General features: G+C 36.8%; 2 protein-coding genes and 1 pseudogene across 3 annotated transcripts; all 3 read left to right on the forward strand.

Annotated features, from left to right (window-relative positions):
* Positions 1-15,383: 15,383 nt before the first annotated feature.
* On the forward strand, positions 15,384-16,251 carry LOC149201024 (F-box only protein 13-like; annotated as a pseudogene).
* Positions 16,252-30,547: 14,296 nt separating this feature from the next.
* Positions 30,548-39,996, forward strand: LOC149201025 (uncharacterized). The gene is made up of 4 exons (XM_089401168.1): positions 30,548-30,640; positions 39,067-39,450; positions 39,535-39,720; positions 39,763-39,996. Exons 1-4 carry the CDS (start codon positions 30,548-30,550, stop codon positions 39,994-39,996), a joined length of 897 nt encoding a protein of 298 aa, XP_089257294.1.
* Positions 39,997-46,268: 6,272 nt separating this feature from the next.
* Positions 46,269-50,618, forward strand: LOC149201026 (disease resistance protein Roq1-like). 2 transcript variants are annotated; one of them, XM_089402846.1, is made up of 4 exons: positions 46,271-47,125; positions 47,227-48,346; positions 48,494-48,808; positions 48,884-50,615. In XM_089402846.1, the coding sequence occupies exons 1-4, from the start codon at positions 46,638-46,640 to the stop codon at positions 50,513-50,515; spliced, it is 3,555 nt and encodes a 1,184-aa protein (XP_089258972.1). In that variant the 5' UTR covers positions 46,271-46,637; the 3' UTR covers positions 50,516-50,615. The 2 variants fall into 2 exon arrangements, with proteins under 2 accessions (XP_089258971.1, XP_089258972.1); XM_089402845.1 differs by having other exon boundaries at positions 46,269-47,125; positions 48,494-50,618.
* Positions 50,619-72,089: the final 21,471 nt, after the last annotated feature.

Below are 72,089 nucleotides of genomic sequence, written 5' to 3' on the forward strand. Positions count from 1 at the left end.
AATCACTCAATCAAATAGCAGAAAAATTAAAGTTGGGAGTGCATACTCACTCAATGAAACAACATGACAACTAATGTTCAGAGTGCATACTCACACAATCAAACAATGAGACAATCAAAGTTGAGAGTGCATACTTTGATAAATGGGGAGATTTTAAATTCTTAGAAACTATATTACGAGTCAAACATGATATATTTGACTATTTATTTTTCATATACACTCTTCATATCAGAGGAAGAAAATGTTGACCAGTCAAATATATTCATCTGGAAAACAATCAACCATTATATACTCTCAAATGAACCAAATACTCAATTATATCCTACTAGAAATGAAATGAAATGACACAAATTTTACTGCAGACTGCTAAATTTTCCCATTCATATGGATTGAATAATTGAGGGCATCAAAATAGAGTGGTTTCTTGGGCTCCCAACATTATGTTCATTAATGACATTATAGATGCATTACACTCCTCCCTCACCTATCGATCATGAAGAGAACTTGAAGAAATCTTCTTCATTTACAACAGAGTTAAAATGATTAATATTTTAAATGGGATCCAAAAACTACCTTACATCCTACACCCCCTTAAAAAATCTTCCTCCGTTTTTTTCCCATTCCAGTACCAATAATATTAGCTGCAAGAACACATTTGGTGTCCGACTGCCATTTCAATTCTTTCAGCACTGAAAATAAGCTAGCTAAGGAAGGACTTATATCAGTGTATCATTTTCAATCATCTATTTGTTTATGTTGTTTTTCATTAGAATGGATAGCTTTGCTACTAACATGTTTCTATATAGGCTATTTATTTGATGTCTTGCATATTGTTTGACCAAATCAATTCAAAATGGGCAAGCGAAGCAAATGTTAGCATATCATGGATCTTGAGGTGCAAGACCTCAAATATAAAATGACCTTCTCTAGTAAAGACTTAGTTTGGATGGAAATAAATCGAAATAACAATAGTATTGATCAAGTTGTCTTAATCCCATTAAAATGAGTTTCTGACTTTATCAAAGGAGAGGAAGTGAATCCCATTGCTCCATGTAATTTCATACAGAAAATAAACAAAGAACCAAAACAAAAATCTACCACTACATTGTAATATGAAATGTGAGTATTTCAAAAATGCATTATTTAGATCTTTTGAAACCATGTTTATCTTTCTTTGTATATACTAAAATTTCAAATTTTTGGTGTAGTTATCATTATTCATTTGGCCCAGAGGACAAAAGAGGAGATCCTGTAGCTAAACAAAGGACCTCATTTGTGTAGAAGAGGGGTTGCCAATGCCATTTTATTGTGAAGGTTATGAATGAAATTCTTGATAGAGAAATACTAACTTTCAATATGTATGAACATGAAGATGGGGAAGGTTGGCCTTGTCATGGCCAACATGACACTTCAGGTGAGACTAGGACCTTGCATAGGCCAAAGCTTTCAAGGGACGTTGTTGCATATGTAGAGAGTTGTTTCTTTTTGGGAGTGCATTTTGATATAATGTATAGAACCCACAGTAAGAGACATGTTGACATGTGGTATCACCAAAAAATTGATCATCTAGCCTAATTTACTAGATGGATCAAAGTACACCATGTAAATCCAATTTTACCATAGTAAAATTGCTTTTGCTGTGAGAAATTATTTAATAAACCACATTTGTTAAGTAATTTATAGTTAAATCTATGAAGAATAATTAAATAAATCACTATTTATTTGATTTTATTCTAGTAATAATTAATTAAACCATTGTTCTATTATTATTCCTTGTCAAATTTGACCCAATCATGAAAAATAAACAGATAAATCATTATTTTTCTTATTTTTCTCTAAAAATAATTAATTAATCACTAATTAATTATTATTCTTTGTTAAATTTGACTAAATTCCTTAGGAATAATTAATTAAATCCTTATTTGTTTATTATTCCTTAACTAATTCATTGAGATGATAAATAAATCATTTATTTATTTATTATTTCTAAATAAAAGTTTAAATAGTTTTTCCCTCTTAACCAAATATAATAAAATATTCCAAGTGGTTATTCCAAGAATGAGATCAATAATATTTTATTATTGCTCATTATTCGAGGATAATTCAATATTTTGTTATAAATAGAAGGGTTTTCCATTTATTAATCACTTTTTATTATTTTCATTGTTGCACTCATTATTGTAACTCTGATTATTTTCATTGTCACACACCATATTTTTGCTAGGTTTATGCATTATAGAGGAGAGAGACTATACACAAACTGAAGACATTTGAGGATAGCCAAGAACCCATCCCATAGAGGGGGACCGGTAACATTTATCTATTCTCTTCATAGGTGTTATTATAAAATCATTATTTACATATCTAGTTTCCATTGGATGATTGTAGTTATTACTCTTTCTTCTTGTTGTTTAACTATGATTGTGGCATAGATCAGAATTTTGGCAGGTTTTGTTTCTATCAATAACTGCAGATCTACAATGTTTAGTAGCCATTTATATTGTTGAGATTGTTTGTCATCCACAATCTTAAGTGGGTTCTTTTCGTACATCATTGAGAAGAAAACACTACAACAAAATTGGCGACTCCACTCGGTTTTATACTTCAGATCCAGAAACCTGGGTGACCTTCAGTTTTCAGTGTAGGGTTTCTTCCTTTTTCAATTCTCTTAATGTTTCCTAGTTTTTTAACCCTAGATCTGTTAAAATTCTGACTTCCGCAAGCTTTCTAGTCTTTTCCGCAGGTCACAGGAACCAGCCGCAATAAAGATGGCAGTTTTTTCTGAGATTTGCCGACCGAGATCCACGGAGAAAAAATCACACTTTTTGGCCCAAAAAGTGAAATCTGGAAGCTAGAACGCACTAAACAGCCCAACAAGTGCAATCTAGAGGCCAGAACACACTAACCATTGAACCCCACGGGAACCAGCCTAACACCAACAACCAACAACAGGGCAACCAACCCAAGCAGAACAAGACTATTCGTACGAATAACCCTTGTGCATGTTGTGGTGTACATGGCCACTATACACATGAGTGTCCTCTTTTACCCCAGATGCGTCAAATGTGGGAAGCTCAAGCAGCTTCTCGAGGTCAACAATCACCTCAGGATCTTGTGCCATCTCAACTGGCAGTGCTCACAAATCCTTTCCCTCGGTGAGGATTTGTTGCTGCTCAACCCCAGCCAGGTCAAGTAGCCCACCTCCCCAAACTTCTAGTCCTGGTGACTACCAGATCCTTATGATGAAATCTGATGAGGTTAACCCCTCCAATATCAACCTACAAACTCGGTCGCACCAATATGACAAGCCCTCCACTTCATCTACTACCAAGTCCAAAACCAAAGTATCCATTGAGCCTCTTACGACACCAAATTTTCCTCTACAAATCCCTCAACCTAAATTTGAGGCCATTCCTAAGATCCCAAAGGGACCATTACACCATAATGCGGCTTCTAACAGAGTTTCCCATACATACAATATAGTAGACGACTTGGCACAATCACTTGTCACCATGTCGACACTGGAAGTCCTCCAGTCATGCCCTTTGTAAAAGAAAGCTCTACCTTGGGTGTAGTGGATCCTTTTAACAATCATTTGATTGTCTTCCTGGTTGATACATCAGAGCACCCCCCATTACCTTCATCAGTTGCTTTCCAGATACCAGTTAGAATCTGTAATGCCATCATCTCCCGATGCATTATTGATGAAGGCGCATCCACCTGTGTGATGTCCGCTGCTGTTTGGAAACAACTAAAATCACCTGAGTTGTCCCCCTCCACCATCACTTTGCGTGCTTGGGATGGACACTCCTCCCAGCCCCTTGGCATGTACCGCAACTATCTAGTGACCCTTTCGGGCAAGGCTATCCATGTCGACATTGAATTCATTGATGCCCCTTTGGATTACAATATTCTCTTAAGTCGTAGTTACACATATGCATTGTCTGTTTTTGCATTTGCGGTCTTTCGCAAGATGTGCTTCCCCCATGAAGGGAAGATCGTTACCATCGATCAGTTGACTTACTATGAGTTGAAATCTGTGACTTCCCCTGAGTCCATTATCTTGTCAATGTTCGACAAACAGTCTTCAACTTCTTCCACCAGTGTCTCACCTAGAGTTTATAAATATTCCTCATTGTTGGGTGCCTTCTTTGGTGGCCCCCCTACCATTTCAGAACCTACTTCCACGAGTGTTTGCATGTTACAAGTGTCATGGGATGCTCTTAAATAGTCTGGTACACCTGATCAACAACAAGCTCCTCAGCAAGCACTCCGTCTGGTCAGCCAAGACCATATCATGCTTGGGAGTGCATGTTGATATAATGTATAGAACCCACATTAAGAGCCATGTTGATATGTGTTATCACCAAAAAATTGATCATCTAGCTTAATTTACTAGATGGATCGAAGTACACCATGTAAAGCCAATTTTACCATAGTAAAATTGCTTTCGCTATGAGAAATTACTTAATAAACCACCTTTGTTAGATAATTTATAGTTAAATCCATGAATAATAATTAAATAAATCACTATTTATTTGATTTTCTTCTGGGAATAATTAATTAAACCATTGTTCTATTATTATTCCTTGTCAAATTTGACCCAATCATGAAAAATAAATAGATAAATCGTTATTTATCTTATTTTTCTCTAAGAATAAATAATTAATCATTAATTAATTATTATTCTTTGTTAAATTTAACTAAATCCATTAGAAATAATTAAATAAATCCTTATTTGTTTATTATTCCTTAACTAATTCATTGAGTTGATAAATAAATTATCTATTTATTTATTATTTCTAAATAAAAGTTTAAATATTTTTTTCCCTAACCAAATATAATAAAATATTCCAAGTAGTTATTCCAAGAATAGGATCAATAATATTTTATTATTGCTCATTATTCGAGGATAACTCAATATTTTGTTATAAATAGAAGGGTTTTCCATTCATTATTCACTTTTGATTATTTTCATTGTTGCACTCATTGTTGTAACTCTGATTATTTTCATTGTTGCACACCATATTTTTGTTGGGTTTATGCATTATAGAGGAGGGAGACTCTGCACACGCTGAAGACGTTTGAGGATAGCCAAGAACCCATACCATTGAGGAGGACCGGTAACATTTATTAGTTCTCTTCATAGGTGTTATTATAAAATTATTCTTTACATATCTAGTTTCTATTGGATGATTGGAGTTATTTCTCTTTCTTCTTGCTGTTTAACTATGATTGTAGCATAGATAAGAATTTTGGCAGGTTTTGTTTTTATCAATAGTTGCAGATCTGCAATGTTTAACAATCATTTATATTGTTGAGATTGTTTGTCATCCACAATATTAAGTGGGTTCTTTTCATACATCATTGAGAAGAAAACACTACAACAACATCGATGTGGCAGCTCGAGATAGGGATTTCTTCTTATGCAAGAAAGATATCGTAAAGATTGATTTCTCACAAGTTAACAAACCCTGGTGAGGTAATCACTGAGAAGATGGCCTGCGCAACGCTTTTCTCCTTCCCTGGGAACGCTTCCAGAGCCAATACTGTAGTTGGAGGTGGACAGGCAGGGACGGCCACAGCCTTAGCTATCCACAAGAGCGGTTGCAAAAACGTGCTGCCGGACCAGTTTGAAGCCCTTCAAGAAGCCGACAGGGGTTTGTTTATACAGCCAAATGACAGGATAATTCATGACATCCTCGGCATAGAAGAATTGCTAGAAGGGCTTAGTATATTAAAGGTAGAACTGAAAGCGAAGACCGAGAAGCTCTACGAGTGGTCATAACGCGTCTTTGGACTCAGATCCCAACTTGAGGGCCGAGAAATGATAGGAAATGGATTGTTTTATGCAGGGATCGAGAGCCTGGTTTTCATCTGGCGTATATCTCTACTGGTGTCTCTTGCATGTAGAAATAAGGGCCTGCATGTAACAGATCTGTACCATCACACATCTGCATGGGCCAATCACGGTAGCCGCAGGCCGGATCTACACCAGAACGTAAAAAGAATTGGCAGGGGGGGTCTGCATGCTGCAGATCTGCTCCCTTTTTCAATGCAGTGGCCAAAACTCTTCAGATCCGGCCCAGATCTACTTGATCCAGCATTTCTTCGAGACCCCAGGCAGCAGATCGGTGGCACCAAGCACAGATCGAGCAGAGGGGAGGCAGATCTGGACATGCACAAAGGAAGACAACTCAAAACGAGACCAGATCTGAAAGCTCGTTTACAGCCAGAGCAGGTAAGTCGTTTTCAGATTTTTATTAACCCCCCTGAGGGGAAAACCCGATTAGTGTGGGTTCATGCAGAAGGCACCATTTTGCAGCTGAAACAACAGATATGGACAGAGATGGGGTATCCAGTTCAAATCCAACATCTAGTGAGTGGTAGGTGGTCCCTCCAGGACTGTAGAACGATAGAAAGCTATGAGATCAACCCAGGAACAACCATTGTTCTAAACCTGAGGCTGAGAGGAGGGGCTCTGCCTCAGGGACAGCCAAGTTATTCACAAGGTGCCAAGGGGAAAGCAGCACCCCAGCATCAACCCAAAGGAGGCTTATCCTATAAAAATATTTTACAGAGCAACAGAGACTCGGGGCCCTCGCCAGACCAAGGTGGAAATAAGCCCAAGCCATACATTGTAGATCAATTGGGACAAACCCCAGCTCTGAACTTTAACTCTTCAGGACTTGATGATTTGGTCAAGTCCTATGAAACGCAGGCCCTTATATGCCGTTTTAACAGCTTCTGGCCAAAACCAATGGATCTATTCCACTGGATCTTCACCAATTGGACCATGGAATGTGACATACACCTATGTTCCAAGGGGTTTTTTATAGTAAGATTCACATCCAAGGAAGTCAGAGATACAGTCATCAGAGATGGGTTGTGGTTTTGGGGAACAGCAGGGCTGTTTATGACCCCATGGTTTCCAGATTTCGATCCAAACACAATGACTGTAACCATAGTACCGGTTTGGGTACGCCTCTACAACCTTCCTCTTCACTTCTGGAGTGAACAAGTCCTGGAAGGTATTGGAAACAGCATAGGGAAATATATCAAAACAGATCTGGATAGGACTGATGAGAGGATCTACACCTTTGCACGCATTTGTGTGGAAGTAGATCTAAGCAAAGGGTTGCCGGAAAACATAAGGCTGATTTACAAACAACAGAACTGGTTACAGACACTAGACTATGAAAACACAGCTTTCAGATGCAGGCTCTGCAGGCAGACAGGACACCTGCAAAGCCCATGCCCAGAAGCCAAAAAAGTAAACAGCAAGAAGAAGCAGAAAGGGAAGCAGAGGAAAGGATGGAAATTCGCCACCCCAGACTCAGAGGACGAAGAATCAGAAGCAGAGGAGGAAGAGCCTACTGCAGAGAATGCAGAGGCTACTCAAGAAACAGAGACTCAGAAGGGTACCACATCAGTCACAAAGGACTCACAGATTCACTCAAATCAGGCAGAAAAGAACCAGGCAGAGATGACAAGTGCGGACCAAAGTATGGGAGGCATTAAACGACATCACCATTCAGATACTTCAGATTCAGACAAAGATCCAGGTCCACAGAATGTAGAAACACAGTTAGTAATTTTTTCGATTGAGCCCACTCAAGGAGAATGGCGCAAGGTCGAAAAGAAAAAGGGGAGAAAAACTTGAAGCGTGAGTTATACTCACTGCGGGGATTCAGTTTTTCTTTCTTTCACTCTTCTCTCTTTCTCATTTCTTATTCTTTGTGCACACTAGTTCTGCTAACGTTGCGGGGGTGCGTGAGCACTCGAGCCCATGGAAATGCCCAGCATATGCAATGTAACTTTTTATTTTTCTTAATAAAAAGTTCGCTTTTTCTTCGGAAAAAAAAGAAAGATATCGTAAATATATATAATAGGTTAGCAAAAGGAAATTATCAACTTCATATAAAGGATAAAATGGGTGTAAACCTTTGGTGTCAAAAGCACTGGGAAGATTTTTTCTTTTACCAAAAAACCAATGTTGTGGAGGTCCCTTTTATAATAGGGATTAAAAAAAATTGGATGTTGGATACAATGGTCAAGCTATCACACAATAGCTTAATAACCATAGATTCAACATTTAGTACAAATAAATATGGGGTAAGTCAGATGCCAATGATTAATTAAATATACTTATTTAAATTGTAGACATTAAATATGATTAATAACATGTATATGACTTTATGTAACGTTGAATATGACAGTATCAGTTGTCTACACTCATGGCATTTGATGAACAACAAAGCGAGGTGCCAGTTACATGGGTTATGGCATCACGAAACACATCAAATGATATTGCACTATGGTTGGAGTAGCTTATGCACAAGTGTTTCCAAAGCCATCCTAATTGGAAAGTCAATACCTTCATGGTCGATGATGCATTGGCTAAAATCACTACCTTGAGGTAACTTTAACATTGTCATGATATAACTAAACTTGCATTTTTCCTAAAAATAGCACACTAAAATGCATTGAATATAGCACGAGGATGACAGTTTGTGATGTGATCTTATGTGTTTGGCATATACGGAGGGCATGGTTAAAAAAATGTCAATTGATTGGCCACTAGTTCCATAAAAGCCAATGAGATGTTCAGTGAGTTAGGTTTCATCATGAAATACACTCTCAATTATGAAGTGGAAGATACAATCAAGCAATTTTTTTAATCAAATTTGCAGATGAAGAGAAATTCTTAGGCTATTTCCACAATAATTGGGTTGTTGGAAATAAGATTCAAAAGTAAACAAACTTTTCATATTATGTGTATTTTTGTCTTCTATAAAGGTGATATATTGAGACTAACATAGTTCTATTTGCAATTAGCGATGTGGGTGAAAGGTTTCCGGGGGTTTCCTCATGCAAATCAGGAAATCAACAATGTTGTTGACTCATACCATTGTTACTTAAAAGCAACATTTCTATCTGATAGAAGGAAAAAATGTGCCCATGAGATGGATTGGTTGTTGCATATGCTACTAACAATCATTGAACCTTGTTATCGGTTCAAGGAAATTTTAAAATAAAAAGGTTTTCTAAACAACTAGAAGAGAGAAAAACAACTTAAATCATCAGTGGAATGAGCAAGTAAATTTCTGAATACTAATTGTTGTCCTCATGAGATCATAACCCATGCATACTCGGTGAGAAGTCATACATATCAAGGTAAAAAATACTTTGTCACCTCGTATCACACAGATTTTATAACGTGTGAATGTCCATGGTCTATTCGTGGAAATATTTGTAAGCATGCCATATAGATTAATTGGTCAAATCCATTGCTTCATCAGCATGTAGAGGATAACATATCTAATGACCCTCCTGAGATCAATATAGAGCCCCAAAACTATGATGTAGATGTTGATGCTACTGTTATGGCCACAAATATTGTTGATGCAGATGCCCAGGCACTTCATTTGGTAAGGGAGGAGTTGTTTATCTATGTACATTGTAACGACCCATTTATAAATACAAAGAACGTAAGCATAATAGCAGGTATACGGTACATGCATATGATATCTACCTATGCATGTGTCGCATACACCGCACTAGTATTTTATACTAAATTGCTTATAAGTGCTAAATACCATGACACTTCTTGGAATAGAAGTTCTACTCATTCATCAATATTGCGTAATGCATGGTTAGATCTTAAAAGAGGACTATACATATTATGTGTTCCAGATTATTGATAAAATTATATTAATAAATTAATAAAATAAAGGTTAATTATTAATATAAATAATTAGTTCCCCGGATGCGGGTGTCCATCATGTATGAATGGCAGGTGGCCATTAAGGCTCTCCCGCGCCTCTATACCTGTCTCAAAGCCAAGGCAGCGAGTAGGTACGAGACTGCGATGGCGATTAAAAATCATTCAATGCTCCAGGCAAACGAAATTAAGGGAGGACAGAGCACGGTTGAGGTCGCATTGATGTCGAGCAAGCCTGCTCCGGTCTCGAGGAGATCTGATGTAATGGAGTCAGATACGCAGCATCTGGTGAGGGCGAAGTTTTGGTTATATACCAACATCGCACAGAATGTCGGCAAAGGAATGTTGTTTGCAGTGGGCAACGGGCAAACTACTGCCCTGCAACATTATCTCCAGAATATTGAGCAGCGTCTCAAGGCGCTCAGGTTGGAACCAATGATGCGTCGTAGGGGCGTGCCTTGCCATGGTGGGCGTTCAGGGGTTCGCTATGAGATAGAAAGGGAGGAGCCACACCCGATAGCACCTATGGCGGCCATTTCCCCCTCCTCTTCCAGCTCTGAGGAGGAATTTCTGCTAATGCGGGATTCCTATCAGTCTTTCCGCCTCCGCATACCCAGAGGGATCCTTCAGTCGGATGTTATGGTCAATTTCACTGTGTATCTTTCAGAGGCGCCTCCTATCAACCCCTCATGGCCCTCCCCTGCTTTTGACAGTCTCCAAAGCAACGAAATTCTACTGGGGGATATGCATGGAAGAGTGCATAGGATGCCCCGTCCGCAGGCACCCATGGAACATGTCGACCAGCCTCAGCAGGCTCAGAACCAGGCGAACTCAATTTGTGATGAATCAATGCAAGAGATTCAGCCATCAATAAACTGTGTCCAAATTGGGAATGCGGAACCGGTTTTCGCTCTTCAGGGTTTGGAGGGGCATCTTCAGGTGGATGAGGAGTCCGTCATATGGCTCGATCCGCCCAGCTCGATGCAAAGGCAACCGCCAACTTCGCCCAGTCACCCTTCCTGAATTTGTTCGAAGGCGTTTCTCCAGGTTTCTGCATTTTTGTTTTTTTTCTTTTGTCTATGTTGGTCAACTCCCCAATCTCGCTCAGTTCCTGTTCTCGGCCCTATAGTGGCAGCTTGTTAAAAGTTCGAGTTAGCAAGGTAATAGAGTCGGTTTTTGTGAACTATAATGTTGTCCAAGGTGCACATCTGGACAATTTTTGTAATGCTGTCTCAAAGGTCTGTTAGTCTGTCCCAGCTGTTTCAGTTTGAGGGTGGCCTTGTCCCCCTCCGTTGATGTAATTTATGTAAATACTTTTCCTGCTTAATATAGAAGTTACTTTTACCCAGAAAAAAAAAATATAAATAATTAGTTAAAAAGGGTCCAAGTATAAAGTTTATAAATGTTATATTAAAACAAATATAAATAAAACAATGTGTTATGTTAAAAATATATATAAATAATGTTCTAATGGGATGTATATATCCAAACATGATGGTCATATTAAAAGAATTTAATATGAACCTAATGCATTTAAATTAAACTAAACCCTAGACATAAGATAAATACACGTGTAAAAAATTATGACTCACGTTCATAAAGGAAAAGCTATCACTACGATGGAAAACGGTGGGATCGCTGGTGAAGAGGGCGGTCACCGCCAGGGGATAGTTACATATAGAGGTAGACAGAGTTTTTAGAAGGAGGCTGAAACGAGAAAAACCAGGAGGAAGAATTCGGAAGGCAAGGGAATTAGCCATTGGAAGAGCTTGAGCGTTCTGAGGTTCTGGGCACGGGGGAACAATGAGCTTCTGTTAAGAAGCTTACTGGATTGAGCAGCCAAGCTCTGCTCAGTCTGGTTGGGTGGATTCGGTCTCTCGGTAACTGTAGCAGCATAGCCGGAGGCATCTTCAACTGCAACAATTCAGGTAGGTACCTCAACAGTCCCGTTAATTGATTTTGTCAGGTCCAATGAAAATGTTACAGGTTCATGCTTTAAATTTCTTACTGTTTTCTGTACATCTTTTTATCGGTTCTTACATACATCTCATTTTAGATAACCCTCCTACTACTTTGACAAAGATAAACCAGTTGACTGGTCTGGTTAAAAAATGTTGGATGAAGCCAATAATTTGCACACTATGGAATTTAAATTCACACCTGAGTTGGGTTCTCTTGATTCATCTTTGAAGAAGAAGAAGAGTTTCCTTAGCCCTGTAAAGAAAAGAAGAAGCAGTAGAAAAAAACAATGGTTTGGAAATTGATTTAATTTTTTATCCATCAGAATATGAACCATTTGAGTTTCAATACCTCAATAAGAGAGAATGTCCTTGATAAAATAATGCCCTATCTATGGTTTTAAATTAGTTTCATGTGTTGAATAGAGTCATCGTTTTAGATTTAAGTATTTAGTCATCACCACTATTTAACATATGGTATGATTATTTTTTAGCAATGCAACAATCCACAACCATGGCGATAACCCAAGACCAAAGGGAGATGCATCATCTTCTACCATGATTGATCATCCATGGAAGGGCTTCAACTCTAGTGGGAATCAATGAGCTATGAACAAACAATAGGTAAGTACTTTGGAGAGAGTGTATGCATGTACTTTCTAAAGTGATGGACCAATTAAATTCATAGTAACTTGGATGGGATTCTTTCATTTATTTGGTTTGAGTGGTAAAATATTCTTAATATTCCTTATTCTGCCATGTGCAATTTGCATGTGCCTCACATTTCTTGGGTTGGTAATGGATATGGAAAGACCTTCCTTGCTAAATTATTGAATTTGTTTTAGGACTATTGCAACATGCTTTTTCATCCCTAGTATGATTTTTTTTCTTTTGCATGGATTTCTAATTATTTTAAGAAACCATTGATGTTTTTTACTCCTTAAGTGGGCTAAATTTTATAAATACAAATTTGAAATTTCACTTGCTACAACCAAAACCTAAACCCAGATTTTCCCTTAGTCATTTGGTCACTCCTTTCACTCATACCTTGTTGAAATTAGATTGTCGCAAGGATTCCCCCCTTGAGCTAAAGGGAAGATAGCCTAAAGAGATACTTAAAGCTTACCAGGAGGTGGTTCAATGGTTAGGTGGCGATATTTGGTCCCACAGGTCTTGTGGTCCAATGCCAAGTAATACTATGTATGCCTGATAACTCATTTACATACATTTTTTTGGGTAGGCTCAATTGTCATGTATAAAAATTAGTTTATGCATACATCTGACCTCTTTAATTCCTGCTCACATGAATGAAAGAGAAAAGGGGCTCATGGTTCGATGTACATGTGTAGTCTCTGATTGCGCTCAAATAGGAGAGCCATGCCTTCAAAAGCCCAGGTTTCACCTTAAAATGAGATACCATATTCAAAGATGAATTTTAATATGAAGACTGTGTGCACTTGTGTCATCCCTAATATCACTTGAATTTGCAGTAATATCACTGCCCCCTTTGTAAGATTGAGATTATCAAAACTTGTGTGATTGATTATACTTTGACAAATTTTCTTATTATCTCTGATTCTCGTGTGCTCTTATTTGCAGTTCTATTATGGGTCTTGGATTTTGACAAGTACAAATAGTATAGGAAAAGGTGTAATGTTAGCATGACTTGTGGAGCCCTCCTTTCCTAGAACTAACTCGTCTAGAGTGGAGTACAACATACAAGGAAAACATAATTACAAACAACTTTAAACATATTGAAGAAATCCAAATGCCTTGGTCACCAACAAACTCATGCTTAACCATGCCATTGAGCCAGTATTATTTATGGAATTTCCATCTCAAACTGTACAACAATTTTAAATACTAACTTTGGTCTACATGTGAATTAATTAATTTCTTTCAAAAGATAAATTAGAGGTATGTTGCAAGGAGGTATGTTACAGACTTAGAGGTATGTTACCCTTTAGATTATTTTTCAAAATGTTTGATGCATATTTTGATATCTTTAACTTGTTATGCTCAAAGTAAAATACTCCTAATTTCACTTATGTTTTGTGTTTGTCATATGCAGCAAGACCAATTTCAACACTTACTTCTAACCTTTATACAAGTTATTGATTTCAATGTGCTTCCCCGTGTTCTATTCGCTGATGTTAGAAGCCTCAATTACCTCGCATTGTATGATTTGTTGCAACCAACACTGTGAACATAAATATCTTGCCATTAATCCTAGTTTTAAAAAAAACCCACACCTCAAGGGTCATGAATTGCAAGGGGGAGCAACATATGATTCGATATGTTGATGGAAGCAAGTAGGATGTAGGGAAAGTTTTGTGGAGATGTCATTTTGTAAAAAAGGATAAATTTCAGCCTCACAAATATATTTTCCATGTTCAATTGTAATCCAAGTTCCATGGTTCCATGGTTAGCTCTTTTTCCTTATCATGTGAATGGTCACATGAGGGAGTTTGGTTCTGATTGGATCTTGGTTTTACTTAATATCAATCTATTTCTTTTATATTAATCACTTGTTCCATTTTATTATTTGTTGCTTTAATTGTAACCATGATTCTTGTAATGTTGATGAATGTATGATAAGTATTTATTATATAGGAACATCGTTTATATGGCATGCAAAAGTTGATATAATTGTTTCTGCATTTAGGATTTAGAACAAAGAAATATATAAAGAATATTATTTTTTGCCTAACATCAATGCCCTGAAAACTGAGGATGGAAACCCTACTTAAAGAGTAGAAAAAAGTTAAAATGTTTAGTAATGACTTGTAAGAACGAAGGCATTCAGGCCTATAGATGGTATTCTAGAAAAGAACATCATTTTCTTAGGCATCACAACTTCCATCACATTGAAGATGAAGGTAATCATTCCCATTATTGGATGTGGATCCATCAATCTTACACGAAGCCCTCTAAAAAACATGATAGTTGAAACTTAGAGATGTTGCTTCGCTTTTCATAGTACCCATGTAAAAATAACCCTCATACACAATGATACACAAATGTTGACTATCTTTGTGCACATGTGAGAGGATATTCCACACATAATATGATACTTTTGACTCTTTTGCAGTCATTATTGTACTTAGCATCTTGTGGTTATTTTTTTAGCATGCTATTTACTGAGTTCTACTTCATTTGTGACTCTCTTGAGATATTTTCCATTGTTGATTTTATTTTACATGCAATGTGTTTGATATTGATCTTGAGAATCTGAGATTGGTTCTGTATAAATCACACAGATACACGATTGGTGTGTGTTGGGATATAATGTGGGATTTAAACAAAAATGGGAGTTCAGTTCACATTTTTCTATATTTATATTTAAATGTGAGAATTTGTTGTAAAATTTTGAAGTTAGATACTCATGTCACTAGACCTGATACTACGTTTTGAAAAATCATATACAAAATAAATACAATATATAGATATATGATTTATATAATGTGAAGTATTTTTCTTGTGCTCAGTTATTGAGTGCAAACTTCTCGCAGTTATGTTATTGTTTGTGACATCCTCTTATGTGCAACATTATGCCTGGAACATCTTTAAACTCTGGGATTGTGATGGAGAACCAACTGGTTCCTGTAGTCCCGAAAATAAGTATGATGGGCACTCATGATGAAAGAAGCTCAAAACAGAAAAGGAGAAAGTTAAATGCGTCAATTTGATGTGAGGATCCTATGATCATAGATAACATATCTTGTGGTGAACTTCATGAAGATTTATTAGCAAGGGTTCTTCCACGATTGCCTATGTCTAACTTCTTTTATTTTCGTTTAGTGTGCAAAGGATGGAATTCAATGACATATTCTCCAAGTTTTTTGAATTCTTGTTCAAAATTCCCATTCTACTATCCATGGTTCTACATGGTGGATTCCAAGTTTGATCAGGGCATTGTATATGACACAAAGGTCAAAAAATGACACCATATCAATCTCCCCTCTTGTCTGAGAAAAACTGTGAAGTGAAAACCAATGTCAACAACAGGAGGAATTATTTGTTTTGGGTCATCTCTTGGCAATTCCATTGTGTGAAACCCTCTCACTGGAAAGTGTTGCAGATTACCATATCTAAATATTACTTAGATCATACATGCTATCACTATGGTTTCATCTAAACTTCATATAAGGCAATACTCAAATATGGTGATTTTCCTACATTTGTGATGAAGGTATATGATTCATCAAAAAATTACTGGAGTCAACCATCTATAAGTTGTAACATAAAGGAGAGAAGGTATGAAAAATGCTATTTGAAACAAAATTTGGCAATGATGATGGAACTGTGTATTTTTTGAACAAAGGAGGTAATGTAGTTGCTTCAGATTTCTGTAAGATTCCTTCAAAGGAGTATTCTTCCATCTTGACATCAGGATATGGTGGTGAAGAGATAATATATTTTTTGAACAAAGGGGGAAAAGTAGTGGCTTGTAATACTCACAAAGGCTTGTGGTATGAATACCCCCTTGTTTTATCCTCACCACTTGAGTATTATCTAGACATTGTGAATTGTGGGGAATGTATGTTCGTGGTACTCCTCCTGGAATGAAAATCAAACCTGCAAAGTTGAAGCTGCAAAATATAAAGTAACAAGACTCTAACTAGAGGACATGATGACTAGACAATACCTAGAGTATTGGGTACCAACAATCCTCATTGAAGTTGAGACAAAGCCAGAGACAGATTGAGATTTACAAAGATGAAGTCTATGGTTTGTAGGTAGTCAATAAGAGGTCCATGTTCAGTATTGATTTCAAATTTAACATAATGGTCTTAAAAGATTATAGATAGTTGTCCCTTTTTTCCTAAAAAAATAGGTTTCATTTTGAATTTTTTCTTCTAAAAATTTAATTTGTTTATCAAAGATTGACAAGTATATGAAAAATATCCTTCCAAACTCCCCTTTATGTGTATTTTGGAGTTTCCTTATATGCACGATGAAGTTTTTTCTTGCAATAAAAGCATTAGAATGGCTTCAATCTTCCACATGATATGGAATATTCTTAGTTGGACACATTAATTTTATGTAGATTGAAGTCATTTTCTTTAAATTAAATTTGTAAATATCCACATTTTAGGTCCTCACATAGGCAGTAAAGATTGACAAAAAGAACTTCACTGAAATTAAATTTCAAAACAAATTTTGGAATTTTCATATGCTAGGATATTCTGAAAATAAATTTGATACATATGACCTTTGTGGGGGGTCTTGACAACCAAGGATTGAAGGGATTCGTAAGTGATGACATAGAAAATTTGCAATAGTTATAGGTCATGTATGTTCTTTGTCTCCCTTTGTTAAAACTTCCTACTCAAAGGACAACCTTTTGAATGAAAATCTCATAACTTATGGTTACCATTTTCTTCATCTTTTTATGCATCTAAATTTAATAATTATTACCTTCTCCAATCTCTTTGTTGCTTGGATGAATTTTCTTGATTGTGTCGCTATTTTTTTCTCTATGCTTATAATGGGTAGTGCTTGGCATATTTGACTGAGTTGTCTATAAGCATGTAATGAAACATAATTCAAGGCAATAAAATTATAAACAAATTGTAGAAGTTCCAGTGTGGCAATACTGAAGTACATGCCCATATACATATTCACCTATGTCTTGTAGTTTGTTTTCTCCTACTATTCAACAAACGGAGGAACGACACATCTTTGCAGATTTGATGACGGTTGCTTATAATATTGAAATTGATATACACATATTTATGCAATTGCGTTTTGCATCCAAGAATGCTATATGGAAGAGAAACTTTGTAGGAGAAATTTAAACCTTTGAATTTTATCATGTCAAATTATATTATTATGATCAATTGATGCTCTTGTATCCAAAAATTTGTGTATCGACACTATACAAGGGCTTATTCTGTTTTCACTTGAGCCACTTCAAAACCTAGAGTATTCATGAGGACTTTAATATTACCATCCCCTTTCCGTGTTATTTATCATACATAGTTGGATAGTTAGCACATTAATATTGTTAAATGAAAAATTTGTGGGGTACTGCCACACTATTTATGAACTGATTCTACCTTTTCCTAGGGTGTGGCCTTTAATGGTTGGAGCTTTAATTTAGTTTCACGTTATTTACTATTTTGAAATATCAAATCAATTGTCAATGGATATGATTTCTTGCACATAATATTTCTTTTGTTATTATAGGAGCATACATTTTGTACATAGAACAATAGTAGGTCTAGTTAACCACTACATTAATTTATCTTTGAATTATCAAATAAGAAGATGTACCAAATAAACTAGCTTTAAACTCCCAGATACTAACTTAGATGAATTTACAATCCATATTTATCATATATGTTAGGGTTTCAAGATGATCCCATGGTAGTTGAGTGGAATGATGGTGTTTAGAAACACCTTCAAACAATGAAGCACATCTTCATAAGAAGATCCCAAAGAACACAATGCATTATGTGTTTGCAGTGTGCCCAAATGAGGTTGAATCCTCACCAATAAATACGTTTTGGGTTTACCCCTAAGACCCCAAATGAGGGGACCTAACCATAAATGAAGCAGACCCAAAGGTCATGTTAGCCCTCAAGGTTAACAATTGCAATTTTCATCATAAATTTCGATGATCTTTGTGGTGTTTCTTGTATATATGTTTAAGATGGTGTATAATATCTTATGTTGTTGGTTGGTTGATGATTATTTCTCCATACTCGTGATTACTAGTAACATACTCATTGATGTTACATTTCATAATGCATGGATTAACTCACAATGTTGATGCACATTTGTTAGCAAGTAAGGTGTATTATACATATTTGAATGATGTTGCTAATGGAACTATTTTTGGCATGTACATTTGAGGAGTATTTGTCTATCAGATCAGCAAAAAATACAACTTGTCTATAGAAGCAACATTGGAGCTTATATAAACCATATAAAATCAACACCTTTTTCCAGCTCCATTTATGGACAAAATTGACAAACTATTTCCTTTAGAACAGTGTGACAGCTACAAAAAATTTAGCAAGATAATTTGACTTGCAGAAAAACTTTGTATCTTTAAAACCCAATTGTTTTAAAGAAAAGGAGTTGTTATGTTTAGGAGAAAAGGTTAGACTATGACAAAGTCCATATGAAGCTTACCAATAATTCCAGAGAGGGATATATATCTCTGGTTTGAAATAACCCTTTAAATGTTTTTGTTCTAGTAACAAATGATTTAGGGTCATAGTAATAGGTTGTCTGCAAACCTCCATCAAGACCACCACTATCTTCAACATTTCTAGGTCTACCCAAAGGTTCATAGCATGTGAAGTCTGAAATATGTAGCAGCTTTTACTGGTGTTATATGTACATAGCAATAATTTGAATATGATGTTGGGCATAACAACCCAAAAACATATGATGTTGGGAATATTACAAATAATTAATCATTCTGCGTAAATTTAGTACAGATTTCAAGGTAATGGACAATGGGACAAAATCTACAATTTTTCTTTCGATTATTGAAAAAAAACAAGTATCAACGAGTAACAAGACTTGTGTCAGAAGCCCCTCTGTTAATCAGTCTACTCACTCATTAGTAGAAAATCCAAATTTGTTTTATTGACATTTTGAGACAGATACAAATAAAGTAATGGTTTTGCTTAAAAAATATTTCATAAGATTTCAACCAAAAATCTAAAATATAAAACTCAGTTAGACAACACCATAATGTTTTAATGGAAATCACAAGACCATGAACCAAATACTTTTCTCAAAATACATTTGTCCATATACATGGAATATATTACATTTGTCCATAAGTTTGTTGCCCATACAAAAACCGTAATTGTTGCAAGTTGGGGAAAAATAATACATTAACAGGTTCTTCTTTAGTGAAAGAACCATGCCATGATAGACCCAAGAAAAATGATAACAACAACCCATTCACATAATGGGGACCTATCTTGATGTTGATCAATGATTTTTGTTGCAGTGGATGGTGATCCTATGTCATATTTGACATCTACATCTGCACTTAACAATGCTCTCGACATTATATCACTAGACATCCTTTGAATATCTGCAAAGTAATCGATGGTAAAAGATTGAAAGTGACAACCCCAATTTATTGCTTCCCTATAAAGGGGTTTTAAGTTGTCCTTCTGAACCCGACATTTGCCTTTCATTTGATTACATATTAGCTCTGAGTTGGTGAAGACTTCAATGTCATTGACATCATGTTTTTTTGCCTCTTTTAGCCCTTCAACAAGAACAATGTCATATGCTTCATTGTTTGTCATCCTTCTAGGAACTTCTCTCTTTTTATGAGGCACATGATTTGTTGTCATATTGTGAAGTAAAATTTCACAATTTATTGACCTGGATTTGGAAAGCATGACACTTGAATGCATAAAATCCACTTTTGCACCATTTTTTTCACTTAGAAGACCTGGAAAATAAGATAACAATAAATTCATATTGGACAAGTAGGCAATTATCTATTTCTTAATACTCAACACATTTTTCACTGATATATAACTGAAAAAATTAGTTATCTATTCCTAATCTATTCCACTAACTGCTAATTAATTGAACAATCATGAACCATTCCATTCTACTTTCCTTTTATGCCTTTCAAATCTCACCTGAATTTGATGGTGTTTCATATGGAACATTCATTCAACTTTTTTTACTTCTTTGTATATTAGTAGCCATAAATGCCAACAACATTATGAATCTAAATTAAACAACAAGGCCAAAGATATTAAAAATCAGAATATTCATGCTTGACATGGTGCCAATTAGCATTATGAGTCTATTTATATATGTGTGACTATGAGGTTGTAGCTTTATCACAGTTCATGTCTCCTCGTCTTGTTAAGAAATTTCATTCATTTAGTATATTTGGCTAGGAAGGTGGTCCCTGCCAATTTTGTCTTGAGGTTGTGCTTGTTGTCTCAAGTCACCACCCATCATGGAGTGGCAAGCAAATTTTCAGGGGAGAAGTTGTGAGGAATTGGGAACTTGGAAGAAAATAGTTGTATGTTATAAGTTATAACCCATGTAAAAGGTGTGAGTTTTTCCAAATTTCAATTCTAACTTGGGTTGGCATTAAAATGAAATTTTCCTGCTTGGGGTAAATTAAACTCAGATTGACAGAGTTTTACCAAGGTTGAGTAAGTTACACTCAAAAATAATTATGGGAGTCACAATTAATCATGAAATAACTTGGATTGACTGAGTTTGACTTCATTTGATTGATTCAAACTTGTGTGTGAAAAAGGGGTTTCTTTTAGCAACCTAAGCATTGAAGCAACTATTTTGTTATGCATGGTCTAAAAAGAAAGTATTGTTTCATCTTTCTCCTGGCACATGCAAGTGCATGAAAGGGGGAGAGGGATATGGAGATGGAGAGAAAGAGGGTGATCGAGAGGGAAAGGATATAACTTCATTATTATCAAATGCATAGTCTTTAATGTACTGCTATCTAGGTCTAAAACTACCTAAAGTGAGTTTGCCTCATTTTTGCCATGAAACTAAAGACTAAAGTTTATGACAAGATTGAGGTATCTTATTGTAAAAGATACTCATTAACCGTTCCATCCTGGGAATGGTGTGACAAGCAGTCCAAGATGTTGAACAATACATTACAAGGAACGTATAAAAAGTATAATAGTTATTTGATCGGAATGATAATTTAGAGAGACATTCATCTGGGCAGTCTATGATCACTCAATTCATCAATGTAACTAGAATGTGGTAATAATTAGAATGGGAAAAGTTATGATGATGATACGAACTTAAACAAGAATGCAACAACTTACAGATATAATAAAAAACACAAAGATGCATCAGAAAAACACTTCATTTCATTAATAGAAAAATATTGAACTATGCTTACAAACATAATGGAAATAAGATAGCTCGGGCGATGATAGCTTATCTCTGAGAAGATATGTGGCGGATACATGCCTCTGAACTGTGTTACAATGAGGCTCAAGGGCCTATTTATTATTGGAAAACATGAGAAAACCCTAAAAAACCAAAACCATAACCCCAAGAGATGTAACACCAAGTGTTTGCGGGCCTCGTTGGGGTTAGTTGGGCAGCCAACTTCCTGAGGTCGTAACTTGGTCATATTATCTGCGTTTGGCACGTACGATACCTTGTTGAAAAGGTCTCTCTGAGTACTATAGGTTTCACCACAAGACCATGCCTACAACTACGAGCCTACCGTGGGCCCCAAAAAACACTGTTTAGGGGGTCAAAACTGCTCTAGAAGTTCACGACTCGAAAAACTACTAAAAATAGTAAATGTTGAAGTGAACAAGGAAACAAATGAAACTGACTGGGGGGTCTAGGTGGATAGGCAGGTGGCCACCAATATTCACCTAGATCATTCCTTCCCCCTTAGGAAGCAATGGTCCCCATTGCATGTAGAGCCTCCATGAGGTGAGGAAATTTATGTTGAACTTGGTCCTTGGTGAATCACTTACCTTGGTAGGGGAGTTGGCCTGCTTTGAAAACTCGATCTAGTTGTATCCTCTGTTAGCGAGTGCTCTTAATCTGTGTGTCGATGATCTGATCAGTTGTGGCTTGTTCCATGTAGTCCGGGTTGAGCTCTATTGGTGTGAGTTGTTTAGCAATGTCAGATGTGTCCAATAATGGTGGAAATTATGGTCTAAGGCGATCTACATTGAGCAATAGGTGCAGACCAAGGAACAGTGGGATGCTAAGCTTGAAGGAATTGTCGCCGACGACCTTCGTGATGGTGTATGGCCCATATCGGAGCGGGTGAAGCTTGCGGTGGAGTCCAACAAGGTGCTCCTTCTCCAAATGTAGCCAAACTTTGTCACCCACCTGGAGCTTGTGTGGCACTTGATGTTGATCACGACATTACTTGTACTTAGCATTGGCTCTATCGAATATATCATGGACTTGCTGGCGGATGTGTTGAATGCGCTCAATGAAGTTGTTATCCCTTTCAACTTCAGACTGAATGTGAGCTGAATCTACCTGAGCGGCTGCAAATGGTATGGCCACATCAATGGGCATAATGGTTGAAAACCCAACCCTACCTGAAAGGAGCTATTTCCTGTTGAGCTTTGGAGAGCTTTATTGTAGTTTTGTTGGACATAGAGGAGACTTTCATCCCTTGTGCATGGATTCTTCGAGTTGTACATGCGCAAAATGTGTACGATCATCTTGTTGACAACCTCTATTTGACCATAAGTTTGGGGATGGAAAGCCATGGACTTAATAATTTTTGTATCCAGCATCGACCAGAGACTTGACCAAAATGCACTCAGGAATTTGTTGTCCTGATTTGATACCATGGACTGTGGGATCCCAAAGTGTACCCATACTTGCTCAAAGAAGAGCTTAGCAGTGGCCTCTATTGTGATACTCTTCTTGCAGGCCGCCATGATGGCCATCTTAGAGAATCTGTCAACGACCATGATAATGTAATCGTTTTCGTGCTTAGTAGAAGGAAGACCTGACATGTAATCCATGGAGACAGATTCCCAAGGCCAGATAGGAGTAGGTAGAGGAGTATACAGGCATTGCTTCTTGATGGTTGATTTGGAAATGGCACAAGCGGTGCAGGATATAATGTACTTCCCAACATCCTGATGAAGTTTCAGCCAATAAAATATTTCTGCAATACTGCCATTGTTTTCTTTACTCTAAAATGTCTAGCGACCCAACTGCAGTGCGCATCCCAAATCATCTTGGCACGCTCACTTGAAGGAACACATATGTGTCCCAAGTGGCATAACATTTCATACTGAAGGTGAAAATTTGGAACTTGCTTCCCTTCCAGGAGTGGATGGTATATGCGGCTGAATCCTGGATCGCTCTTGTAAAGATGTGGCCACCCCGATGTCTCGTGTCCACAGGAGTCAAGCACAGTGATCAGTGCCATGACTGGTGGTCGGCTGAGGCAATCACCAACATTATTGGTATTTCCCTTCTTATACTTAATGTTCAAATGGAATTGTTGCAAATAGGTGGACCATTTCTAATGGCGATCATTCTACAACTTCCCTTGAGTCTATATGAACTATAGAGGTCAGTGGTCTGTGTGGATGATTGTTTCCTTCCCCAGAATGTGATGCTTCCATTGATGGTAGGCTTGCAAAATGGAATACATTTCTTTGTCATAGGTGGGGTACCTTCAGACTATGTCTGAAAGTGTCTCACTATGGTAAGCCATTGGATGTCCATGGTGAGTAAGAACCACACCAAGAGCATAGTCGGAGGCATCTGTCTCAATCTCAAATGGTTGTTGCAGGTCTGGTAATGTGAGCACTGGTATAGAGCAGAGGCGATTCTTCAACTCAGAGAATGATTTTTGTTGGGTTTCTGACCACAAAAACTTTTCTTTCGCTCCACCCTTGGTGACTTGACTTAAAGGCCAAGTGATATGAGAGAACCTCAACACGAACCTACAATAGAAATTGGCAAGACCCAAAAAGTTGCGGAGATCTGTTAGAGTTGTTGGGGCTGGCCAATCCCGAATGACTTGTATCTTGGATGGTTCCACATGTACACCCTTCTCATCAATGATGTACCCCAAATATTGAACCTAGGTCAGGCCAAAGGTGCATTTCTTCAAGTTACCACACAACTTGTGTTGGTGTAGGGTTTGAAGGACATGTCGAATATGGTGGAGGTGCTCTTCCCAACTCTTGCTAAAGGTCAATATGTCATCTAAATACACCACCATGAATGCATTGGTGAAGGGTTTGTTGAAAATAGCAACAAGAAATGATAAAAATAGAATCCATAATATTCCAATTTTAATTTGTCCTTGAATTAAAATTGTGAATTAAATTCAATCTTAGTCTCACCAGCTGCTTGGAATTAATTAATTAATTCATTATGGATTAATTAGTTGGATAAATTCAAGTTAGAAGTCTTTCTGTAGTCATGCAAGAGTTATCCCTTAAATTAAGGAGATAAGATTGAGTTATATTTGAGTTGTAATTAGTTAACTCAGTTGATTGAGTTAAGTCCAGTTAAATTAGTTACAAACTATTTGAGGAACTAATTGTGAGTTATTAGTCAGTTGATGCATGCATGCACTCAACCAGTGTACTCCAAATAACTGAAGATTCCCTCATCAGAAAGTCATGCATGTCTGTTATGAGAAAGACCCAGTTGAGCTAAATGTCAAGGAAAGTGTACTATTAGTTGCATGTTTTCTCCTATAAAGGAAACTCATGCATGCAGGCAAGGTAAAATCTCCTTCAGGATTCACAGTTATTTCAGAGGTCAAAGCAGTGTGTGAGGGATTATTACACACAGGTGGTAGCTTGAGGACCCAGGAGAAACTGCGCAAGGAAATATGAGGGTTGGAGGACTGAAGGAAGGCACATGTGTTGTCTATTCTATCTATGAGCAGTAACGAGGGATTGTACTGAGAGATGGATAGCTTGAGAGCTAAAGCTTTGTGTAATCTTGAGATATTTCCACTTGTATGATAATACAGATAGCGGGGTTTTTAGCTGAGGCTTTCCCTAGAGTATTCTTCTGTGTTTCATGTGTGATTGAATTTTCTTCTCTGTTATATGTGTTCTATTTGATCTTGCTCAAAATCGATTAAGCTTCTGCAAGTTTGATTGTAGAAGTAGATTAAGTATTTTGCTTTAGTACATCGCATAATCAGTTTTAATCTACAGTGAAATTTCTACAGGGTTGCAAGATGTTGTCCATCAGTCTCATGAAGGTTGCAAGGGTGTTTGTCAATCCAAACGTCATGACCAACAATTCGAAAAGGCCTTCCTTGGATTTGAAGGTAGTCTTCCACATATCAGAGGGTTCAATGGGCACCTGGTGATAACCTAACTTCAAGTCAATCTTGCTCAAACATTTGGCCCCCTTGAGCTGGTCCAGAAGGTCATCAATCTGCGGGATTGGGTACTTATCCCTGACAGTGATCTTGTTCAATGCCCGATAGTCAATACATAGCCTTTGGGTCCCATCCTCATTCTGTGCCAATACAATCGAGCTCCCACAAGATGATGAGCTTGGATTGATGTTCCCTTTCTGCAATAGTTCCTGAATCTTCCTCTTGATCTCATCGTTCTCCAAAGCAAAGCATCGATAGATCTGCCCATTAGGCAGTGGCGTGCTCGGGGTCAGATTGATGGAGTGCTTGACCTGACATTGCAGAGGTACCCCTATGGGTGAGGCGAAATATCCCTGTACTCCTCCACGACCTTGTCCATCTGTTGTTGTTGTGCAGAGGAACCTTGCTTGGAAGCCATGGCCAAAACCTTCTTCTTTCCCTGGGGATGAATCATAAGGAATTTTTTTTCCTGGTATGGAAAATGATCTTGCTACATTGCTTTGCAGTGATCAAAGAGCTAGCAGTAGGCAGGGCTACCTCCAGTATCCTGTAAAACTTATTAGCCAAAGCAATAATCATAGAGCGAGGTCTAGACTTATATACAACATGTCGCTTCCACAAGTACGGTTGTCTTAACAATACATCACAAAATTTAAGAGGAGCAACGTCACTCAATACCTCATCAGTGAAGGGCTTGATGCTGTAGGGAAGGCAACACTGTTGGCTGACACGAAGATCTCTTCCTTGGTGAAGCCACCCAATGGTGTACAACTGTGGATGTGCTATAGTATTTAAGTCCAGATGCTTCACGACCTCTATTTAAATGAGGTTCTTTTGGCTCCTAATATCGACAATGAACTGCAATGGATAACCCTTCACCCACATCTGTGAGTGGAAGAGGGATTCCCCCTCCTCTAGATCTTCAGGCTCAATCTTATGGATCTTGGTTGTGGCCACAGTGGCACTCGGCTCTGCATCAATGATCTTCTTCCCTTTGTTAGGTCCCTTATTGGGTTTTGATTCAGAGTCTGAACTTGTGTCTGATTCGAAAGCCTTCAGCTTGGCCACCAGTGACTGCTTGGCCCGACACTCACTTGTATTGTGAGTGGAGCTCTTATGGAACTCACACCATTTTCCCGCGTCCTTCTTTGTATTCAGGGTTTTGTTATTTGATTGTGGCTTCGGTGGGTTGTCCGGGGTAGCGTCGGCTTGGCTTGGTCCTTTTTTCTGTGGTTTGGGGGTGCCTTTTCCTTTCGTTGGATTCATAGATCCAAAGTTCCTCTTCTTCTGTTTAAACTTTTGCCCAATATTGACAACGTATCGGTACCCCATGTCGAGCGAGGAAATGTCCAGGAGCTCCATCTTGTCCTAGATGCACCTATGTAGATAGCCGCAGTACTTGTGCACCAAATGATGCTCAGTATCCTTGATACCAAACTTCATGCAAAGGGTATGTAAAGTATTTGTGAACTCTGGCACATCTTGGTCCCTTACCTGTCGTAGCATGGTCCACTTTGTGTATTTGTCTTCACAGCTCCCGACAGGGTAATATTGATCCTTGATGGCATCTCGGAAATAATTCCAAGTGGGTTCAATTGAAAACAGTGAGGGTTCACTCTCATCCTTTTGTTCACAGTAGGTTTCCTACTAATCCTTGACGTGTGGGGCAACTTTAAGAAGTGCAAAAGTAATATTTTCCCGATTAGAAAAGTCATGAATTGAAAAATATCCTTCCAATAAATTTAACCATTTATTTATGGCATCTGCATCTATCAGGCCTTCGAATATGGGAATATCAAAGTTAACTTGTACCTTAAAAGGAGTGGCGCCTCCAGAGTGGCTGTTGAATGAAGATGCATTGCTTGTGGGTAGTCGTAGAAGGATCTGGGAAACGTTATCCATCATCGTGTCCCTCTGTCGCTCGAGGGCTTCCTCGAGCAACATTTTGAAAGGATCTCCTGCCCCTTCATCTTTTTTTTCTTTCGCCATGGGAGGTCTTTGGGTTTTGAGAGGTTGATATTGCAATGGTTCAACCAGATGAAGCTCTAACTCCTTATACCTTGACCTCGTTAGGGACATGCAAAGAAGAACAAAGAAATAGTAGACTGCTCTAATACCACTGATCTAAACTTAAACAAGAATGCAACAACTTATAGATATAATCATAAACACAGAGATGCGACATAAAAACACTTCATTTCATTAGTGGAAAAATATTGAACTATGCTTACAAACAGAATGGAAATAAGATAGCTCGAGCGATGGTAGCTTATCTTTGAGAAGAGATGTGGCAGCTACATTCCTCTGAACTGTGTTACAATGAGGCTCAAGGGCCTATTTATTATTTGAAAACAGGAGAAAACCATAAACAGCCAAAACCCTAACCCTAGGAAATGTAACACCAAGAGTTTGTGGGCCCTGTTGGGGTTAGTTGCGCAACCAACTTCCTAGGGTCGTAACTTGGTCATATTATCTATGTTTGGCACATACGATACCTTGTTTGGAAAGGTCTCTCTAAGTACTACAAGTTTCACCACAAGGCCATGCCTACATCTACAGGCCTGTTGCGGACCCAAAAACAAACGCTGTTTAGGGGGTCAAAACTGCTCCAGAAGTTCAGGACCCATAAAATTGCTAAAAATAGTAAGTGTTGAAATGAACAAGGAAACATATGAAATTGATTGGGGGGTCTAGGTGGAATAGGCGGGTGGCCATCAATATCCACCTAGATCATATGAGTGAACAACTCTATCGTATAAAGTTTGATGACTGACGTCATATATAGAACTGATATATGCCAACACGCCAATGGTAATTGACATCTATGTCTAATGAATCATCTTTCATGTGGCATATGGTTATCAAATTTATGAAAAGGATGTATCTTAGTCATTTATCAATTCAGCGAGTGCTGAAGGGGATGTAGTGTTACCGTTAACATCAATGACATTTGGACATTTGGCTATACCCTTTTTTGGGTTTTAGCTTGCTGCGATTTTTGATGCATGACTCAGATAAAATAAAAGGATTTCTTAAGCTAGAGGTTAGCAGTATAACTATTGGAAAAATATGAATATATTTGTCATCTTTTTGAGAATTTAAAAATATAATAATTGAGACTATAGCAAACACATAAATACAATAGTTATTATTGACATGTTATTCCTATCTAACAAACATAAACACGAAACCCCAAATCCGAAAGGGTTTCGCCATCTTGAAGGGATGTTTGTATGAAATGTTTTCCAAATTCGACCTTTGTAGTATTTTACTATCTACATGTAGAACACTTACAACCATGATCGTGTATGGTTGATAGCATCTCAATAGACATGAGATGAGTGGACAGGCCAAGGTGAAGGTGATATTGAACTTGTGATTCCCTTATGGCAGTTGCTCTTGATTGTTTTGAGTATATATATAATTCCCATAACTCCATGGGTGATTTTCCCATATGTCAGTGAGAAATAAAGTCTGGTTTGATTTCTTAAAAGTGAATACCTTGGAATCTACCCCATATGAAATGTAAGGGATGGAATTGTACATAAGGGATTATGTTTTGTGCTTTGAGATTCCTTGTGTGGATCTAGGCAATGAGTTGACATTGGGTGTGCAATTGTTTGAGATGTTTTATTAACCCATTTAGTATCTAACCGGTTGTAACTTGTGAGGCTATATCATGTTTTATTTGTGTTTCAATACAACTACAGACTTTGTTGGGTCTTGTTTAAATTATATCCCTTTTATAAATTCAAATGACTTGGACTTGACAACTACACAGAATGGTCAACGCAATGGTTGGTTGAAACTTGTCACAAAACTTGACAATAACTTAGCCTGTTAGAAAACACATAAAACATTTGTGATTTCACAAGGAAAATTATATTTTCCACTTTCATGAAAATTCATAAACCTAGATTGTGCAACATAGAGATAAGTTCATGCAAACACTAAATAACTTCAGTCTACAGGATGGATATAAATATTGTACAAAGAATGTAAAAATTTCAAATAGTTTAAACTTTAAATGCTCCATAGTCTAATACCTATATTGAAAGTAGTTCAAAATTCAGATGTACAAAGTCCAAATGCTATGGATGATCGATCATGGCATAAAATGATAATTGATCAATCACAAAACAAGAAAAGCGATCAAACTCATGGGCTTAAAATTGGGAAGATCCTGTCTCTTCATCTAATCAAGTGACTTCCTCTTCTCAAAAAGTTGGTTCATTTTTATTCATAATCCATTTTAATGTCGAATCATGATCTCGTCTAGATCAATGGCAGCAACACTTTGGGTTGCTTCCAATTGTGTGTGATGAAGCCTAAGCCTTCGAATCATTAAGCCTTTTTTAGGGGCAACCTGCAACACTTCTTGCCCTAAATGTACTTGAACATACTCCAATTGCATTTAGGTATATAGGCATTATTCAACATCCAACTTGCAAATTTATGTGGCTCGTGAGTTTGGCCACCAAAATCATACACCAATAATAAAGCTAAATACGACTTACAACTTACGAAAGAGTTGATAGTTGAAAATTTTATAATAAGAAGAAATATTTAAAATTCAAACTAATGGAAAGCTTTCAAAGGTGAACTTGAAGTAAAATCTAGAAGTTTGCTTGTAACAATGTTTTTCTTAACTCGATACATTTTAAGTGAAAATTACACCTCAACTCTCTTCCTCTTTTATAGTTTGTATTGAATTTACTATTGTGATGCATAGGGGACATCCTCTTAGTGCATTGTAATATACATTCCATCACCTCAACATCGTAAATGAAGGTCTGACTAAAAAAAAATAGTTTGAAATAGTAACTAGCAGCTAGTTTTAAATAGTTGCCTTTTGGAATCAATTATTTCTTAAAAAGGCATGTGTTTTTCCTCCTTGCCTCAAAAATGGACCAAATTCATTCCTGGCCCTTTCCATGGCCTCATATACATTTTCCATTACGGGTTTTACCCTATTAACCAACCAAGGCACCTCAATTAGTGGCTTTGATATGTGAAATCACCTCAATGAAATTGCTCAGTGCAGGGGAGACATCAATGCCTCTGTTTGTGCAACATGTGTTTCAGATGCTTCAAAGGAGATCAATTGAGATTGTAACGGTAATTTTGGAAGCCATAATAATTTTGAGAGGGGATTATTTTTTAGCTATGACACAAATAACAATTCACAATGAAATTTATCTGGCACATCATTCACCCTTGTTGTGAGAGAATGTGATAACAATAGAATAAATGACACAAATGAAAGTGTAAGGAGTTTGGATTCATAGATTGACCACCTTCTCACAACGTTTTCGAATAAAGTTAAGTCCAGTGAGGTGGGTTACGCTACAACAAGTGAGAATGGTAAATACAGTCTGGCTCAATGTTGGAGGGACCTTAATATGAGTTAGTGTAATCAGTGCCTCAACACTATGTACAAAAATTTGACTTTCATTTCAACATAATGAATTCCATTTCAACAAACTTCGAGTTTTTGTTTTAGTTTTTTGAAACTAAAACCTCGTTAAGGGATAAATATGAAATAAATCCATGAACCTCGAGCTTCTGTGCATGGGAAACTATGTTATAAATCTCAGGGAGGCCAAAGAATAAAAGTTTGATCGGTTGTTAAAAAATGTGTAATAGATTATAAGTCTTTTTTCTCACAACACACACAAAAGCACAGACTTATTCCTACCTATTCCACATTGCAACGAAGTTTTTGTTTACAAATATTGTTCTAGAATTCCTATCCCCAAGTTATTAACTTATATAGTAACTTATTTTGGTTTCCCAAATGAACTTAAGTATGTTAGTCAAATTAAGATTTCTTGTATAGAGTCTCAACTTGGGGTCATTAACCAAATGTTGATTAATAAGGTGTGAGTTTTGTGCGCATTGTAGAAATACTGCAAATTCTCTACAAATCTCGCTTTAAGACCAGGTAAAAACATGACTGTAGATTAACCCAATAATGCAATATAACCAAAGCAAAATAATATAACCTACTTCTACTATCAATTGCATAAGCTTAAAGATCGAGCTGAATCGAGTTGAACACATATAACCAGAAGAAGAAGAATCAATGCACAATACACATGAAAATACTTTGGGGAAAGCCTCAGCTAAAAAGCCCACTATTTGTATTATCATACAAGGTGGAAATACATAGGAATTATACAAAGCCTTAGCTCTCACAGCTAGCCAGCTCTCATTACAATCCTCGTGGATGCTCACAAGCAATAAAAGCTTCTCTTAAGCCTTCCTCTCTACCCTCCAAGCTCCTATTTCCTTACATTGTTCCTAGTGGATGATTCTCACCTCACCAAGTGGAACACTACTCTAATACACTGTCAGAACTGCGCAATCCTCAAGGAACCTTACCTTCACTGCATGCATGAGTTTCCTTTATAGGAAAACACATGCAACTGATAGTACATTGTCCTTGAAATTTAGCTTAACTGGGTCTTTCTCAGAATAGACATGCATGAGTTTCTAATGAGGGAATCTTCAGTTAACTGGAGTACACTAGTTGAGTGCATGCATGCATCAACTGACTGATAACTCACAATTAGTTCCTCAAACAGTTTGGAACTAATTTAACTGGACTTAACTCAATAAACTGAGTTAACTAATTACAACTCAAATATAACTCAATCTTATCTCCTTAATTTAAGGGATAACTCTTGCATGACTTTAGAAAGACTTCTAACTTAAATTTCTCCAACTAATTAATCCATAATGAATTAATTAATTATTTCCAAGCAACTAGTGAAACTAAATTCGATTTTAATTCACAATTTTAATTCAAGGACAAATTAAAATTGGAATATTCTGGATTCTATTTTTATCATTTCTTGTTGCTATTTCAACACTCCCTTTCAACAAGAAAGGAATTCAACTCGATCCTGATAGTGAACCTTTGGAATGTTATGCATGCAACATTTCTCTCTAGTGTTGTCGCTCCAGCAACTCCAGAAACAAAAAAAACATCCAACCTGAATCAGTATGATGCATCTGTCATCAAAGTCTCTATCTCCTATTACCTCTGTCAACTGAAAACTTTGCGCTTCTGCTGACTCTGCCTTTCTGCACTATTGTCAATCCTTCTCTACGCTCTTCAGTATCTGACTACTCTAGCTTCTATCACTTTGATCTCTGACTGCATCAATCCCACTGATTCCTCCCGCTACTATGTACTTTGGGCTCCCGTAGCAGGGTATGATCCATGAGATAAAACCTTTCAATGGACCCTGCCCAATTTCAGCCTTCATGGAACTATCACTTCACATCGCCCCACCTCACACCTGGAGGTATGGCTGCATGTGATCCCTCTACCCACTTGGATCAAAATTCCCCCCTAATGGAGGTATCTGCATGAGTGGATCTCTTCACTCGGTCTCCTCTCTGCTTCTCCAATTGTGGCTCCTCCACAATTGTTTGAGACTTCTTCTGGGGCTGCATGTTGAGAGGTAATTTACTCTCCCTCTCAACCACCAAGTCTCTAACATTTGCCTTGCTCCTCAAGGCTTTGCATGCATCTTGAACCTCAAGAGCATACAGGTTCTTAACTCGTGAACCAATCTGTTTCACCTATCTCGTGGTGATGTGTCTAAGGAAAACCTTTCCCTTACTAAAGACAACATCATAGCCTTTGTCCTCCAACATCACGACTGATACCAAGTTCTTCTTCAGTCTAGGCACATATTTCACATCTGTCAAGGTGATAGGAGCTCCATGCTCCCTCTGAAAATAAACTGTGCCCACTCTTGAAATAGTATACCTTCCGTCGTCACCCATCTCTATGCGCATCTTGAGGTCTTTCTCCTCCAAGGTACTGAATAGACTTTTATCACCAGTCATGTGGAAAGAGGCTCCACTATCAAGATACCAAACACAACCCATCATCGATGACACCATGCATGCGATGAGGGTAAAGTCCATTTCAAACTGAGAGGCTAATGCCTCACCTTCCGATCCTTCAGAGGATCCCTTCTTGGACTTCTTCGATGGGTAATTAGTCGAATAATGTCCCATCTCATGACAATTAAAGCATCTCACTTTAGACTTGTCACCCATCTTCCCTCCATGAGAAGAATTTGATTTGGAATGGGAAACCTTCCCCTTTCCTTTTCTTCATTATCATCCTTGGATGAAGAACCATTTCGTGTGCTCCTCCTGATCTCCTCCTACATCAGATCCGATCACAGTCATTCCCAATCCGACAGTTTCTCCCTTCCATTCACAGAATCCTAGTAGCTATTCCAACTCTTTGGAAGACCAAGGAGAGTGAGGCTCACCATATCATCATCGGCAGTAGTTATTCCCACACTGCCAAGCTCATCTCTGCAGGTGGTGAGCTTGTTCAAATATGTGGAAATAGTATTGCCCTTCTCCATCTTGTTCTTCGAAGCTTATCCTTGAGCGCCAATCTCCTCTGGTCACTACTGTTCTGGTAGAGGTCCTTCAATGTCTTCCACATTGAAAATGGAGTATCCTTCCCATGGAGACTCGAGAAAATATGGTCTCAAACTTCAAGGATGATCTGTCTTGCCTTCGCCACACACTTATTCCACTCATCCAACTCTTGTGCATTAGTTGAAGCTGGCTTTGGGATTTCTTGATCAATGAAATCCTTCAAGCCATTGTCTTCTAATATATCCTCCATGCGATCTTTCCATGCTATGTAATTCGAGCTACCTTCCAAGGCATACTCGAGTCTCAAGCCATAGAACGCCATTGGCCAACCTTGAAGTATGATAAGAATTTGATTTGCACTTGCAACCCCGAACTTCAAACTTCGAAGTCTCTTCTCAGTATGTTGTTCACAGCTCCGATAAACTCAGCTCCGATACCATGTAGAAATACTACAAATTCTCTACAAATCTCGCTCTAAGACCCGATAATGCAATATAACCAAAGCAAAATACTATAACCTACTTCTACTATCAATTTGTGGAAGCTTAAAGATCGATCTTAATCGAGTTGAACACATATAACTAGAAGAAGAAGAACCAATGCACAATACACATGAAAATACTTTGGGGAAAGCCTCAGCTAAAAACCCCACTATCTATATTATCATGCAAGGTGGAAATACATAGGAATTATACAAAGCCTTAGCTCTCACAGCTAGCCAGCTCTCAGTACAATCCTCCTGGATGCTCAGAGGCAATCAAAGCTTCTCTCAAGCTTTCCTCTCTGCCCTCCAAGCTCCTATTTCCTTGTGTTGTTCCTAGTGGATGATTCTCACATCACCAAGTGGAACACTGCTCTAACACACTATCAGAACTGCGCAATCCTCAAGGAACCTTACCTTGATTGCATGCATGAGTTTCATTTATAGGAAAACACATGCAACCGATAGTAGACTATCCTTGACATTTAGTTCAACTGAGTCTTTCTCATAATAGACATGCATGAGTTTCTGATGAGGGAATCTTCAGTTAACTGGAGTACACTAGTTGAGTGCATGCATGCATCAACTGATTGATAACTCACAATTAGTTCCTCAAACAATTTGGAACTAATTTAACTGGACTTAACTTAGTAAACTGAGTTAACTAATTACAAGTCAAATATAACTCAATCTTATCTCCTTAATTTAAGGGATAACTCTTGCATGACTTCAGAAAGACTTCTAACTTGAGTTTCTCCAACTAATTAATCCATAATGAATTAATTAATTATTTCCAAGCAGCTGGTGAGACTAAATTCGATTTTAATTCACAATTTTAATTCAAGGACAAATTAAAATTGGAATATTCTGGATTCTATTTTTATCATTTCTTGTTGCTATTTTCAACATGTGGTGTGTTACAAATTGAAATGATACTAACAAGTTGGACATTGTACAAAGAGTAAAGGAGAACTATTTTCTATTGTTTTATAGCTAATTTTTTTTAGTTGACTACATAAATTGAACCTAGTTATGGGATGTATTCAGTGAACTAAAAGGTCAAATAACGGGAGGGGGATCCAAGGAAGTGAAGTGGGAGGAAAATGATAAATATTAAATGTAATTTTCTAAGTCCAAAACTCAATGGACTAAGCTTAACAAGTGACCAAAAAGTTATGAAAAAAGTCTCTACCATTCTACAACATCAAATTGTTCTACTAGTTCCCAAGATCTAGTTTGGTGGAAAAATACTAAAAACTCCTAGGAGTCTTTCTCTTTATCCTAAAATTTGGTATTGAAAAGTATTTAGTTTACCAAGGGCCTATTTTTATAATAAAGTTAAACCCTACATTTTTAGGTGACAATTGGTTAACACTAGAAAACACTATAATTTCTAAAAAATGACCCTTGCAAGTTTCTAACTTGTTCTCTTTTTTGGAAATGTAGGTATCCCCTCAAACATTTACATTAGGCCACCATATGTTTCCCCAATAAAACTTGTGTTAAAGGTACATTCTCTTTGACTAATGAAGATTATTTCTTATGTGGTGTTTGTTAGCCTCCCGATTCATGTGACCTATACACATAATATAGAAGAGAAAACAAAGGAAAACAATCGAAAATAATAGTAAATGGGAGTAAAGTACAAGGAGAAAGAGGGATCTTACCCATGGGATACAACTTAAAACTTGAATTTCTTCGAACCCCTAGTGGATTCACCCATATGTTGGTGTAATCCTTGTACAAGGGATAGCAAAAACTACTTCCTAATTGTTTTTCCTAGTCTAACATAAAAAATGGAATAGAAACTCTAGATTTTTATGATTAATAAATTAAATGTGTTACTCATATATCTAAAATAAACAATTGCAAAACATAAATAAGTAATATAAAAGAAAAATAACAAAGTAACAAAATCCAATATTACATTACCCATGAATTGCTTAATTGTGTGACACCTATGACTTGATTAGAAAAAGTGGTTTCTTGGCCTCCTTCTTGGAAGGGTTTTTAATGGATCCAAAACCTAGAGGGAAAATATTCATCTCTATCAAGTGATTAGAAAAAATGGTTATGGTGAAATGAGGGAGAAAACTTATCCTATTTATAACAAAATGGTTGGTATATTTGATATAGGAAAATGCCAAAAAGGTGGTTAATGGCCTTTCTTATGGGTAACTAACTCAAGAATAATAATTATTTAAGTTAATTAATGAAAATAATTCATAAAGTAACTATTTATTGAATTATTTCCATGTCAATGAGTCAAATGGGTGAAAATAAGTTAATTACTTTCACATAAAAGGGTAAAATAATGAAATTAACATAAAGTTAACGAATTTATGAGTTATTTTTATATAAATAGGTATAGTTAATGAAAATGACTTAGGAAAAGTGGTTCCTTGGGATATTTTCAAGAGTGAAAGTAGGTTTTAGTGTTGTAAATCCATACTAACATGGTGTATTTTAATAATCCTATTTATGTTCAATAGATGATCGCTTTTTGTGTGATAGTAATGTCTATGAAGAAATCCTATAAGGGACCTCTAGCTTATAGGTGGGATATGGACATTGTGCGAATATTTTGTATAAAAGGTTGATCTTAGGGCCTCTAGGTTGAACCTCAATGCCATTTGGAGGCTTTGTACACCATGTATAAGCATTAACCATCATCAAGGAATGAATATAAGGGACTTAGGGCATATTTAAATATTCTTAGGATTATGCTTCCTAAAGTGTTGCATGAGCAACCACCTTAGACCTCTATAAAAGTCCTTTGTCCTTTGAATGGAAATATGGACAACATTAGTATGGTTTTTGTATAGTATGGTTTTCATATTTAGAATGTCTCTTAAAGCATAACAATGGCTTAGGAAAAACAAAAAGGGCATTAGTACCTAAAATAATCTTTCTAGGGCTCAAAGGCCATGGATAAAGCTTCAAACCATCACATTGATCATCTCCAAGGAAGAAGGAAACTTTTAAGGATCCATAATATCTTAAAATAAAGAAAATTTTATGAATCTTATTAATTTTTAAAATTCCAACTATAGAATGTTTATATATATATTTCTAAAAGCATTCAAAATTTTAAGGATTTTATTATAGTTTCTAGAAAATTTAGGTAAATTTAAAGTAAAACATTTTTATTCTATAGAATTTGGGCTTAATATGTTTTGAGAAAAATAAAAAATAAGAAATCACATTTTGAAAATAACATAATAAATAAACTCGTTAGAAAAATTTATCCCCTAAAACTTTCCTTGCTAAGAAATATAAAAAATTTATCCCCTAAAACTTTCCTTACTAAAAAAAAAGAAAAAATTATCCCCTAAAACTTTCCTTGCTAAGAAATATCTGGCCTTCTAATGTGATATCAATCACATTCAAACTAAGAAATAATCACTCTATAAAGCTTCAATATTAATAGGAGTGGGGGTGAAAATAGGAGAAATATTTGTAATATCATACGAATGGATATCTTCTATGCTACCATGGGCATTGGATAAAGGGGCAAGAGTTGTTTGGCGTGAATGTATTATCACAAATGTTCTCATGGTAGGAACATGCATGGGCTAATGCACATGCATTCTTGAATTTTTTTTTTATAAGATTGAAAATTTTATATTGTGTATTTGGTGATTTGGTTTCTTTAGATTTAGGTTAACCATGACAATCCAAATGATTTAGATGGTAAAAACAACAAATAATTTTTTTTCCAATACATTTTAATATATCCATTTTCATATATATATAATTCATTTTTTGTCTTGACACATACTTTTTTTAAAATACATATACTTTCATTCTTACTATAAATCTTATCGTCATACTTATTTTTTTAATTACGGGAAAGCTCTCAAAACATGCACTAATGCTTGAACTTATAGTTAATTTTATTAACATATCTGGAAACATTGAAATTTAATATTTAAAAGTAAATTTATTATAATATTAAAAAATATTTTACTAATATTATAATTTTTAATATTCTTTACTATTTTATAAAAGCAAAATATCATTATTTTTAATATTCTTTACTATTTTATAAAAACAAAATATTATTAGGTAAACATTCAACACTTTCATGGAAATTAATATATAGATTGTTTTTTGTTAAAAAAAACTTAATTTTATAATTGTATAAAATTTAAATAAAAATTCTATCTATTATAATTAGGCCGATAGGCCTTTTTATGCATCAACAATACTCAACATTTTTACCTTTCTCGTTCCATCAAGTGAGACACTTCATTTCAACCATGGATTTGAACTCTCATTTGATTTGAAGTCTCATGTGGCAATCATGCACTGCACTTTGACTGCTTTTTCCAAATATCTATTGAGTTGCCCTCTTTTCACCTCGAGTTCTGTTGTGCATTGAACCTGGCTCTGAACTGCTTTTTCCAAATATCGATTGAGTTGCCCTCTTTTCACCTCCGAGTTCTGCTGTGCATTGAACCTTGCTGTGCATTGAACCTGGCTCTGAACTGCTTTTTCCAAATATCGATTGAGTTGCCCTCTTTTCACCTCCGAGTTCTGCTGTGCATTGAACCTGGCCCTGTTATGCAAAAACTCTGATGCCCCGCAGGCCCTCAGTCTTACTACATAGAGTTCTTCTGCGTCACTACTGGCAATTGTTCAGAGGCTGATACCAATTCTTCTGATAACCGTTTCGACAATTAAGGTCTTCATAGGGCGATGGCAGATAATTCGAACAAGATTAGAGCAACTGAAGGCTTGTGTGACCTCAGTAGCCGAGTCTCCTCACTGGACAGAAAATGATCTCATCAAGGAATTCCTGCCCGACGTGCGTTCGAGTCTCAAGCAGGCTAGAGATTTGGCCAAGCAATGCAGCGAGATGTCATACAGCGGGAAGCTTCTGATGCAGAGCGATCTGGACGTGGTGGCCGCTAAACTGAACTTGCATTTGCATGACCTGGATCTTTTGACAAAGAGCGGGGTATTGAGATACTCAAATGCAATAGTGCTTTCGATGCCCGGACGGGGTGCTGGGCGAGAAGATGTGGTATTTTTTTTCAAGGATCTCTTTGCTAGACTCCAGATTGGCAACGCAGATTTCAAATGAAAGGCTTTGGAATCTCTGGTTCAGCTCTTGGCTGAGGATGATAAAAATGCAGTTCTTGTGGCCGGGGAAGGCGATATTGGCTACTTGGTGCATTTGTTGGATTCGAATATAGCTGTTATTCGAGAGCTTGCGGCCATGGCTGTGTCTGTTCTTTCTTTGACCGATGGGTGCAAGCATATCCTCGTTGTGGAGGGCGCTTTAGGTCCATTGGTTCGGCTCCTGGAATCCGGGAGCTCGTTGTGTAAATAAAAGGCTGTGGCGGCCATTGGAGGGCTGACGAGCAATGCAGAAAATGCTTTGGGGAATTGTGACTTATGGTGGGGTTTCAGTTCTGATTCATATTTGCAAATCGGGAACCCCGCTGCACAGGCCATGGCTGCAGGGGCGCTGAGGAATCTGGCCGCTGTGGAAGAGATAAGGAAAACGATGGCGGGAGAAGGTAAGGAAAATGATGGTGGAAGAAGGGGCGATTACTGTTCTGCTTAATCTGGTTTTTTCTGGTATGCCGTCTGCGTAAGAAAATGCAATAGAGTGCCTGCATGCAATGGCTTCCCAAGATGAGAAAATGCGTTAGTTGATTGCCAAAGAAGGCGGAATTCAAGAACCTACTACGCCCAAATCGCAGGAGCTCGTCATCAGAGCGATAAATAGTCTTTCTGCTTCTGTCAGCACTGCTAAGGCCTTGGTTTCTTCTTCAGGGTTTCTGAAGCAGTTGGCTTCTATTCTGAAAAATGGGCATTCGACTGTCGAGCAACTGACTGCTTCCTCTATCTGCAATCTTTCATTCAGCAATGAAACCAAGAAGGCATTGGGTGAAGCAGGGTGTATCCCCTTTGGTGAAGATGTTGGAAGCCAAGCCAAGTACATCTCAGGAGGCGGCTGCTCAGGCACTTTCTGCATTGCTCGTTGTGCAGACCAACAGGAAGGAATTCATCAAGGATGACAAGAGCGTGGCCCGTCTGGTGCAATTGCTGGATCCCAGAAACCAGACTGTGGCTAAAAAGTTCCCCCTTTCTGCATTGTTGGCTCTCTCAACCAGCAAAACCTGCAGGAAGAAGATTGCCACAGCTGGAGCATGTCAACATCTGCAAAAGCTCGCAGAGATGGAGGTTGCTGGCTCTCTCAACCAGCAAAACGTGCAGGAAGAAGATTGCCACAGCTGGAGCATGTCAACATCTGCAAAAGCTCGCAGAGATGGAGGTTGCAGGTGCCAAGAAGATTCTTCAAAGACTCGCAGGAAGCCGGTTCCACAACATCTTCAGCAGGAGATGGAGAGAATAACTGATCCAACAGGTACAGAAAACCCAACATCTACACCTAAACCACAAACCCTATTGCTGTCAATTATAAACTTTAATGCTCTCTTATTTCAATATCTGCTCTGGCTCTCCCTTCTCCTAAATCCAGCCCCTTTCCTTATCACCATAATTGGTGCTAACATCATCAGCTGCCATTGCATAAAAAATTCTAGTATCCAGCATGCGGGTTTTGCTCCTTGCCCTCTCCAGTTACCATGTTTTATATCTCTAAATTCTAATTATTCGACTTTTAGGCCTTGTTTCATAATCACGACTGGGTCATGAAATTACCCTAAAATCAGATGCAGAAGAGTGTTAATAATTAATTTGGTTTGTTTAGGTCCGTGCCATTTATTTCGGAAGGCAAGGATTGTCCCAGTGTTTTCGGGCTTATGTAATTTATTTACTGAGAATTTGTCTTGTGATCAAGAACTCTTGATCCAGGTGCCAGCCATTCTGTTGTTCGTGCATATTCTGGTATGGGTTGACAGAGTTGGGAGAGGAATGCAATCCTCTGAACTCATATCATATATATTGCCAAAATATTATACCTGATATGATTCGATGGGTAGCTAATTCAGTAGTTCACGCATTTTTCCCAACGTGATAAGCATTATGCTTCAGTGTGTTTAGTAGTTCTAGCATATCTGTGCAATCACTTCAAAGATCAAATAATCTGTACAAGGTTTTCAGACCAATTTTGTTCATAGTATCAGCTGTGGCTACAAGGGGTGTACTGTTTCTCAGATTCCTCTTTTACCGATATTGTTTAACCTGATATGATTCGATGGGTAGCTAATTCAGTAGTTAACGCATTTTTCCCAACGTGATAAGCATTATGCTTCAGTGTGTTTAGTAGTTCTAGCATATCTGTGCAATCACTTCAAAGATCAAATAATCTGTACAAGGTTTTCGGACCAATTTTGTTCATAGTGGCTACAAGGGTACTGTGTCTCGGATTCCTCTTTTACCGATATTGAAATAAACAATACAATGTAATAATTTAATCTGTTTTGTCAAGCGCAAATGTCATGCCTGTGTTTCTTTGTATTGTTCCTGGCCATGGTTTTTTGACCAATTTTGTTCATAGTATCAGTGGTACTGGTGACTACATAAACTTTATTGTCTCAGATGCTTCTTTACCTATACTGAAATAAACTATATAATGTATTAATTTAATCTGATTCCTCAAAGCACCAATGCAGTGACTATGCTGTTTCTTTCATGGTTCTATTTCCAAACACACAGCGAGAATAGACTCTCTATTGTTCATCATCCACCGTGTATACACCAAGAATCAGGATTCACTAACAGGTTAAGGTATAAATTAAGAGTATTTTGGCATTGAATTGCATATTTATCATTAACATATTTAGACCTACATTCTGGAGTGACAGGCCACAATAACAACGCATTATGTTGTATTTCACTAGTTAAAAGAAATGTGGCATTTTCATTCAGTCTGTTATATCATCCAAGCTTTTTATCTTTCATTAAATTAAGGAAATTTTATATAAATCAGAAAACACAGTCGAACATCTTTTCAGTTGAATAGAAACCTAAATAATTACATACACTGGTACGTAAATAACAAAATACGAAGAGTAGGTTTGATCCTATGCATGCAATGGCATAAATATCTATCTTTACTTATATCTATTTACACTGGAACAGCCTTTTCTCATAATCAAAGTGTTTAATAACTCTGGTTTCAAATTTACAGAATGATTTTCTGTTTCTGTTTTTATGATCAAGTTGATTTTATAATTTGCAGTTCACTACTTGTTAAATCGATTGAAGTTGGTAGACGATGTTTTTTATATAGGGCAAGAGAAACACAGAGCTATAACTCTGCTTTTTAGGTACCTATGTTTGATTCTAGACTTGGGAAACACAGAGCACTGTCTGTTTATTAGGCAATTGTGTTTTTCATTGTCACTAGGGAAGCCTGCACTGCCTCCTACGTGTGTCAGAGAGGTTTTAGCTTTTTCAAACATAGGCTTTGTTTAGAGCATTTTTAATGTTGGCATTGTTAAATCTATTTTGAGGTGTAATAACGGTCTTTCACAGAGATGAGAAACTTTTTCAATTTACTCTCTAAGCCAGCGAAACTCAGAGCTTTAATGAAAATTGATGCTTATCATCATCCATCTTCTTGTTACCTCTTTGTTACGATGTATGATGTTTCATATTGGCATAGTGAATATAAAACGAAGGTTTTATTAGGAAAATACAATTCATTGAGAAGAAGGTGATTATAAATGTCAGAACAAAATCTCAACATAGAAATATTCCAAGATTACTTATAACATCAAATGTATGAATAATAATAAGAATAATAAGAAAAAGATAAATTGTAACATTATATGAATAATAACCATAAAATATTTCACTAAATAATGTGATAGAATATAATAAGAAAAAGATGATGTTTTTCGTTTTTATTGAGAAGAATCTGTTGGTCTCTTCTTATTTTTTGGTGACATGGAGTTAATTTCAACTACTACCACTATAACCTCAACAACTACTATTATTATGATTTTTAAATCCTATTTGCAAGCACAGATGAAAACTTCTTACATCACATAAATATCAATTACAATATGATTCGAACAGAGATTACACTGTAAAGTTTACATAACAACACATCAAAATAGTGAAAAACAACATTAAAGTGAAAAAATTGATTAATGCTAATAGACAATTTTTTTCTTTTTCCGTTCATGTTGATATTTGTACCCGATTGAAAAAGAGAAATATTTGTTATTTTTCTCATATTTGTTATCCTGTGGGCAGAGAATGGGTCTTTTCTTAAAAAACAAACGCCCAAATTAAGTGAAATGTATATGTGGGATTCTCAAGTAGAAAAGGAGATGGGGCAGGATGGATATGGACAAAATATTTGTGAACTGGACAAAGGATGAGACAAAAACTTTAATCATAGATGACACATGCATTTGTTTCTAGTTGGATAGGTACAGCCTTACCTTTCAGCATCTCAAATGTATACTACTACGCAGCACCCACCACCACAATACCTGGGTGGTGCGTTCGCTTTATCCACGAAAATGACCGACTACTAACTAAAGACGACACTACACAGAAGATTCCACTGGCCTGTGTTCGAAACGCCGAAAACCCCATTTTAAGAGTATTGTCATTGTCGCTTGGCTTTCCAGGTGGCATGGGTCTGCAAAGGCAGAAAAGGGAGAGTAGATATATGCACTAATTGCGGATAAAGATGAAATAAATTGGCAGTTAGAAATAAGGTGAAGACAGGCACATGCCACCAAATTATGTTTAGTCAACCGCTTTGTCAACACCCGCCTTTTTGCACATGGCTTCCTGCAACTTTTGCTCTCTTCCATTCTTAATTTCCTTTCTGTTTTAAATATGGTGGGGGAGCTTTGGCTAAGCTCTGCATCCCTGTTTCACGATAAAGTTGACTAAAACGTGGGCCACAGCCCATTTATCTATTCATCAGAGTTCTATTTGATACGGTCATTAACAATGTTTTGGATTGTGGTATTAAGGGTTAATTTAATTTGGGTGGGAATATGTCCGTCTCCCAGCCCCTTGGGCAAAGCTACCACATGCTCATAATCGGGATTACAAATTTTTAAGTGGAAACCATGGTACATTTCTAAACTTTGGCTCATTTCCAGAGTCCTGTGACCACACCAGTCCATGGTTGGCTCCTTGTGTTCAATTAATTCTGTGTATCTGTCAATTTAACTGCACTAGTGCTGCCATGGTATGGAATACCCAGCTATTATGTTCCCTCCATTAATTTAGCATTTAATCACACATTAAGTTAACAGTTATATCCACATGAAGTTAACAGTTATATCCATCGAATAAATCTTGTAAGGCTGATTAAATTTACATATTTGGCGTTATTTACTTGGGTGGAATGATTGTTATCTTTCCAAGTGGATTTAAATCTTTACCAAAGACATGTTGAGCTTTGAAGCATCTTTGTTTTATTATAAAGTTGATTTAAATGTTGACTTAAATGTGGACCAGAGCCAATTTATCTATTCATCAGAGTTTTATTTGATACAGTGATTAACAATATTTTTGATTTTCTTGATTGTGGTTATTTAATTCGGTAGGATGATTGTTATCATTGTTATTTTTTCCATCTAGGTTTAAGTCTCCACCAATGACAGGTTGAGTTTTGATATTTTGATGATTTTTGTTATAATGCATTCGAGTATAATTGTAGGCTGACCGGTGGTTGGGTGAAATGATTGTTATCGTTCTCATCCAAGTTCAAATCTTCAGCGTTAATATCTTGATGAATATTATTGTAATCGCTTACAGCCCCACTATGGGCTGGCTGGTGGTTGAGATCTATGTAAATACCATGTTGAGCTTTGATATATTAATAAATATTGTTATAATAATTTAAGATGTAAGAAAAACACTGTGAACTACTTAATATAGCAATCTCACTCTTTCCTTCAATTATAAAAGAGGTTCATTTTTTTTTGGAGAGGTTAATATCAGCAATCTCACTCTTTCCTTTAACTATAAAAGAGGTTCATTTTTTTTGAAGAAGTTAATATCAACCATCTCTCTTTCCTTTAACTATAAAAGAGGTTCAATTTGTTTCAACAAGTTCATTGCTTTTTTGTTTGATAAAAAAGAAATGTTTCACATTGTTGTCATAACAATGTTTCAATGCCCTAACACTGTTTCTGCTTGTCTAAGGCCCAAGACACAGAGACATCTAGCAGGTGTGAAAGTCTGCCCCCTTACGGACCACCAGCAATTTATTCCAGTTGGGGCTTGGTTTTCCTTGAATAAGAGCGTTGCATTAACTGTTAACAGTCAAATATAATTGTCCTCACTGCTGGTTTGACAATTGAATTATCATAGGTTTTTCCACCTTGTTAAAGGAAAACACAATATTTCATAATTTTATTCAATGAAAGTTGATCGTAAATCATGAGCAAAGTAATGAAGTTCCAAGGTTGGTTTTAAATCATGAGCAAAGTAATGAAGTTCCAGGGGATTTGAAGATCATTTACTGCATTAAAATGCGAGAGTTACATGGTCCAGCTAGCCAGCCAGCGTTACCAAAGTATAATGGAATATTTCATCAAATTGATCAAGAAAAAACACGGAAAAGATATTAGTAAGGATTGCAGAAATGAAATAAGACATTCAATGTGTTCCTTGTAATATAGATATAAACAAAACATCTAAAAAAAAGTAATTGCATAATGATCCAGTCCAAAAAAAATAAGATTTTCTACAAATGGATTAACTCTTCTAAAAAAAATCAACAATTTCAATTAAAAAAAAACATGTAAAGTTTATATGAATCTGTTTTTTCACTGAAGTTTTTTTTGGAAATTACCCTTTGAGAATTATATATATATATATATATATCTTTGAAATAACCTTTTGTCAACAATATTTCGCATATCTTACACACAGAATTGAATGCCAGCGAGGAAGATAGCTACCATTCTACCGGATCTTATCGTTTATAACTACCCTTCTGCTGCATCTTATCGTTTAGTTCACGTTTAGTTGAAGACAAATGCGTCTGAGGTTTAAAAAACGTGTTGAAAATTGACGGTAGACGACCATTAGATTTAAAAAACGCGTCGAGAATTGATGGTCGATGCCCGTTACCAGGGTTTAATGCATAGCCGCGCATAAACTACAGGTCACAGTATAGCGCTTCGCTACACTCTTCCCCACAATTTTACTCAGCTCTGAAAGTCATAACTCGTCTCCTCGTCTGCAATCGACCATATATCGTCTCCTTAGCATCGACGATTACTACCTTTTATTTCTGTTTCCCTCTTGGCAATGGCGGCATCTGCGTCGACCTCGGCGGCTGCTAAGCCCAACTACAAATCCTACCAAGTTTTCATAAACCACCGGGGGGTTGATGTTAAGAAAACCTTCGGCAGGTCTCTCTACATTCGCCTTCTGGATAAAGGATTGACGGCTTTTCTCGATAACGAAGAGATGCAACAGGGATACCAAATAGCTTCTCAAATAGATCACGCTATTAGGACCGCCTCCGTTCATGTGGCGATATTTTCTCTTCATTATGCTGAATCAGATTGGTGCCTGAATGAGCTCCTACTGATGTTAAAATCAAATGTTCCCATAATTCCAGTGTTTTACCGTGTTAGGCCCGCTCACGTTCGGTGGATGCTGGGCTCCTATGGTGAAGCCCTACAGACTCATGAAAGGAAGGGGCGATATGATCCCAAAACCATCGCAAAATGGAGAAAGGCACTTCATCAAGTTGCCAGCAACAGCGGCTTCGAGCTAGAGACCTACAATGGGTGAGAGCTCAACCTTCCCATCGTTATGGTTGTATTTATATTTTATAAATAGACATAGACGTTTGTTTCTCACTAGGTCTGCTTATTTCTTGAATAACTAGCGAGGAGTTGGTGCTGGAGCTGCTGGATAAAGTGGTCAAACGTCTGTCGGAAATCGTGACAAAAAATCAAGACTTGTACGTGGCCGAATATCCAACAGGTTTGGATTACAAGCTTAAAGATTTTGAAGATACAGTCCTGTTGAGGCAGCACCAGCAAAGCCAGAAAGCTCAGATCTTGGGAATTGTGGGGTTAGGTGGCGTTGGAAAGACGACGTTGGCAAAAGAATTTTTCAATAGAAAGAAATCAGATTATAATAGATTCTGCTTTTTATCTGACGTCAGAGATCATGCGGCTAATAGGTCTTTAACTTTGTTGCAGAGCCAACTTCTTAAAAGTTTGCTTGGATTGGATAAGCAGGTAAACATAAACAGTGTAGATGAAGGTAAAGGGATGCTCACGGAGCCTCTCAAAACTTTTAACGCTTTAATAATCTTAGATGATGTAGACGATGTGAATCAGGTGAAGGCACTTTTGCCTGTCCAAACTGATGTTCTCGAATCGCGGAGCTTAATATTGATCACATCTAGGGATAATGGTGTTCTCAGAAGCTCAAAAGTTGAAAGAGCATCAATTTATAGACTATCTGGGCTTAATGAACATCATTCCCTAGAGCTCTTTTGTTCCCATGCCTTCAGCCAACCCTATCCGCCCCCTGAGTTTAAATGTGTGGTAGGTAAGTTCTTAGACTATTGTAATGGATTGCCCTTGCCTTTGAAAGTGTTTGGGGCACTTCTTTATGATAAAGAAATATCCCAGTGGGAAGACGAATTGGAGAGTGTTCAACAAATACTTCCAAGTGAAATACACAAGACATTTATCATAAGTTATCGCTCACTCAATGAAGAGGAAAAATATATATTTTTAGACATTGCATGCTTCTTTATAAATCAAAACAGAGATCAGGCAATCAGCATATGGAACGAATCAGGCTGGAGAGGAAAGAGGGGTTTTCTAAATCTACAGGACAAATCCCTTGTGGAAGTGGACAGTTGCAATTTTATACATATGCACGACCACCTCAGAGATTTGGGAAGACATTTGGCCTCGTCTTTGCTGCCGCGTCGTCTTTGGAGCTCAGGATTGAAGAACGTCATTGATAATTTGTCACACCAATCATCTGTAAGTGTTCAGTAATTCAGTTGTTTATAGATTATCAAATAAAAGTTGGAGATTCAATAATTCAATTGTTTATAGATTATTAAATAAAAATTGTTGATCCATTCTCGGATGAATAAGTAATAACGAACCTTTTTCAACGATGGACAGGAAATAGCAGTGAGGGGAATTCTGATGGTTCATGGTGAATATAGTGAGCGCAATGAAGATGATGTATTTGATGGCATTGATACCGAAAATTCTGTCTTAGAACGCATTTTGAGAAGGTTGCAAATTCTTCATATTGAAGGTTCTCTCTTGGAACGCATTTTGACGAGGGTGAAGTTACCAAATCTATCTTGGCTTCACTGGGAAAAATGCCCTCACTCTTCCCTGCCTTCGTGGGTTCCAATGAAGAATTTGACGGTTCTACGAGTGTCCCATAGCAAATTAAACACATTGTGGCACAGGGAAGACGAATCACAGGTAAATAGAAATTTGTTAGGTTGTTCAGGTAAGAATCATGTTCTTTCCTATGGTTGTAACATTTTGCTTTTACAGGCACAGCCGCAGTTGCCGGTATTTTTCACGGAGCCTCCTTCATACGAAAGTGAGAAGCTGGAGAAGCTGAAGAGCACACGGGGGTTAGCACAGGCGGCAAAACTTAGATTCCTAGCTGTTTCTTGGTGCACTGAGTTAGAAGAGCTGCCAGGTATGGAAACATTGGTATCATTGGAAGAGTTGCGCGCAGAGGGATGTCTGAAGCTGAAGTGCATACAGGCGTCGGCCCAGGCTGCAAAACTTAGATACCTAGATGTCTCTGGGTGCTCTGAGTTAAAAGAGCTGCCAAGTATGGAAAAGTTGGTATCTTTGGAGGAGTTGCGGACAAAGGGGTGCAGGAAGCTAAAGAGCATTAGGGGGTCAGCGCAGGCGACAAATCTTAGATCCGTAGATGTTTCCGGTTGCTTTAATTTAGAAGAGCTGCCGAGTATGGAAAAATTGGTATCTTTGCAGGAGTTGCGCGCAGAAGGGTGTGTGAAGCTGAAGAACATACGGGGCTCGTCGCAGGTGAGAAAGCTTAGAATCCTATCTGTTTCTCGGTGCTCGGAGTTAGAAGAGCTGCCAGGTATGGGAACATTGGTCTCTTTGGAAAAGTTGGCGGCAGACAGATGTGAAAAGCTGAAAGGCATACGGGGTTTGGCACAGGCAACAAAGCTTAGATACCTAGATGTTTCTTGGTGCCCACAACTAGAAGAGCTTACAAATATGGAAACATTGGTATGTTTGGAGGAGTTCCGGGCACAAGGATGTGAGAAGGTGAAGCGCATACCTGGTTTGGCCAAGGCTACAAAGCTTAAATACCTAGATATTTCACAGTGCTCTGAGTTACAAGAGCTGCCAAGTATAGAAACATTGATATCTTTGGAGGAGTTCCGAGCAGAAGGATGTGAGAAGCTGAAGTTCATACATGGTTTGGAGAAGGCTACAAAGCTTAGGTTCTTAGATGTTTCTTGGTGCTCTGAGTTGGAATATCTACCAAGTATGGAAACTTTGGTATCCTTGGAGAAGCTGGCGACAGACAGATGTGAGAAGCTGAAAAGCATACGGGGGTTGACGCAGCTGACTAATCTTAGATCCCTAAATGTTTCTTGGTGCTCTGAGTTGGAAGAACTGCAAGGTATGGAAGCATTGGTATCATTGGAGGACTTTCGGGCATCCGGATGTGGGAAGCTGAAGACCATACAGGGCTTGGAGCAGGCAACAAAACTTAGATCCCTGGATGTTTCTGGGTGCTCTGAGTTAGAAGAGTTGCCAACTATGGAAAATTTGGTATTTTTGGAGGAGCTGTGGGCATTCGGATTAGTGAAACTGAAGAATATACCGGGGTTGGCACAAGCCACACGGCTTAGACGCCTAATTCTTTGTAGGTGCTTTCAGTTACAAGAGCTGCCATGTATGGAAACGTTGGTATCTTTAGAGGAATTGCGGTTAGACGTATGTGTGAAGCTGAAGAGCATACGGGGGTTGTCCCAGGCGAGAAACCTTCGAACGCTGAGTGCTCGTTCGTGCTTTGAATTAGAAAAGGTTGAAGGCGTGGAACATTGTAAGCGGTTGGAGATGCTTGATATCTCTGGATGTCGTAAGTTACAGTATCCCAGTGTTACAACTCTGAGGATGAGACAAGGAGTCTGATATGTAATAGAATATTCTTATTTAGGATTTAATGCTCAGTCTTTTCGCTGTGGCTATTTTTATTTTTTTAGCGCAGTTTTTTAGATAAAACTGTTTGTTTCCATATTCTACATAGAAACCTGATGTTTCTATTATTGTAAATATCTTTGTATTATCAATGAGCTGTTTGCTCTTTTGTAATTAATTCATTTCGATATTCTTTTATGGTATCAGAGCACAGAGATTTTTTTTTTCGAAATAATTTTTCATAGTTTGAAAAATTCAGTAGTACATTTCGAAACTGCTCTTGAGTTCCTTCATTCCTTTCTAAGGTCGAGCCCTCTGTAAGCCAGGTAGCCTTCACTGAGTCTTAGCCTCGGCTTTGCTCACTGTGATAAAAGCTTACAGTCGTCAATCTCGATACAGAAAGGGATTCTTCTCAGGCATTGTCACTTTATGAGGAATTAACTGTGTGGCGGTGCTCGGAATCGTAAAATTGCTTTGAAAGGAACAGTTTATTTGTTTGAAGCTGTGTTGTCTCATGATTCTCGTGGCCCTTGAAGCCTAGCCACTGAAGAGGAAGAATACGCGCAAGTTCAAGGACTCGGTATTTTTTATTGTCGAAATTGACGGGGATGAGCACAATCTGTAAAACCCGTATTCGGTTTCCACCCTCGCTGTAATAGCCAGCTTCTGCGCTTTCTGTCGCCTTCCCTTAGTAGTTTATTCTCCGGCTTCAAAGGCTTCTTTTCTGTTGAAGGCGAATTCCCCACCACCGAGTTTTTTTCTTAGCCGCGGGCCTCTTCTCTGCCCTCGGGGCCATTGATGCCACTATCGTGACTCGAATCTCAAGACCACACAAAAGGCTCGGGGTCACTATATATGTAAAAAGGAAAAGCGTCAGTGGAAATCGCGTTCGTATCCTGAGCCTGAGTATCGAGAGCCTGAGTATCAGAACCGGAAGCGGAACCAGATCGAGAAGCGGAAAACCGTTTTTTTTGCTCACGAATTTTTGGCTCACGTATTCGACAGATCGAGATCCTCCACTTGAAGGCATTTTCTAGTGACGGCATTGAAAAATCAAGCATTTTTCCAGAGACGACATTTTCTCTTCAAAAGGTATCACGCATTTTCAGATTACAGTGACGGCGCATTTTCAGATTACAGTGACGGCATTTTTTCCAGTTCAGTCCAGATTATATCACGCATATATATCACGCATTTTCCAGATTATAGTGACGGCTTTCTCCAGTTCAGTCCAGATTATATCACGCATATATCACGCATATATAACAGCGTATATATAATTGATACATATATAACAGCATATATAACAGCATATATATATATATATATATATATATATATATATATATCACGCATTATAGTGACGGGACCAGAACAACGTATATATAATCGTGGACAGCTTCAGTCTACGTAGTTTTATGAAGATACATGTGACCTCTTGTCATATTTTTGGTCTGGTGTTTTGATCTGGTACAGATCTGAGTTATTGTGAAAGCCTATTTTTTTTCAAAGCAGAATTTGTTAAGGTTTGGTACAGTCATCCTGAAAGAGGGATTTTAAGCAGGCAGCTACATTGTTTTTGTGTGTCAGACTTCTGTATTGTCTTTGGGAAAATGGCCACGCTCACCAATCTGATGTTAGAAGGAAATCAACGCTTTAATGGCAGCAACTATAACATTTGGAAACAAAGAATGCTGACCATTTTTGAATACAGGCGTCTTGATCAGCTCATTTTGGGCAAAGAGTCTCGTCCCGGTACAGCTGGTACCGATCAAGATAAATTTGATGATCGAAATCGAGAAGCTGTTATGCTTCTCAAGCTCTCTGTCGCTGATGATCAGTTACCTCAGATTCCTTCTGGCAAGACCGCTGCCGAAATCTGGCAACAATTGAAAGAACTGCACGAGACATCTGACAAAAGCAGAGCATTTTTTCTCAAAAATCAGTTGTTCTCCATCATGATGGATGAACATATGTCTTTACAGGAACATCTCAACAAAATTAAAGACATTCGAGATCAGCTCGAAGCCATTGGTCGGACCATGGAGGAAGAAGATATGGTAGTCATTACTCTGAAAAGTCTACCGAAATCTTATGAACACTTCATAGAAACACTCAACATTACGACCACAAATGTTGATCTGAAGTTTCCAGATTTATGTACCAAACTTCTGCAGCAGGATTGATGGAAACAGCAGTTTGGTAGTGGTACTTCATCAGTGTCCTCGGAAAATGCATTTGCTGCAAAATACCAGTCCTCTCAGTCCTTTCAGCACAAAGGCTCTTCTCAGCCTTTGGATCCTGCTAGGAAGAAAAGTGTGCAGTGTAATTAATGTCACAGGTTCGGTCACATGAAGAAAGATTGCCGACAGAGGATTGCTTCTGAACAGAAGAAACAGGGAGGGCCACATCAGACAGCCAATGTTGCAGAACATTCCGAGCAGACAGATTCTGCCTTTTACGCCTTTATGGCTAAAAGGTCTTCAGAACATGTTCCTTCCTCTGCATGGTACATTGATTCTGGTGCATCACGCCACTTCTCTCACAGGCGTGACTGGTTTATTGACTTCTCACCTTTTAGTGATTTCGTGGTATTTGGTGGAGGTGAAAAGTACACTGTAGCTGGCAGGGGTACAGTTCAAATTCAGTCTGGTGGCCGCACACTCATATTTCTGAATGTATACTATGTTCCTGGTATGGAGATTAATCTACTATCTGTCAGCCAGATTATGAGGAATTCTCCTCAGCTTGATGTTGTGTTCAGTGCACACAAGTGCTCCATCATTGACAGGGAGACCAGTCTAACAGTTGCTGTTGGGCTAGAGGACCATGGTCTATACAGGCTACTTGACACCGGTGACTCTCCAGAAGTGGCTCTAGCAGCACGTGTCTCTCCCATCAGCACTCTATGGCATCAGCGATATGGGCATCTAAATATGCAGTATCTCTCTCAGCTCTCTCGGGAGGGACTTGTGTCAGGATTACCTGATATTCAGACTCAGCAGTTGGGGATATGCAGCGCCTGTCAAGCAGGAAAGCAACATCGGTCTTCATTCACAAATGGAGAATCTTGGCGCGCATCTAAGGTACTTCAGTTACTTCATGCTGATATTTGTGGTCCTATGAATACAACTTCTATCACTGCTTGCAAATATTTTTTACTTATTGTAGATGACTTCAGTAGAAAGATGTGGGTGAATTTTTTAAAAAATAAATCTGATGCTCTTAGTACCTTTCAGAAGTTTAAAACCTTAGTTGAAAAAGAATCTGGTTGTAATATCATGACCCTTAGGACCGACAATGGGGGGGAATTTTGTTCCTCAGCTTTTGCCAACTTCTGTGATATTCATGGCATCAAACGTCAATTAACCACCCCTTACACTCCCCAGCAGAACAGTGTTGTCGAGCGTCGTAACCGCACGGTTGTTGAAATAGCTCGTTCCATGTTACAACACAGGAGTGTTCCAAACAAATTCTGGGCTGAAGCAGTATTTACTGCTGTTTACCTTCTTTGTTTACCTTAGTATTTACTGCTGTTTACCTTCTTAGCAGTTTCTTAGATGAAATTCATTTCGATATTCTTTTAATATGTTGATGAACGGACATTAAACTTTTGAAATGTTCAGAATTGTTATTTAAAATAAAGAAATTATATTACCGTGCTCATGAGTCATGACTCTCGTTCAAAGACAGCATTGATAATTTAAAATTTAATTTCTGTTTACGCCTGATTACTGTGCTCGTGACTCTCGTTCAAAATCAGCATTAGTAATTCAAAATTTAATTTCTGTCTATGCCTTATTACTTGGCTCATGACTCTCGTTAAAAAACAGCATTAATAATTTAAAATTTAATTTCTGTTTATGCTTCTGGAAATTTATAGTTATTTGATATTTCATCAGTACTCATGGTTCTTAAATCAATTACATCATTAATATTTTCAGTTCTCTGTGCGTCTCTTTTAATTAGATCGAATGAGGTCCATCGTTGAAATATACACTAATGGTTCCTTTAACAATACAAAACACAACAACCTTACAGGAAATTATTCCTAGAACCAACGTGCATTGAAATTAATTTTTTCCAACCATTTTATTCATAAAATCTGATATTTTATAAATTAAGTTATACAATTTTTTAGAGAACTTTTTCCAATTTCAAACTAAAATAATAAAATTAATTAATTATATATTTATTAAAATAATATATTATAAGTGATTTTTATTATAACTTAAATGTTTATTATATTGTTTTCTCATTTATTAAATAAAATTATTTAAAATTTGTTTTATTTTATTATTTTTTTAGTTTATATATATATATATATAAAAGAGATTAACAAATTCATATTATTTTTAAAAGCTTTAATATATAGATATTGGTGGCTGTTAGTATGCCACTTGGGAAACTAAACCAATAGCATAAGTATAGTTTTTTTATTGTTCATACTATTTATTTGAAAGCTCTATAACAAAAAAATTGAACAATGTATTGTATAGAGAATTAGAGATAAACTAAATAACATGAAGAGACAACTGGAAATTGAAATGTCATTACATAGAAGTTCCTTGCTAATCTTCATTCAACAGGGGTATCCTCCAGGCCGAGTGGTTGTGGCCCTTTGTCAAAATCAGACAAAGAAAGGTCCATGTTTGTCAGGCTCTTGGGCAGTGTGACCTTCCTATTAAGTTTGTACACCTTCTCAAGTAACTTTGGCATGCATATGATTGATTCTTGTTGTGTCTACCCTGCCTGTGAGGACTCTTCCCATTAAAGCTTTTATATGCTAGTATAAGTTGATAGATTGCATGTAAAAGGTTGTTTTGGCCCTGGTAGAATTCCCAATGTCTGGTATCCAATCTCTTGTTTCCTACTTCACATGCCTATCTAGAATGAACTTCTAGGATTGCTTGATTTGCTCCTCCACATCAGAGATGACTCTTTGAACAATTGTAGGGATTATATCCCTGTACAGTTCCATTTCTACTCTAGCAGTTTTTGAGCTTGAGTGCCACACGTGGAGGGAGGACTAAAATTGGAAGGCGTGAATAGACTGGGTTGTCCCCGCCTGCCACTGCAATGCAAACCTAATGGTTTACATCTAACCATACCGAGGGGAGAGAATTCAAGGAGAGGAGTTAGACAGGAGAGCCAATTGGAAGGACGAAGAGGAAAGAGAAATGGGAATAGGGAAGAGCAGAGGGAGAACAATAAGAAATAATTTAAAAAGGAAGATAATGTCGATACAACAAGAGGGTAGAGTATAGACAGGGGAGGAAAGTGATGGAAGAGACGAGAAGGGGGAGGGGATGAAATAAGAGAGCATGAAGAGGGGGAAGAACCCAAGGGGACATCAAGAGAGACAAAGAGAAAGGCTAGAGAAGGAAGGAAAAAGGTGCATAGAGAATGATACTAGGAAAGAGTTTTATGGAAGAATTAAACCCCCTTGAATAATTGAACCTAGAAAGGGAAAGAGAAACCAAAATATTACAAAGCATGTGATGATACTTAAGCCACTGATAAGAGAATCTAGAACATAAATGGTATTCTAAAAAGGTACAACCAAGAATGCAAACCTGCAAATGTTAGAAGCTCTATGAGATGGCTCTAGAGTTGGGGAGTGATGTTGAAAGTAGTTTTCTCCATGCTTAAAGAGTAGACCATTAAGCCTCAATTGTTCCATGGATTAATTCTAGCAATCCAAGAGATGTAATTTTTTTTCCACTCACCATGGCTAGCTAATTAAATACATGCAAATGTGTTCTATCATCACTAGTCGATATCCATCTAGCCACCTCTCAATGTTATTTTATCGGCGCTTCGTGTTACCTCCCACAATGAGTGGCAATCTTCCTTCATAGTACAAAAACCAAGTTGAATGTACCTTCCCCAAAAATCACGCAAACAAAATCTATTGCATTGCAAATGTTTTTGAATTGCCTCACTTCCATCTATCCCTGCAAGAGACTGGTATGCATGTGGGATGCCAAGTGGAGGGAAAATTTCCCTCCCTTTCATTTTCATTGGATATTATCTCGAGCTCAAGTGAGATGCCTTATCTCTGCATGACCCATCGTGGGGACTGTAATCTCGTTTTGCTATTGCTTGAGAGGTCTCCTTGAGTTTCTCTTAAATATATTAATTCCAATTGTAATCCAAAAGTTCCTTGTTATAATCCAAACCTATATTAGCTAAAAATTCCATCATTCATGACATACGTCTGTGGGGGAAATCTTCACTCTTTTCCCAAACCAAGTCCATATGCAATACACAAGTCCACCACAATTACTATAAAGGTAGGAGCGATATGAAATATTGAACTTATCGATGCACACAAATTTTTTATCTCACCATATGTTGACACTTTTCTTGAATCAATCACATGGATACTTTCTCATGTCTGATAGTCTTTGTTGCAACCATGACCAATTTCTTGCATTATGTAAAGTGGCATGATATTATTTGTAACATCACTATCCACTAAACAATTATGTAACAAAAACTATGGTGTTTCCAAAGGTATGTAAATTGGAGGAACTTTCCCTCGTGACTTCAAAGGAGGGGTAGGGCATGTTTATTCTCCAAAGCTTTGAGGATATTTTCTCTTTGTTAAGGGATGTTTACCACTTTTGAAAATGGAAATTTGATTTGTGTTGGGTATGTTATACATTCTTTGCATGATTAGTTGTGTTTGGACCCCACTTCCTAATGGGGGCGCCCCCCTCCACCCCCCCGTATAACTGTCATTGTGGGAGGTCCAGGGGGAAGCGTGACACTTTAATGGAGTTCCCCCCACCTGCCCAAAGTGGGGGATTCTAGGGGAAAAAACCCCTGTAGCAAAAATTTTGGAAACTTTTCCTTGTAAAATATTGTAGTTTCATAATCAATCTGGATTGTTCATCATTAGGTCACAAATCTGACAGTTGAATTTAATGTTAGTTTTTTTTTCCCTAGAAGGAAAACCCCTTTTAAGAAGGGAATTGTATAACAATTATGTATTCATTAACAAATATGAAAAAAATTAGTTTGGTTTTCTTAGTTTTGGGTTTCTAGGGTAAAATATTTGTGAAAATTGTGTTCATATGCTATTGAATCTTTTATTTTTTATATTGAGAATTTATCTGCAATAATTATATGTACATGGTTAAAACCTACCTTTGGTGTCAAAGTTGTTTTGGCTTCGAGGGGATGCATTTATGGCTAATGGGTTTTGCTTGAGCCTGTGGTAGACCCTATTATGGTGGGAGATTTTCATAATTGATTCTTCTGGTGAAAAGAAATGGTGAGAAATGAAAAGATAGAGATTGAGAAATTGAATGGGAAATTTTTTGAGCTATGGAAGCTTAAGATGAAATATTTGTTGGTAGACAAAGATCAGTTGATCGTAGTGTATCTTGGTACTAAACTAATGAAAATGTTAACAAGATACTGGACCAAGCTAGATTGAAAGGAAATGAGAAAAATTTGGTTGTCTTATAGATTTAGTATTGCTAAATGTTTTAGGAGGCTGGAATTGTTGGACAAGTTAGGGACTTGTATCAGTCTAAGTCCCTAGTGAACAAATTGTTCTTGTAAAAGAAGTTGTATAACACGAGGATGAAGGATGGAGATTAAGTGACAAAGCATATAAAAGTGTTTAATACAAAAATAATTCAACTATTATCTATTGATATTAATATTTTAGATGAAGATAAGTGCTTTTGTTTATTGTGAACTCTAGCAGATTTGTGGGGAAGTCTCATTTTTTCCATAGATAGTAATGCAACTAACTTAAGTTTTGATGATGTCTTCTCATCTTTGTTTTCATAGGAGATGAGATGAAGAAAACATGGAAAGTCAAAATGGATATGCCTTGTCTATAAAATGACACTCCCATAATAGAAATAAAAGTAAGTCCTCAAGTGGGATATTTAAAAATCTAAATCTCTAAGAAAATTTGTAAAGATATGTTGGAAATGTGGGAAAGAAGGGCATTACAAGAAAAACTATAGATCCAAAACTACTAAGAAAGGGATTGGATCTAATGATGCTCCTTCTACGGAAGAAAAAGGCTCCTTGAATGGAGGGGATGCGTACTTGGATTCTTCAAGTACACATCTAGATCATGAGGCATGGGTGGTCAATCGAGGTACATCCTTTCATATGACTCTCGATAGAGAGTGTATGAAAGATATGATGGTTATAATATTTTTGTAGGAGATTAATCAATAGAAGAAAAATATATGGTGAGGAAAATTCAAGTTGAATCTCATGGGTGGAAAGATTAGAACACTCCTCAGTGTTTTTTATATCCTAGGATTAGTTAGAAATTTGATTTCTGTAAGCAAGACGAGTTATGAAAGTGTAAAAGCAATGTTTGAAAATTAACACCTGCATGACGGTTCATGCATAAATGGTATTGTTGAGGGGAGTTTAGATTGGAACTCTGTACAAGCTATTGGGAAGTATTGCCAGTAATGAGTGCAATAGTTCCATTGTTCCTAAGAGTGAAGTAGAAGGAAAAAAATCCTATAATCTCTGGGGAAAAGACTATGTTGGGGCATCAAATATTGGGACATATCAGAGAGGAGGAATTTTCAAATATTACATAGTAATGGTATCGTAGAATGCGTGTTCAATTACGCTTTGGATTTTGGTCTTTGTGAAAATTGTTTATATGGGAAGCAAAATCAAATGAGATTCTCCTTTAGCGCTAAAGAATAAAGGAATACTGCAACTAGTGCATAGTGGTGTTTGAACCTATGTTGGTTCTATAACTGAGTAAACATGTGTAGTATGTCTCATTTATAGATGAATTATTAAGGAATACATGGATGTATTTCCTTATAAATAAAAGAATTGAAGTATTTGATATATTTAAAGAATTTAAGGCTTTGGTGGAAAACCGAACAATGAAGAGAATAAAGGTGTCGTGGATAGATAATGTTGAAGAATTATGCCTTAAAGAATTTGAAGAGTGTAAGAAGTGGTGAATAACACAACATAAGGCTACTCCATACACACCTTAATAGAATGGAGTTGTAGAAAGGATGAACATGACATTGATGGAAAAAGCAAGGATGATGCTTAATAGTGCCAGGTTAGGACAAGAGTTCTAGGTTGAGATAGTGAATAGTGCATGTTCCCTGGTAAATATATCACCCTCATCATTGTTGGATGATAAGATTGCACATGAGGTATGCAATGGTAAGAAATCCTCTCTCGCATGTCTCAGGGTATTTGGCTATGATGCATATGTACATGTTCCAAAGTAAAATGTAAATAATTTGGATAGTAAATATGAAAAGGTGCATCTTCACTGGTTATAAAGTTGGTTTGAAAGGTTATAATTTCTGGAACCAATAAACTAAGAATGTTTTGTATAGTTGAGATGTGGTATTTATATGAGTGAAAGATGTTATGAAACATAAATTCCTACAAAGGGAGAAGGAACTAGAGAAGATAGAGTTTGAACTAAATGATAATGAATTAGATTCTATAAAAGAATAATAATAAAAAGAAAAATAACCACATATTCCACTTTTTATGAGATCTGATCAGGAAAGAAGGTAGGCATAAAGGTATACTTCACCTCATTTCCATTCGAAATTTTCTTTCTTCATTAGTAATGACGATCCTAGAACTATTAGGGAGGTAGTGGATTTAGAGTATGGAAAACTCTGGAAAAAGGCCATGGTTGAAGAAATGGAAGTCTTGGAAAAGAATGAGACTTGGGATTTAGTGGAGTTTCCAACTGGATGAAAACATTTTGGTAGAAAATGGTTGTTTAAGAAGAAGTTGAATGTAGAAGGCAAAGTGGAGAAACAATAATCTTGGTTAGTAGAAAAAAGGTTATTCCTAGGTCAAGGGAATTGACTTTGGTGATATTTTATTTGATCCTGTTTCCAAGTTAGTTTCTATTAGATTTCTTTTATCCATTGTTGTTGCTTTTCATTGTGAGATAGAAAATATGGACGTGAAGCCAACATTTCGACATGGGGATTTTGAAGAAGAGATCTACATGAAATATCTGGAAAGATTTGTAGTGAAGGGAAATAAAGACATGATATGTAGGTTGAAAAAGTCGTTGTATATGTTAAAGCAATCACCAACGATGTGGTATCAAAAAATTGACACATATATATTGGGAATTGGCTTCATAACGAGCAAAGTGGATCACTATGTATATTTTAAATTAGTTCGTAACCATATTATTTATTTGGTCTTGTATGTGGAATAAATTTTTCTAATTAGAAATGTAAGTGGAAATTTTATAGGATGTGAAAGCTCAATTGTCCTCTACATTTGGTATGAAGGATATTTATGCTGCAAACTTTAGTTTGGGTATGGAAATTAAAAGAGATTGGGAAAAAAGGAAACTTCGATTAAATCAAAAGATATGTCGATAAAATATTTTACAAGATTAATATGTATGAAAGTAAATCCGTAAAGGTCCCTATTGCTATAGTTGTAAAGTTATTTGTTGATCAGTGTCCCAAGACACGATGCACATGCATTATGAGTATTGTGTGGATATATATTAAAACTAGGGAAGGAGAATTAGAGTACAACAATAAACATGTTTTTCAACTATCTACATGGCACTACTAATTATGGATTGTCGTACCAACGAAGACTAGGATTTGACAATGTTTGACATACATGACTTTGTTGATGAAAATGGTGCTAGATATCTAGATCATAAAATATCTACAAGTGGGTATGTGTTTAACTTATTTGGAGGAGAAATTAGTTGGATGATAAATGCAAGTCTATAGTCGCACTCTCAACTACAAAAGTTGAATAGATGACAACTACTCATGCAAGAATGGAAGAATTTTGGTTACAATTATTGTGTTCAGGTATAAAGTTGACACAACAAGTTGTAAGGATAGATTGTGATAGTAAAAATGCAATTTTCCTAGCAAAGAACTCTATTTATCATTTGAAGAAAAATCATATTGATGTTTAATATCACTTTGTGAGCGATATGGTTGAAGAGAAGAAGGTGCTACTCATAAAGGTTGAAATTTTGAAGAATGTTGCAAATTCATTGACAAAATCTGTGAGCTCTAAGAAATTATCTTAGTGTAGAGAAAAAAATGGCATTATTGTCAAGGATTATTGATCATGTACTCCTATGATCCCTTATATGCAAATAAAATAACATTTGGGAGAATATTAGGTATGTATTATATTATCTGCATGATTGGCCGTGTTTGTACCCTAGTTTATAATGGGGGGGATTTCCCACCAATATAACTATCATTTTAGGGTGTCTAGTGGGGGTGAAAACACTTTTATGGATCCCCCACTAGGCATGGGATTTTGGGAGCAGTAAAATATTGCAATTTTACAGTCATTATGGGTCATTCATAATTACGTCGTAAATCAGATGGTAGAATTTAAGTTAGGCTTATTCCTTTTTCCCTAGAAGGAAACCCTATTTTAAGAAGGGAATTGTGTAGAGGCTATGTAATCATTAAGAGATATAGATTTTTTTTTATTGATTTCCTGTTTTTGGGTTTTCAGGGAAAAATATTTGTGCAAATTGTGTGTGTGTGTTATTGAATCTTTTATGTTTTATATTGAGAATTTGTCTGCAAGAATTATCTATGTAGGGTCAAAACCTACAATTTGAAACTTATTTAAAATTTCCATGACATTTTCCATCATTTTGGTTGTCTTGACTCTTTGTTTCCTTTATTCAAAGTTTTTCTAGTTCTTCCTTATTGCAAATTTCTTTGAATAGAAGTCTCCCATTGAGCTCTTGTTATTGTTTAAGGAGTTGGGCCTTTTCCATTCATCTTATTCCATTAGACCTTTTTTTTGGATTGTATTTTCTTGCTCCATTTGACAAACTCTATGTTCTCCTAAATAAATTCTTGTCCTAATAAAAATATTTCATTATCTCCCATTTTGATAGATTCAAGAAAGTTGGTATTTTCCTCATTGCTTACTTCATGTACCTCGACAAATTGTTCTTTTCCATCCATTTCTTCATCATCTATCGCTACAACTAGGATTTTTAAAATGTGGGGCCTTATGTCCCATTGGAGGTACATTATCAATATTCTGACATCTTTCTGGTCTTTCCTTGAATCCATATGTTGGTCCTTCAATGTTTTACAGAGGCCAATATTCTTCCTCCTCTTCTTAGTCAAACTACCTGATTTTGCATTTGCCTCGTATTCCTACTTAAATTTACAATCTCTGTATCCAACTTTTAAATGGATGGCTCCTCAAATGTTGGGATATTTTTTACATTTGAATGTACACCATGAAAAATACCTCTCCAACAATTGTATCTTTCACATTTTGAAATGTTGTTAATCTTGATTCATTTTTTTTAGAATAGGCATTTCTCTCTAAACCTTTCCCAAAATAATTTATGGGTTGACATTGCTTTCTAGCATATATTATTCCATGTCTTGTGTTTTCCTCATAGCTTCTTGCAATGTAGCAATACAAGAAGAATTTATTGCATACTCAAGGTTTGTAGGCATCACATTTCTTAAACTTCCATAGATATTTGGATCATTGGGATGGGATTCTTGAGATATCTTTTGCAAATTCTTAAAAAATCAAAGAATGAAGTATCTAATTTTCTCATTATTCTCCAAATGAATTTGTGTGAATTGAGTAAGAAGAGTATGATATACAATAGGCTGGAAATATCTTCCAACGAATGCAACTTCTATATCATCAAAAGAGGTAATTGAACCTGTAGGTAGTGAGAGATTCTAGTCATAAATTGGTCCAACTAATGTTTCAAGAAAAACCCTAAAAATCACATATTCATGTGTTATTCTATTCATATCATAGATATCTAATAAATTATCCATATGTTTATTTAGATTCATGATACCATCACCATTAAATACTGGAAAAAATACTTGAGGTAAATTTGGTTGCTAGTGTTGTTCACCTTCTAGGGATAAAGGACTTACCCAATGTCTTTGTATTTGGTACCTTTCTCTTTCATTATTCCCTTATTCTCACCTTTATTCTCTTATTTCTTCATCGTTTACCATTTTTTTCTTTTTAGTTGGGAAGAAGAGTGATATTCCTTCATTCTTCCTACTTCCTCAACTATATTCTTACTTTTGTTCGTCAAAGGAACCTTTGGAATATTATATTCCTCCAAATTCAAGTATTTTCTCTACTAGAGTCCCCTTTTTATATTTCATGGCAGTGGAAGTTCTTGTTGTGCAATATCCTTTGAGGATCTTTCAATTTCATCTCTATTTTTTTTTGTCTTCAAGACTAAGTTGTCTAATTGATTCAAGATACTTCTTTCAACTTCCAATCTAATGATAACATGAGCATGGTTGGATCAACATGATCCATTTTCTGAGAATGAGATACACAATCATTTGCATTCCCAATATGGTTTACAACGCTGGTCATGCCTTTTCTAGTCAAGGAAAAGAGTCAAACTCATAGGGCCTTTTTTAGTATCCCTCTACATTTTTATAGAGGTGATACAAACCTCTTTTCATTCACTAAGATATTCAAAATAACTTGAAGCATATAAATATTATCATCTAGCATATTTACTTGTGAGTGGATTAGGTGTTTGAAAAGGAAAATAAAATAATAATGTCATAAATAAATATAATCTAACTATATGTTCCACAATACACGTCCATTCATATGTAACAACCCTTGGTTGAATTCCTATGTAAAAATAAAATAGAAATAAGACCAAAGTCATGGGACATGTATTCGAAGTTGAATGTTGGGCAAAACATCCTATTAGGTGTCATTTTTGGTTTATTATGGCTAAAGAAATTGGAAAAGGCATTGACAAAGGACAAGAGACATTAATTGGAATTTTATTTATGAAATAATGGAAAATAGGAGAAAAGGAAGGTGAAAGGTCACATAATTGCAAGTGAGGGAAATTGAAGGAAAAATGAAGGAAAATGAAGAAAATAGAGGCCTCGATGATAAAAAGGCTTTTAAGGATCAGTTCATGGCCTCTTTTTGGATAGGTTTTTGGGTGGAGCTCTCATTCTCTCATAATCTTGCACACTTAGAGCATTACTGGAGCATGCTTGGAGCAGTTTAGTATTCACTTGGAGTTGGGGAAAGGAGGCAAAGGAAGCAAGAAAACACAAGGGAACAGTTGGATCAATGACTAAAACTGGATTGATTTACAGGTATTGAGTTGCGTGTATTATTTACTTGCTAGTTTTACATGCATGGAATATGCATGTGTTTTTTTGGTTATTATTTGTCATTGGCATTGAGGATTGCCTAGATTGACAATGATTTTTCCTAGCCTTGCCATTTCCTAGATAACCATGGTGTTGTGGGTTTTCCATTTTATTTTATGATTGGCGCTCATGTTCCTTATGGTTGTGGGTTGAGTTATTAGTTCTTGGAGCCTTAGTTGGACAAACACTCTGGAATCCATGTAACATCTTGGATTGAGTTACTAGTCCTAGAAGCCTCGGTTGGAAAAACGCTCTAGAGCCCTTGGTGGGTTGAGTTACTAGTCCTGGAAGCCTTGGTTGGACAAATGCTCTGAAGCTTCGTGACAAATGTGGGTTGAGTTACTACTCCTGGAAGTTGGGTTGGAATAAACGCTCTGGAGCCCTAGACAACTTGGGTAGAGACCAATCTGGTGATGGTTAGTGATGTTTGACTGTGAGGTGGAATCACTGGTTGAGGTTTGAGGCATTTTGGCTTGTAGAATCCTTGGTTTGGTTTGGTTTTGGTTTATTCCATGAGATCCCACATTCATGCTTGGAATATGGCATAGGGGTGTCTGCCTAAAAGAAATATTTGGTTCAGCCTAGTCTATGGTCAGGTGGTACGTGGAAGTCCCTGAATTAGTTGGCATTTTCATATGCTAATAAAAAGTATTTTCTATTGTGATTCATGTATATACATATTGATTATGATGGTGATATTATGGTTCAATTTTCATGGTTTATATGTTGGTTATATGTTGGTTAATGATGTATATTGTTTATGGCTCTTGACACGTTTGATGAATATATGAATGGTTGATGAATGCATGACCTAATAGATGATATTGCAACTATTATGAGAGGGAATTAGACCTTCTTAATGGTTCTCAGATAAGTATGAGATCCCTATGATCAGATGTGTATTTATGACCTATACATTTCGTGTTCGTGATGTGTTTGATGAAATGTTTTTCATGGTTAGTTTCGGTTAAGAAAATTCATTGATCAAGTTTTTTTGTAGAAGCTTTGTCTTTGTGTCATTTATTGTTTTGGAAAGTTTCATCAAGTTTTGGGAAGTGACCTGGAGTCTAGCCTTGAAAAGGTGGAACATATTTCTTGGTCTCAAGCACAAAATTAGCTGAAAAAGATAGTAGTCGCACCCTTGCAGCGGTTATGCATGTGATTGGAGGCCTACATTCACATAGATGTGGACTTGTGCATGAAACAAGGAGTCCAGATCAGTGAAAAGGCAAGTTGACTCAGGGTTTGGACACTTGGAAGGGTGGTTTAGCCCTTGGGGTCTTATAACACCTAGGGGAAGTCAGTAAGGTTTTGTTTTGTCGATTCCACTTCCTTAAGGTGATCTAAGAGGTTGAATCATATCATAGTAACTCTTCGTCACATATTTACCCCGGTGGATCGGTGAACTTGGGTAAGTGTGGGAGGAGGGTGTTACACAATGGTATCAGAATGAGTTTCATTCTCTTTGGGTGGTGTTTGGTTTCTGATCTCTTTGTGTGATATCTGATACCACAGAGTGGTATCAGAGCATGGTTCAACACTTGGACTGGATGGGCAGAATGTATTTTTCATGCATGCATGTAGGTTGTATATGTGCTTATTATGTATGCATGGTGATGATCATTATTACAATTGTGTTGTCATGTAGAAGTCGATGATGTTTATGTTGGGATGTGTTTGTCATGAATGCATGTCAATTGTAAATTCATTTTTTATGTATGTCAGTGTCAATATGTTGTCATGCATGCATTATCATGGTTATGGTTATGCATGCATTGTAGGTGAGTCATGCATTGTGGTGGTCATCATGTAATGTATGCCATCATGATGTTGTTGGAATGTTATGATGTCGATATATTGGCTAAGATGGATCAAGAGATGCAGATCATTAGAGCAAGGTTGCAGCCCAAGAATTCGTAGTAAGAGAAAATCGTCATACATGTTTATATGTTGGGCATGCAATTATGTTGGTTAATGCTTATTATCAACATTACAGTTATATACATGTTTTTCAATCTATTGTTGTTGTGGTTACATGCAGTCATATGCACATATGCACATGCATCAGATAGTCATATATGTTAGTTAACTTATTGTTATATGCATTGCGATCATACACATGATGATTATGGCTATTACATTTAATATCTTGATGTTATATGTATCATGATAATTTGGATCGGCCTGTGCATATGGTTATGGTTATGGTATTTAGGTATTAGTCGATATACTTGTGATATTGTGTTGTACTAATATAGTCTGACTTGTGCAGATTTGATTATTATGCATGAATGTCAATTGTTTATGAGTTTGTCATGTGAACACATTAGCTAGTTATTGTTATGGATATCATGACCTTATTTATGTTTTAGTTGATGTGTTTGTGAAGTTATATCCCGCTAATCTAGATTGAATGTGCATACAAGATAGCCTCCCCTAAGATACATTAAGGTATGAGTTTGGTTATGTCATCTATTTGGTTTATCTAACATGGTCTGTTTATAGGTTGCTTGAACGTTGATTAATTGCATGATATGAGTATGTGTCTATAAGATTGCATGAAGAAATGATCTTGTTTTAAGATGGTTGTACTAATACATTATGTGTTGAGACAACATATATGTACCTGAGTGTAAGTGGGTGCTAGCTGTAATATTATGATTAATGACTATGGGTTGATAATGACATGGATGTTAGTCTTGGTGAAGTTTGATTTCAAATTAATATATGTGATGTATTGATCTTAGGTAACATGTGACTAACATGTGTGAACAGTTGCAAGAAAATTTGCTTGGTATTAACATGACAAGGTAATAGTTGATTTGTTTATATAACTAAAAGCTGGGTGATGTGATAGTAGATAATAATACATAATTGCAGCAAGGTAAAAGGTAAAATAAAGGAATTGGGTGAGAATTCCTTTGGATATGTTTATGTTTGGAAACCACAATTCCAAACGAATGAGTGCTTTTCATACATGAATTCTTCTTAACCTTTATTTTGTTTGACATTATGTGGATGTGTGTTATATTCATGAACATGTATTTGACAAGTGTAACAGTTCGTTTCTAGTTATAGCTGGATTTGTTAAGGAATTGGAGTCCCTTTAGAGATGTTATGGATGTGTTCAGTTACAAGGAAGCATGTTTGGCAGATCAAGGTAAGGTAACCAATACATTGTTATGTTTATTTATGCATTGACAATTATGTGTTTATGGTAGTATGATGTAGGGGATTGCATGGCAAAAGAGATTGCCATGAAATATTGAAGAAGGCTCGGGTTAAGATTTTCTTGGGAACCATGGGGATTGAGTCATGATGTTTGTTGCTAATTATGATTTTGGTCTTTTTTTATGTTTTGCGCTTGATTGCGACTTTGTTTATGTCTATTGTATGGCCATGCCAGTTTATTTATGGTGTCGTATTGTTATTGGTTTTCATGGTTTTCTTGTTTTCTTCTTGGTATTGCCTTTTATGTTTTGAGAGTCTTAGGATTTGGTTGGGGAAAGAGGAAAGTTAATGGAGTTCGGGGAGAACTGTGAGGTACCCAGTAGGTAATGTAAGACCTGGATGAAGCCATTATATGTAAAGGGAAGCTGAAGGAAAGAATATGATAGCTAGTTGGATTGGTTGGGTCCCTTGGTGTAAATGGATGGTGCCAGTAAAATCATGAGAAAGGTAAGAGGAAAGGTAAAGTTAATAGATTTGAGGTGTCATATGCCTTGGCTATGTTGTGAATTATTGTTCTCAATGTTTTGCATGTTAGAGTCAATATGTTGTTATGCATGCATTCTCATGGTTATGGTTATGCATGCATTGTAGGTGTGACATGCATTATGGTGGTCATTATGTAGTGTATGCCATCATGATGTTGTTGGAATGTTATGATGTTGATATATTGGCTGAGATGGATCAAGAGATGTAGATCATTAGAGCGAGGTTGCAATGCTAGAATACGCAGTAAGAGAAAATCGTCATACATGTTTGTATGTTGAGCATGCAGTTATGTTGGTCAATGCTTATTATCAACATTATAGTTATATACATGTTTGTCATTCTATTGTTGTTGTGGTTACATGCGAGTCATATGCACATATGCACATGCATCAGATAGTCATGTATGGTAGTTAATTTATTGTTATATGCATTGCGATCATACACACGATGATTATGGTCATTACATTCAATATCTTGATGTTATATGTATCATGATAATTTGGATTGGCCTGTGCATATAGTTATGGTCATGGTATTTAGGTATCAACCGATATACTTGTGATATTGTGTTGTACTAATATGGTATGACTTGTGCAGATTTGATTGTTATGCATGAATGTCAATTGTTTATGAGTTTGTCATGTGAGCACGTTAGCTAGTTACTATTATGGATATCATGAACTTATTTATGTTTTAGTCAATGTGTTTGTGAAGTTATATCATGCTAATCTAGATTGAATGTGCATACAAGATAGCCTCCCCTAAGATATATTGAGGTATGAGTTTGATTATGTCATCTATTTGGTTTATCTAACATGGTATGTTTATAGGTTGCTTGAATATTGATTAATTGCATGATATGAGTATGTGTCTATAATATTGCATGAAGAAATGATATTGTTTTAAGATGGTTGTACTAATACATTATGTGTTGAGACAACATATATGTACCTGAGTGTAAGTGGGTGCTAGCTGTAATATTATGATTAATGACTATGGGTTGAATATGACATGGATGTTAGTCATGCTGAAGGTTGATGTCAAATCAATATATGTGATGTGTTGATCTTAGGTAACATGTGACTGACATGTGTGAACAGTTGCAGGAAAACTTGCTTGGTATTAGCATGACAAGGTAATAGTTGATTTGTTTATATAACTAAAAGTTTGGTGATGTGATATAGATAATAAGACTCAATTGCAGAAAGGTAAAAGGTAAAAGAAAGGAATTGGGTGAGAATTCCTTTGTATATGTTTATGTTTGGAAATTGCAATTCCAAACAAATGAGTGCTTTGCATACATGAATTCTTCGTAACCTTGATTTTGCCTGACATTATGTGGATGTGCGTTATATTCGTGAACATGTATTTGACAAGTGTAGCGGTTGGTTTCTAGTTATAGATGGATTCATTAAGGAATTGGAGTCCCTTTAGAGATGGTATGGATGTGTTCAGGTACAAGGAAGCATGCTTGGCACATCAAGGTAAGGTAACCAATATATTGTTATGTTTATTTATGCATTGAAAATTATGTGTTTATGGTAGTATGATGCAGGGAATTGCATGGCAAAAGATATTGCCATGAAATCTTGAAGAAGGCTTGGGTTGAGATTTCCTTGGGAACCACGGGGATTGATTCATGATGTTTTTTGCTAGTCTTATGATTTTGGTCTTTTTTTTTTTGCGCTTGATTGCAACTTTGTTTATGTCTATTGTATGGCCATACCATTTTGTTTATGGTGTCATATTATTATTGGTTTTCATGGTTTTATTCTTGTTTGCTTCTTGGTCTTGCCTTTTATGTCTTGAGAGTCTTGGGATTTGGTTGGGGAAAGAGGAAAGTTAATGGAGCTCGGGGAGAACTGTGAGGTACACATTAGGTAATGTAAGAACTAGATGAATCCATTGTATGTAAAGGGAAGTTGAAGGAAAGAATATGATAGCAAGTTGGATTGGTTGGGCCCCTTGGTGTAAATGGACAGTGCTAAGAAAATCATGAGAAAGGTAGGAGGAAAAGTAAAGTTAATGGATTTGAGGTGTCATATGCCTTGGCTATATTAGGAATTGTTGTTCTCAATGTTTTTCATGTTGTGCATAAATAAAGGGAGTTCTCTTAACCTTAACCTTATGATATTTGGTCATTATATTGATATTATGATTATGATGATGTCTATATATGTATATATGTATGTACATATTGCATTATCTGACAGGGTTGTCAGCGATCACGATTGTTTTATGTTGATTTTTATATGTATATATGTATTATGTATGTCATTGTTTGACAGGGTCATTAGGAATCGTGCTGGTGGAAGAGTGATTGCTTATGCAAGTGAATGGCATGAACAAGTTCCTGGTTTATGAGGAATCAAGTGGGTGGAGTAGGCTGATAGATCTATGAGGTTAGTATCATGTGGATATGAATTGATATTATATGCTTATATTATGAATATGTTTATGTTATGGACAAACTATTCTGAGGGATACATCAACGGTGAAAGTTGTATGATCTGCAACTTGTTGGGATAAGCATGGATAGTGGAAAGACATTGGAAGTAAGGTTGCTTGGCAGAGTCAATGTGTGGTTTCTGGATATGCAATACTACTATTGTGTATATGTTGTACTTGTGATGTTGTGTGCATGTGGTGTTGTGTATATATGGTGTTGTGTGCATGTTAGGTATGTGGTGTTATGTACATACAATGCTTTATGCATGTTGCATATGTAGTGTTATGTACATATGGCATGGTGTGCATGTTGTACATATGTTGTTATGTACATGTGGTGTTGTGTGTATGGTTGTACATATGGTGTCATGTGTATGGTTGTACATGTGGTGTTGTGTATAGCTCGTGCATGTGGTGCTATGTACATGAGGTGTTGTGTACATGTTGTGCAGGTGGTGTTATGTACATGTGGTGTTGTGTACATGTGGTGTAAGTGGTGTTGTGCACAGGTGGTATTGTGTACATGTTGTACATGTGGTATTGTGTGCATGTCATACATGTTGTGTTGTGCATATGTGGTATTGCGTGCATGTTGTACTTATTGTTTTGTGTACGTTGGTATTGCATATATGCATTGCATAGTTGTGGTATCTTGACATGTGTATTCATTGTGTTGTACGCCAGGTGTAGGTGTATGTGTTGTATGTCAAGTGCAGGTGTAGAAATTGTATGGTGTTGTATGCCATGTGTGGTTGCGTTTGTGTGATGGAAACTATGTGTATGTGTACATGGTTGAAGAGAAGGCATTGGGTTTTTGTCAGGTGTGGCAACTGATTCAGTGTGTGAATGGAAAGAACAAAGGCGTAAGAAAATGATCGATTAAAGGATGTATTAGTATTTTATTTCGGTTTTAATTATGCATGTGATATATGATTATGGTTTATGATGATTACATGTGATCTATGATTTTGGTTTATGATGTTTGAATTGGATCTATGATTTGATTATGATGGTTGAGTTTTGAGCTAACCAAATGCGATATGTTTATACATGATGATTTGATCAAACCAATATTTTGACTTGTTATGATAGGAAGTGAACATAATTGCAAGTGTACCTTATTGACGGGCCACCAACGAGGTATGATGTGAATTTATTTCAATTCATTTTAAATCTAATGGAATTTATGTGCTTGGTATAGT

Source organism: Pinus tabuliformis, chromosome 2_1, assembly GCF_031772625.1.
Source record: "Pinus tabuliformis cultivar Carrire ecotype Pingquan chromosome 2_1, CPIR1, whole genome shotgun sequence".
Classification (NCBI taxonomy): domain Eukaryota; kingdom Viridiplantae; phylum Streptophyta; class Pinopsida; order Pinales; family Pinaceae; genus Pinus; species Pinus tabuliformis.

Excerpts from the sequence above, each read along its gene's own strand:
- LOC149201025 (XM_089401168.1), top strand. The coding sequence starts at position 30,548 with ATGAAATTGCTCAGTGCAGGGGAGACATCAATGCCTCTGTTTGTGCAA. Across the intron at positions 30,641-39,066 it reads GATCAATTGAGATTGTAACG|AGGCTGATACCAATTCTTCT; the intron begins GTAATTTTGGAA and ends GCAATTGTTCAG. Across the intron at positions 39,451-39,534 it reads GTGCTGGGCGAGAAGATGTG|CTCTTGGCTGAGGATGATAA; the intron begins GTATTTTTTTTC and ends TCTCTGGTTCAG.
- LOC149201026 (XM_089402845.1), top strand. The coding sequence starts at position 46,638 with ATGGCGGCATCTGCGTCGACCTCGGCGGCTGCTAAGCCCAACTACAAA. Across the intron at positions 47,126-47,226 it reads GAGCTAGAGACCTACAATGG|CGAGGAGTTGGTGCTGGAGC; the intron begins GTGAGAGCTCAA and ends TTGAATAACTAG. Across the intron at positions 48,347-48,493 it reads ATTTGTCACACCAATCATCT|GAAATAGCAGTGAGGGGAAT; the intron begins GTAAGTGTTCAG and ends AACGATGGACAG.